General features: G+C 38.9%; 1 protein-coding gene across 1 annotated transcript; it reads right to left on the reverse strand.

Annotated features, from left to right (window-relative positions):
* Window positions 1-3,076: 3,076 nt before the first annotated feature.
* Window positions 3,077-54,079, reverse strand: BBOX1 (gamma-butyrobetaine hydroxylase 1). The gene is made up of 8 exons (XM_058662470.1): window positions 53,891-54,079; window positions 45,371-45,629; window positions 44,698-44,812; window positions 27,948-28,146; window positions 12,872-12,977; window positions 7,475-7,671; window positions 5,151-5,317; window positions 3,077-3,478 (listed from the first exon to the last, which is right to left on the reverse strand). The coding sequence occupies exons 2-8, from the start codon at window positions 45,587-45,589 to the stop codon at window positions 3,318-3,320; spliced, it is 1,164 nt and encodes a 387-aa protein (XP_058518453.1). The 5' UTR covers window positions 45,590-45,629; window positions 53,891-54,079; the 3' UTR covers window positions 3,077-3,317.
* Window positions 54,080-72,089: the final 18,010 nt, after the last annotated feature.

Raw genomic sequence — 72,089 nt, forward strand, 5'->3', positions numbered from 1 at the left:
GTAAAGATGTTTATGGTTCTGTATCCATGAATAAGGCTGATGAGCCTACCATGGAGGTATAGACCTGCCTTCTCAAAACAGCCCTCCTAAGTCTTCGGCTCCATTTGGATTTCTCTAACATCCTACTAGGCTGCCAAAGCACTTGCAAAGACACTTTTGTCTATGTGCATTTGCTAGATGATTGGTGCTAAGGAAAGATATAAGTGTAGGACCTCCTATTCTACTATTTTGACATTCTTGAGTTTCCTAAGCATACAAGGAAGTAGAGAAGATATTCCAGACAATTGTGAAAAATTAGAGACCAAGGGGTGTGCTCTAAACCAAAGTTCAACCAAATCATATTTTTCATTTTAAGAACTTTCACTTTATATCTATTCTGAAGATGATATTTAATGTAATGGAATATTTTAGTTGACAAAATTTCCCGATCTATGTTTTAAACTTAAAGAGTGAAATTAGCCTCAACATCAGCACTTCACATGCAGAATCCTGTTTGCTTCAAGTTTTCCATGTTGATTTGCTTGTGTTTTAGTGCTTGACTGGCAGGAGAAATGGAGTTGTTCCAAATAACTAGTCAAGCAGCTAACATTGTCCAAGTCAAATCAGAGAAATGGACTGAAAGTAAGAGTCTAAATGCCAAATAGGGATAAACACTAATCCAAGTTACATCAAGTTTTTCATGAACTGGGGATGGAGTAAAAACCCCAGATAATTCCATCCAAAAGCCCAATTGTTTGTCTTCACTAAGCAGCAGCTGCGAATGCCTGTAATACATCCCATCCCATATAACACTTCAGAAATTGTAGCAATTCATCCAATCCTCCTGTCCCTCATTTCTATATATTGAAATAATAGTTGCAGCACAGACAGAAACCAGTCAGATCACTGAGTGATGACTTGGAATGCTGGCTTCTGGAGGGAAAAGTATGGATTTTATCTAGTCTTTGAGTAGCAGTTTTCATTGATTCTTTACCTTATAAGTGGAATTGATTCCATAAAGTAGACCACTTTCATCAGACACTTAGGGTTCTGCCTTTAGTCATGACTGATGATTTAACTCTTGTCATATGAAGATCTCTTATCCAGAAAGCCTGAGCTCCACTTTATTCTCATTAGCTGTTAAACAGTTGAGCTCAAGGGCAACTCAAAATCAGTTTATCTGAAACTGAGTTCATTTTCTTGGCAAAGTAGCCTGCTTCTGTCTTTGTTGCTTCTTTCCCTATACATAAACCATTTTTTTCTACTCATAATTCTGACAGATATTTAAACTTCATCCTTGTTTTTAAAATGTCAGAGGACAAGTCCTGTAGATTTAGTGAAGTATCTATTATCTTTTCCAGGGTTCTAAGTCAATTCTTTGTCATTTTTGACCTGGCTCCATATAGTAACCACTGAAATAGATTTATAAGTCTTTATTCTTCACCATTTACAATTCCTTACTTAGTGAAGCCAGATGTATTTTTAAAATGTATTTTTAAATGCAAATGTCTAGCCAAGTAACTTCATTGTTTAAAAACCTTTACATGGCTTCTCATTGCTTTCAAGATAAAATACATGCTCTTCAGTGCAGCATATTTAGACATTACATAACTTGGCCCCCAAATATATCTCATTTCACTCTCTTATCCTCTCATTCTACAATGCTCATGATTATAAATAACACTAACATCTATTTATTCTGCCATTTGTATATAAATAGGAAAAATGACAAAAAAGGGAAAGTTGCATATCCAAAGAAACATGGTTAACTGTTATTATTGTGACTTGAGCAAAGACATTTAACAGTAAAATGTATACTGCCAGTATGTTTTACTTTTCTCACTTGTAATTCAACACATATTCTGGGTTCACTCTGAATTCTTTATATGTCTTTTGTTTTTTTAACTTGGAAAGCCATTTCCTTCTTTGTTTCTACAAACAAAAAAGTCTCATAATTCAACTTGACTGAAGCTCTCCTTAACCTTTCCAATTTTTCTTGGTTGCCTTCTTGTGAATCATTGTGTTTAGCATGACACATCTTTGTTAATATACTCTTCTGTATTAGACTATAATGAGTAGTCAAAGTTGAACCTTTTCTATTTTTAGCCTGTCAGTGAGCCTGGAGAACATCTGACAAATAAAGAAAAAATGTAATACATCATTTTATCTTGACAAGTGCCTGGCATTTGGATATTATTAATGGGTAAATCTAGGGTCACTACATCAAATTGACTCTTTTAGGTGTTGGACATGCCTCTGTTATGAAAACAGAAGTCAGTGTTAAGCAAAAGTTAGAAGTTGAATGGAGGTAGTGTTTTTATATAGTTATAAGGCAACGGGAAGAGCCTTCCGTGATGGCAGTGATTAATACCTTTAGAACAAAAGACTTGGTACATCCATGTACTAAGAAGACTTTATGTAAATGTTAATACTGATTACCTGTCTTTTGCAGGGGTTGGTGATGGACTAGGTTCAACAGGAATGGGACTCGTATGGTGGCAGTGATACCACCTGTATTCTAACACAAAGCAGTTATCATCTTATTACAAGTAGTTGAGGCTGTCCAGAAATTTGCAATGTCTATTCATGGGTGTTACTTACTTGATCCTTTCTCAGTTTTTGTTGTTGTTGTTGTTGAAGACAAGGACTGGGAAGAACTGCATCCCAGTTGTATACAATGTTGGAAGCCCGCGAAAGTATTTATTCCGGGCAAGAGAAATGTAGGGAGACTAGATGGCTAGATTTTATCTTAAGTTTGATGTTATGCTTTAGGTATTAAAAATTAAATTCTAAGATGAACAAGTTGGTAAGATGTGGAAATTGGGTACTACACTTCACTAATAAAAGTAAATAAGCAAGACCTTTGAAAACAGAAAGTATTTTATCCAGCAAGCTAAAGGCATAATTTGCAGTCAAGAAAAAAGAGACCATAGAAAATAGAGTAGAAGCATGATTTGAGACAAGTTTTATTTGAAACACAAGCTTTATTTGTAACAAAGGGTTCATTTACAAACATTTTTTATTTGAAGAAAGGTTTTATGTGATTAAAAACTATTTGTAGACATTGTGGAGTTACAGTATGTGGGCAAAGTAAATCAAGCATGTAAATGACAGAATAGAAGGGGTGCCTTATTTGGTGAAGAGAGCACACTACTCCAATAGCTATAAATTTGACATTGCATATAATTGCCAAGCAAACAGTTTTTTATGGGAGAGTCATGCATTCAGTGTTGAAGAAATTAATATGAAGCTTTACTGGACCAAAATCTGTGACTAATCATATCATATCTTGTTAAATCTACTCATCGAAATCTTCTAAAGTTACAGACAAAAAAAAATCAGTTTCCGTTCTCAACAATCTGCCTTAAGATACGAAGCCTTGACATTACTACGTCCCAGTCGGCATAAGCTCCTTCCAGATGACGGGATATCTCAGTACCTGCTTCATAGCTGCGTCGCCCATGCAGTAAGCGCCAGTTGTCAAAAGTAATCACATCACCTAGGTGAGATTTTCACCATGAACAACATACATTTACATGATTAACACAGTGAGAAAATGTAACTTGCAAAATCCCATTCCTACTTGGGTCTCATCAAGAAGCAGCATCCCTATTGCTTTATATAAAATTGAACATTCACTTTTTCCCACCAGTCAGGCTTCTGGAGCCAAACTCTTTTATGCCTTATGATCTTTAAAGCCTGAGTCTTTTGGTCAGCCTCTGTGAACATTTCTATAATCCTTATCTTTAAAATGCTGAGTAAAATATTGCTATTGTTCTTACTGATAGTTACTTAGCTGTTACTGAGAAATGTCTCTTTCAAGTTAGTATTAGGGCAGTGACATTCTTGATTTATCTTCGATTCCTAGTAATTTGTGTGCATTCTTTTTTAGCCTCATAAGAATCCTGAAAATAATATGGTTTTCCCTGTTTTATACAAGGGAAAACTGAGGCTTCAAGCTTAAGGATTTTTCTAAAGCTATAACACCATGAAATGAAACTGCTTTGCTTCCAACATCCTATCTTCTTGTTGCTTTTGTTTCCTTTGGTATTTCCATTGCATATATTGCTGCACTTTGAAAAAATTTAAATAAATTTTAGTTTTCATCTACTTGAAAGATGGTATTGGTGTGGAAGTGGAGAGATAGCAATCTTCCAGTCTTCCATCCCCTGATTGATTCTGCAAATGTCCACATGAAGCAGGATTGGCCCGGCCTACTCTAAGAATGCAAAACTCCATTTGGGTTTCCCAAGTGCATAGTAGGAGCCCAAGAACTTGAGCTGTCTTTGCTTCTCCCCTGGATGCACTAACAGCTTGGTTGGAACCAAAACAGCTGGAATGTGAACAGGCATTCTGATATGAATGCGAAATCCCATGGCAACTTAACTTGCTGTATCACAATGACTGCCCCAATGTTTCCACTCAGAATATCAAAAATCTATGACTTTATAGATAATAGAAAGTATTACCTTATTCTGTCAAAAATCAATTAAAAGTAGTCCAAGTGAAAAGAATCTTCCATTTGGCCAAATCAGTGGCAGACAGAAATGATTTATTATAGATAACTAAAATCTTTACATGTAAGAAATCTGTCATTCAACATGGTGACTAAGATTAATAATGATGTATTATATCTTAAAAATTTAATAAAAGGTAGCTTTTTTCCTGTTATTAATACAAAAAGTCAGTATATACAGTAATACATGAATTACTACAATGTATCCTACAATGTATTCATATTTGAAAACAATTTGATGAGGCACATGCAATGGCTTAGCATGCTAATTTTCATTTGCAGCTTCGGCATCCTGTAAGGGCACTGGGTTGAGTCCTGGCTGCTCCATTTCCTATCCTGCTCCCTTTTAATGGCCTGGGGAAGCAGCAGAGAATGCTTTCAGTCCTTGGGTCCCTGCACCCACCTGGGAGACCAGGAGTAATCTCCAGAGTACGTGAGGACCCCCCAGAATCTTGAGAAAATGAGTTTTTGTTTGTTTGTTTGGAGATTCAGGGGCAGGCCAGCAGTCTGCCATTTAAGCAAGTCCTATATTTACTAATATTGTATTGTAAGTTTTCAAAGTATCATATTTCAGAAAAATAGCTCTGTATGTCATTCTAGTTAAGTTTGAAGAAAATTTAGTCTTTCAGTTGTTTGAGAAAATATGTTCACTCACCTGGATTCATCTTGAAGATAACCTTGAATTCTTCACTGTTCATAAGATCAACAAACTCCTTCAGGGCAGCATAGAAAGGCTGAACTCTTTCAACAGGTATATCAAATATTGTGTCTCTGGTTGCATTATTGAAGTTGATGCGAACCACTTGACCTTTTTCATCTAACCTTTTTTTTTTAAGAAAGAAAATTTAAAATATGATATGCCCATTTATATTTGTAAGGATCCATTCTTCTGGAAAATATTTCTGAAGTATAGTATTAAAGAACCCAAATATATATATAGAAAAGATCTTAAAGAAACATGTGTTTAGTACAGCATATTTCTTCATTTTTACATTCATTCATTTAGTAATTATTTGTGTTTTCATATATTACTACATAAGTACCAGGAGGATTCAACTTACATGTTGCAGGGAGTCAAGTTATGCCTAATGAAATACACTGATTTTCATTTTATTAAACCAAATCTACCATATTAAAATCATGTTGCATCACAGTGGTTTTATGTGGGAATCTACCTGGGTTCTAAGCACAGTTCAATTAAAGGTATAGCATGGGAAGTTTTATTCTTCAAACATTTGAAGAACATAGTTTGAATTCAATGCTTATTTTACAGAAAGAGAACTTGAAGCACAAAGAAAAGAACAGGGGTTGGTATGATGGCTCAGCTGGCTGATCCTCCACCTTCAAACATCAGCATCCCATGTGGCTGATGGCTTGTGTCCCAGATGCTCCTCTTCCCATCAAGTTCTCTGCTTCTGGCTTGTGAAAGCAGTTAAGGATGGCCCAAGTCCTTGGGACCCTGCACCTGTGGGAAACCTGGAAGCAGCTGCTGTATCCTGGCTTCCGACAGACTGAGCTCTGGCTGTTGCATCTATTTGGTCAGTGAACCAGCGGATGAAAGATCTTTTTTTCTCTACCTCTCTCTTTGTAAATTTGACTTTCAAATAAAGGTGAACATATCTTTTTAAAAAATATATATTTGTTTTTTCAATTGGAAAATCAGATTTTCAGAGAGAAGGAGAGACAGAGAGAAAGCTCTTTCTTTCTTTCTTTCTTTTTTTTATTCATTGATTACATTGTATTATGTGATACAGTTTCATTGGAACTGGGAATCACCCCACCCCTCCCCCCACCCTCCCCCCATGTGGAATATTCCACCTTGTTGCATATCCACTGATCAAGTACAGTTGAGATTCCTTCTTTGCAAGCATAAACTAAACATAGAGTCCAACATCTTATAGTCCAGTCTAGTTCCTCAGCTTCCTGGGGAGACCCTGTCCGGTTCGAGGGCAGAACCATCAGATTATCAACCCAATCAATTAAAGGCTCCAACATACCCTCAGCAACAATTAACTTCATTGTGTAACTAATAGTTATAGTATTGAGTAACCAATATGTTAAAAACAATTGCAATTTCTGGCCCACATGAATAAAATCAGCAACTACACTTGTTGGCGAGGTTGTGGGGAAAAGGGAACCCTACTCCACTGCTGGTGGGGCTGCAGGTTGGTACATCCTCTATGGAAATCAGTATGGAGAACATCCAGACAACTCAAAATCGACATACCGTATGATCCAGCAATAGCACTCCTAGGAATATACCCAAAACACCTGTTTTATGAGAAGCCAACATGCACCCCTATGCTCATAGCAGCACAATCAGTAATTGCAAAAACATGGAAACAACCAAAATGCCCATCAGCAGAAGATTGGATAAGAAAGCTATGGTTCATCTACTCCATGGAATACTACTCAGCTATTAAAAAAAACAAAATGCAGTTCTTTGTGGCCAAATGGGCCAAACTGGAAACCAAAATGCTAAGGGAAATGAGCCAATCCCAAAAGGTCAGATACCACATGTTTGCATTAATTTAAGATGATATGATGTTATGGAAAACGTTATTTTATGTATATTATGTTATATGATGTGTATAAACTAAAACTGAATTGACAATGAGGTGATCACAGAAGATGGTTGAGAAAGCTCTTTCATCTGCTGGTTCACTCTCCAAGTGATCGCCACAATGGAAGGAGCCGAACCAATCTGAATCCAGGAACCAGGAGCTTCTTCTAGATCTCTCACGCAGGTGCAAGGTCCCAAGGCCAAGGCTTTGGGCTGTCCTCGACTGGTTTCCCAGGTTACAAGCAGGGAGCTGGAAGGGAAGTGAAACAGCAGGGACAGAAACTGGCATCCATTTGGAATCCTGGTGGCACATGCAAGCAAGGGACTTTAGCTAGTAGGCTATCATGCTGGGTCGTTACTGCATTTTTTGATGTCAGTTGTTTTATTGCTACAGGAAATTTAAAAATATTACTTACTCTATAATTTTGTGCTTAGATTGCACAGAGAAATCACAGTAATCCACCCCAATGTCTGTGAAGTCCACAAACGTAGAGGCCAGAATGTGGAATGCCCGTGGATTTTTTTCCTTGAGCTTTCGGCATACATTATATCCATCCACAATTTCAGTCTCACCTCCTGTGACAGTTTGCTTTATGCAGTGCAAAAGCTGAACCTGTAATAAATAAGTAAATAAATAAATATACTTTTAAAAGTTGATTTTTTTTTATTGAATAGGCAGATAAATAGAGAGAAGGAGAGATAGAAAAAAATCTTCCATCTAGTGATTCACTCCACAAGTGGCTGCAGTGACCAGAACTAAGCTGATCTGAAGCCAGGAGCCAGGAGCTAGGAGTTTCCTCTCTGTCTCCTATATCGGTGCAGATTTCCAAGGCCTTGGACCATCCTCTACTGTTTTCTGAGACAACAAGCATGAAGCTGGAAGGGAAGTCGGGGGAAGCAGGGACATGGATTGATGCCCATATGGGATTCACATGGTTGCAAGGTGAGGCTTCAGCTACTATGCTACTGCACCAGGCCCAATATATATATAATTTTAATAATATTTTATTTAATAATATTTATACATACATATAGCATATATTTTAAAGGTTTATTTATTTTTTTTTTTGGAAGTCAGATTTGCTAAGGGAAAGAAAGACAGGGAGAATTATCTTCAATCTGCTGGTTCACCCTCCAAATAGTTGCAATGGCCTGAGCTGAGCTGAGTCAAAGCCAGGATCCAGGCGTTTCTTCCAGGTTTCTCAAGTGGTACAGGATCCCAAAGCTTTGGACCATACTCCACTGCTTTCCCAGACCACAAGCAGGAAGCTGGAAGGGAAGTGCAACATCTGGGATATGAAGCAGTGCTCATATGGAATTTTGAAACATGCAATGGGGGGATTTTAGCCACTGGTATGCTGTGCTGGGATCTCAATAAATATTTAAAAAATAACATGTATTTACCTTTTCTGATCTTGCGTGAAGATTCAGAAACATATAAATGGATCAAAAACCTATTTGATAAATTTTTATAATCTATTTCTCTTATGTAAGTAGAAAAGAATATTGGGGAAGAAAAAGCTACTTGTAATTACTGTTATGAAAGTTAGACATGTTATAGTTGAAGACAGACATTGGCATGAGCGTTTTCTTTAGCAAATAAACACTGAGGTTATGGGATCTCCAAGGAGTGAGTGCTTCATACAGGATCACTTTTCTACAAGAGGTGGAGTAATCTGCGCATAGGAAGTGGGAATACACACAAAACACACAATAGGACGAAAGAGAAAATCAGGTGACAGTGACAATGGATACTCATAATTGTACTGTTATTTGGGTAACTGAGAATCATGAGTGGGACGAGATCAGGCTGGAATGTAAACTGGGATCTTGTCATGGCAAGTTCTGACTGTCAGAATAAAGACTTTCATAGTTTATTTGCTCATAGAGGGCAAGTTGAAAGGTTTTGAATGTGCAAGTTATGCAATCAGGACTGAATTCAGGATGTTTATTCTAGTAGGTGTAGGCATTTGGCACAGTAGCTAACGTATTGGTTGGGATACTTGCATGTCATATCGGAGTGCCCATGTTGGAATTTTAGCCCTGCTTCCAATTCCGGCTTCCTGCTAATGGGCACCCGGTTTGGCAGCTGGCAATAGTTCATGCAGGTATTTGGGTTTCTGTCTCTCATATGGGAGACATAGGTTGAATTCTAGGCTTCTTATCTGAACCTGTCCTAGCTATCAGTTTTTTTGGAAAATGGGAGAATGACCAACGGGTAGAAATTCTCTCTTGGATCAAACACCTTGTGTGGAAGTCTCATCCTAGGAGTACACCAATGACACTATGCCTTTCCAATAAATACAACTGTATTTTTAAAGGACTATTACCTCCTCCTTTTCCTTTTCCTTATTATTATTATTATTATTATTTTTAGTTTGAAGGGGAACTGTCACAGAGGATTACTAAGGTGTAGGGCTGAAAAGGAAAAAGGTAGGTACTGGAAGAATGGGCCTGGAAGAATGAATAAGTCCAAGAAATATTGGAAACGGGACATGACACTGTAGCAAATGTGGTTGTTTTTATAAGATTTTGGGCGAACTTTTTAAACATTATTACATTTTGAAAAGTATATTATAATCAAATTAAAAATATTATTTGGGTGGAGTTTTTCATTGGTTTTGTCATTCCTATTGGAAAGTCAGCATTAGTGGATACTTTTTCAGTGTCTAAATTTAGACTTTTTTTTTACTTGAAACTAATATTCCTTAGAAGTTCATTATAGCTGATTAAAAAAAAAGAAAAACCAGTGTATGGATGAATTTTCATAGTCTTGAAGAGGTAAATGTGATAAAAGTTCCAATCTAGAAGGATAAAATTGATGGAAAAAATCTGTTTTTCTGGTTTATCTCCAGAGAAGTCTAGAATACTGTTGTCTGTTAGGATTTGATATAATAACGGGAATGTTCTCTGTTGCCCAGTACAATGGTCACTAGCCATGTGGTTACGGTGCACTAGAAATGTAGCTGCTGTGACTATGAAGAAGTAGACTTTAAATTTTATTTGATTGCAATTTTTAAAAAAGATTTACTTGTCTTCATTAGAAAGGCAGGTTAGATTTACAGAGAGAATTACAAGTAGTTAATTTTGTGCTTCATTCTCTCATCTAATACAAATTGACACAGTTCGTCCTCTCTATCTTGAGGACTATTAAGAGGGATTATTTAATGTAACATATGCAAAACTTCTTCGAGAAGCATAAAACACAATGGAACTGTCAGGCACTGCATTGTACTTAATTTGTTTTTCATTGGTTTTCCATTTTTAACCCAAAGAGCAAGATCTGTACCCACAAATGAGGAGATAATTTTAAAATTAAAATAGAATATTCAGTTTCCTACTCTCATCTTTCCAGTTGTATTCCACCCAACTTCTCCAACTGATTTTTGGCAGATGAGCCACTGTGATTAGTTTGGCTTTTAACCTTGGGATTTCAGAAAAATCTTTGAAATGTAATTAGGATAAATAACACTCCATCTTTTTTCCCCAGTTTCTACCCAAAGAAGTGACTATAGGGGTCATTTCTTTTGTCATCATTTAGTTCAAAGAAATCATGTGATGGATGACAATCAACAAAATAATTTAAAACATATGAAGTCAAATAATAGATCAGCTTAGCTAATATTGGCCAGAAAAATGGGCAAAAATGACAACACAGAGAAAACATGTTCAGTTAAGATGATGAAAAGAAAATGAATGGGCTTTGAGTTTGGTCCGTTTCTGTTTCATTACTTCAGCATTGGCCAAATTTTGTTTAACGAATTTCTATGTGATTATTATCATAATGTACCCTTAAATATATACATGTACAGCATGATAATAGATTGTATGTACCTCTATCTATGCCTACCATGTCGTGATACATTTAAATAGCAGAAAGTTAATCTTTTCTTTTTTTAATTGGAAAGTCAGATTTACAGAGTGAAGGACAGAAAGATCTGTCTGCTGATTCATTCAACAAGTGGCTGCAATGGCTGGAGCCAAGCCGATGTGAAGCCATTAGTCAGGAACTTTCTCTGAGTCTCCCAATGTGGATAGAGGGTCCCAAAGCTTTGGGCCATCTACTGCCTCCCCAGGCTACAAGCCGGGAGCTGCATGGGAAATGGAGCAAGTGGAACATGAACAGGTACCTATAAAGAATCCTAGAACGTGCATGATGGAGTTAGCCACTAGACTATTGCACTAGGCCCAGAAAGTCAATCTTGCAACTATTGCTAAGAGACTATACTACTGTGGAAATTCAGGCAATTATGTGTGGCAAAGGTGGTGGTGGGGGGAGAACTTTGATGCCTACAACACTAAAAAAAATAAAAATAGAAAGGATAATATCTTTTAAAAGTTTGTTTCATGACTAGATTTTGGGGGCTATTAAAATGATGATTTTGTGAAAGTGTATCTTGTTTAGTAAAATAAGGGTGACCTCAGAAATCCTCCTAAGAATTCAGAGTATCTATGGCCTTGACAAGAGATCTAACAGATAATATGGTAGATAGTTTACGAAAAATAGCCAGAGTTATTCTGTTTCTTCTGTTTGTCACTCTTTGCAATTAATTTTGCAACTCCTTCCTTGAGATGTTTACTTTTTCACCTATTCAGTCTCAGTTAGACTTAAAATTGGCTTAGATAAAACAAAAATAGCCAGAGACAAAACACTGATGGAGTGTTCTCTTGTAGATTACTACCCTGTCCTGGATCTGGCATGTGTTGGGTTACTCTCTGGATATTCTGCTAGTTGTGCTGTGCTCAGACTTGGGCTGACCAACCGGAGGATGATATACCAAGAGGAACAGACAGAAGCTTCTCCAACTGAGGTCAAGCTGCCCTCAGCAACTCAGCAGCTGTGTACAGTTGTATGACCACAGATCAGAACAAATGCCCAGCTGAATGCAGTCCACATTGTAAAATCTGGCCCTTCTTTGAGGCCATTAGGTTACGGAGTGTGTTTTTCTGCAGTGCTCGCTAACTGATCTGAATGATGGCCATGTGACTGTGGGAAACCCTATCTTGCATACCCTAATTTTATTTTCTACTCAGTTATCTTGGGAGTGATATAGGGGTAGAAACCTTAAAATGTACTGTTCTCTTAAAGTCTGTCTTGGCAATAGAGAGTGCCAACAGTTATTTCCGGGAACAACAACAAAAAAGACATAGGTGACAGAGGGCTAATTTCCAGAATACAAAGAACTACAAAACAACCAAAATGTCAAAACAAACAAGCCACTCAAGAAATGGGCATGGGAAATGGGCAAACATTTCACAAAAGAACAAACCCAAATGGCAAATAAACATATGAAAAAATGCTCAAGTTCCCTGGCAATAAGGGAAATCCAAATTAAAACATCAATGAGGTACCACCTAACGCCAGTAAGACTGGCCCACATGAATAAAAGCACCAACAACACTTGTTGGCGAGGTTGTGGGGGAAAGGGAACCCTACTCTACTGCTGGTGGGGCTGCAGGTTGGTACATCCTCTATGGAAATCAGTATGGAGAACATTCAAACAACTCAAAATCGACATACCGTATGATCCAGCAATAGCACTCCTAGGAATATACCCAAAACACCTGTTTTATGAGAAGCCAACGTGCAAAAAAGGCTTTTTGAAAATATACACAAAAAGGTCCTTTCCCTTAGGCATGTGAGAATATTCAGGATTTAATAATAGATTGTATGAGCTCGGATTGTGCTTGGAGAAAGGAGATTTACATAAGATATATTATACTGGATTAACATACACTCTTCTGAACTCAGAATACAGGAGGATGATTGTGTTTGGTCTGCCTTGTGGAAAATATGTTGAAGCTCACCTTACCCCAGGTGGATGATGGAGAGCTGGATAATCAGTGTGAAAGCTTAGCTTCCCAGTTGTGTAAGCCACATTATTTGCATCGATTTTATCTTGCACTTGCCAAGTATGTCTGTAAAATACAAGAAAGATGTGTTTAAAGAGATTGTCATTAAGCCAGAGGAAATGTGTTAGAATGAGTGAAGTGGAAACTTTTCACTTTTAAAGTAATAAGCATAGTGACTATGAGCCCGAAAGAGAGTCTAACTTTTCTTGGTTTTAAGTGAGTATTTTAGAATTAACATCTTCTCATTTCTCATTTCTTTTCAAGTGTACTCATGCATTTGTTGATTGGTTTGTCATACAGAGTTCACAGAGAAGGGTCCATGGGATTCTAAGTTTTTTTTTTTTAAAGTTTAACATATTTAAAAATGGTGCAGTAAGGAAAATTCACGTATCATAAAATTAATTTTTGAAGTGATTAATTCAGTGGCATTTGGCACATACACAATGGTGTCAATCATTTCAATCATTGCCTTTGGGTGTCTTGTTTGAAAACAGTTGTATCACTCCAAATTAAAACCTTTGATCTAGGAAGCTGTTTCTTCCCATTCCTCCCTTCCCCAAGACTTTGGCAAGCACTAAGTTACTTTGCCACTATAAATTTACCTATTTTGGATATTTAATATAAGTTAAACTATCTAGCGTGTAATAAAATAAAAATATGTGCAATGGAACAAGGAAACAAATCCTGAAAATAGGACTCAGCCTCTCATCTGTGTCCCACAGCCCAAGGTGTTCTTGCCTCTCTGTTATCAAAAGAAATTCGCTGGACCAAGGGAAGAGCACAGCTGGTCCCAACAATAGTAATGACTGGGTTGCAGGCTGCATTTGCCTCTCCAATGCATATTACCAAGAGGGGTTTGTTTCTACACATTCTTTAATTAATAACCGTGACCTACTGTCAATGCTTGTTGAGTCAATGTGGATTCTATGAAGTTAAATTGGGTCATTTCCTGACTGGTTCACTCTTTCTCACTGTTTTCTGTCTATTCTATATATTGTAAGTGTATTGAAGTCATGACTGTATTAGCTATTAATCATTATTTTTATTTTAGAGTAAGTACATATAGTTATTTGTAAGTAATACTTGGGAAAATTTCAAGAGCTGTGTTTTGCAAAGCTATAATCTTTTCAGTATGTGGGTACATCAAAAAGTTGGTGGAAGGGGCCAGTATTGTGGCTCAGTATAAAACTGCCTGTAACACCAGCATTTTCTGTGTGCCAGTTTGTGTCTCAAATGTTTTATTTCTAATCCAGTTCTCTTTTGGTGCACCTGTTAAATTAGCAGAAAGTAGTTTAAGTCTGTGGGACATTGTCATACACATGGGGTTCCAAAGCAGACCAGCCCGGTTCTGCTGCAGTGAACCCATAGATGAAACAGCTGTCTTGGTAAAGGCTGCCTTTTAAATAAATAAATAATCTTTCTAAATCTATACTGCAAAATATGTGATATTTACTTCCCTTTATAAAAATAAAGAAAAAAAGGAAAAAGAAATAGTTTAGTGTTTTGGATTGTTGTGGGTATGTAATTCGGGTTAATTTATGTTGAGGGACTACAGGGCCTAACACACAGTTTGGCATCTGAGAGTATTAGACTTTTACATTAACAGACTATTGCTGTTGTATTATTGTTGAGGAATGCGTGTGTTAAGAAACTAAAGAACTGAAAAAGCTTGTTTTGGTGCAAAATAAATTTTAAATCAATGGAGTTTTCTCATAATAGAATATGAACTTTTTGAAGATACTTCTTTTTTCTCTAAGATTTATTATTTTGGAAGTCACAATTACAGAGGGAAGAGAGAGATTCCATTTTTTTAAAGACAAAAAATAGCAAAGTGACATTAAAGTAACACATGCCAGAAGGAACTACTCTCCAACTACTTTTATTTTCTATTTATAACTCCTTCTAACAAATCCCCAAATCTTTATTGAAATGGTGTGTGATGTGTTCAGAAGCAAAAAACTTGAAAATCAAATAATGTATAAACTTGAAGAAATGCAAGATCAAAGAAACACAACAAGTAGTACCTTTGTGTAACCAAGAGAGAACAGGCAGAAAAGCTTAAAAATAAAAATCTGAAGAAGGATTTATAAGAGAATGTAGCAAAAGGACAAGATAGGAAGATTAGGTATAAATTCCACCAAAGTCCTTCAAAGAAGAAACCCAAAGCAAAGGAAGCAAACAAATACTAGGAATTATAATTCAAGAAAAAAATTCTTGAAACTAAATAAAAACTTAAACTACGTATTGAAAGATCAAACAACATTCTCCCTGAAAATTTTCCCTGGAACAGCCAGCAACAACATTAGTCTTGAAAATCACTAGACTTAAGAAAAAATAATTTCAGCATTCAGGCAAAAATATAGACTTATGAGAAAACTAAAGTCAGATTACCAATAAAATCATAATGACATGTTCAAGGCATAATAATGACATGTTCAAGCCAGGAATTTTATATTCAGGAAAACTGATTTTCAAGTATAAATGTTTTAAACTGCTGTCAACATGCAAGAATTCAGAGAATATTGTTCCCATGAGTCCTTCCTGAGAAATTTATAAGGGAATGGGCTTCAGACATGCAAAATGAATAGAAACACATTGATATGGGATTGGTGTTGAACAGAGAATTTATGTTTACTTAAATGAATGTCAGAAGAGAAAAAAAACCCTAAAAACCCTAAAAAGTATGAAAGCCAAACTGTAGAGCTAAGGGATGCACATATGGGTAACAGTAAACTAAACCAAGGAAACCAGGAAAAAGATCATCCAGCATGCAAAGCGAGAGTGAGAGCGAGCGAGCGAGAGAGAGAGAGACAGAGAGACAAAGAGAGAGAGAGCGGGAGAAGGAGACAAAAAAAGGGTAGAGGCCAGAGAGATGTTCAATCTACTGTTGACTTTCCAAACATGTGCAACCGCTTGGGCCAGAGCTGGTCGCCCAGAACTCAACCTCAGTCTTCCATGTGGGTGTCAAGGACCCCAAGGACTTGAGCCATCATCTTACTGCCTCTCAGGCTGCTGGTTGGCAGGGAGCTGGGTTGAAAGCAGATGAGCCAGGCCTCAAACCAGGCGCTCTGAAACAGGACGTAGATATGGCAAGCAGCATCTTAAATGTTGACTCAAACAGCCACACCAACATTCTCTATCTTGACTTACGTGGTATTTAAGGGTTTTTGTGTTATAATAATTGATTAAAAATATGCTTCCTTTATGAGGTTTTCAGTTTATGTATGATATTTTACCATGAGAACTATGTGGAATGGTGATTACTGGGGATTAGGAGTGGGAGAAAAAAAGATATATTGGAGAAAAGGCACATATTTCTTTGTAATATGAATAATTACCAGAAACCTACTATACAGCATAATGACTACTGCTACTCACAATAACAGTATTGTACACTTGAAATTTTCTGAGAATAGATGCAAATTTTCTTCATATATAACTAAGAGGTAACAAAGATTTGATAATGTTAACATGATTATGGCAGTTATTTCAAGGAGTATATATTTATGAACCCATGTTGCACACACTATGTATATTTATTTTCTGTGAATCCTACATCAGTACAGCTGTAAAACATGTTAATAACTTTGAAAAACATTCTTTTAAATTCATTTTTAACAATAATAATTCTTTCAATAATAAAGATTAAAACAGGGATAGAAAAAGAAAATCACCTGTAAGAACAGAGATGAGGTAGAGCAATTTGGTGCGAAGAGAGTTCCAAAGGCCTCCACTGTGAAAAACTGAATGCAAAGCATTGCAAATAAGAAAATAATTTTTGCGAACTTAGCAGTAATCATCCTCAGTAGTTTTTTTGGTTGGAGAGATGGATCTGATTGTACTTAATTTATTTCTTTAGAACAAGAGTTAGGTACTTCTTTAGATTTTAGTGTGAAATATTAGACATATATGGTCTATTGTAATAAGTTATTTATTTATTAAAGATTTATTTATATATTTATTATTTTTTAAAGGTTTATTTATTTTTTTATTACAAAGTCAGATATATAGAGAGGAGGAGAGACAGACAGGAAGATCTTCCATCCGATGATTCACTCCCCAAGCAGCTACAATGGCTGGTGCTTAGCCAATCTGAAGTCAGGAGCCAGGAGTTTCTTCCGGGTCTCCCACGTGGGTGCAGGGTCCCAAGGCATTGGGCCATCCTCAACTGCTTTCCCAGGCCACAAGCAGGGAGCTGGATGGGAACTGGAGCTGCCGGGATTAGAACCGGCGCCCATATGGGATCCGGGGTGCATTCAAGGCAAGGACTTTAGCTGCTAGGCCACGCCGCCGGGCCCAGATTTATTTATTTTTTTTGGAAAGGTAGATGTACAGAGAGGAGGAGAGACAGAGAAGAAGATCTTCCATCAGCTGATTCACTCCCCAAGTGACCACAATAGCCGGTGCTACGCTTATCCGGAGCCAGAAGCCAGGAACTTCTTTCCGGGTCTCCCATGCGGGTGCAGGGTCCCAAAGCTCTGGGCCATCTTCAACTGCTTTCCCAGGCCACAAGCAGGGAGCTGGATGGGAAGTGGAGCTGCTGGCATTACAACTGTAGCCCATACGGAATCTCAATGCATTCAAGGCGAGGACTTTAACCGCTAAGCTATTGCACTGGGCCCAAGTTATTTATTTTTGTGTCACTTGTCACTTTCTCTGTATTTGAGTAGTTTCCCACAATTTAAATTTAAAAGCAGAAAAGGGAAAAAGAATATTGGTGCCATCGTTGTGACTTAGTTTGAGAAATTTGCATGTGAACCTATTATTTCCTTTTATCTGAACTTGCACATGAGTACAAGTTATAGTTGATTATTAGTAATTATTGTGGCATTAAAATTGATGGGTAGAATACAACACACTGTCCCAGAAGAATGGTGTAAAGGACAGAGTGGAAGCTATTGAGGTAAGCAATCATTGGCTTTAAGCCTGATTTTCCTGCCTCCATTTCCTCACCTGTGAAATGGGGCTAATAATTTTTGTTATAAGTATGAAGATTCCAGATCATGCCTGTGAAGTGAAGAGCTCTACACTTAGTGAATGAAAGGTGCTTAGTGAATATTATTCCTTCCATCTCATTAACGATGGCTTAGTCTGCCTTCACCGAGGACGAGTAAGGGGACAATAAGAATCAGAGCACTGCTTGAGAACAGCTGCTGTAATAGGTTGTCTCAGACATTGTCTTGAGTGGTTTCTAGAGAAGCATGAGACATAGAAATTATTTTTCCTTTCATTCACAATATAACCTCATATGTAAGTGATTTTGTTGGCAGCAACATTAATTACTGTGAAACTTAATGCTGCAAGGGGAACCCTAGGGTTGGCTGTTAATATAAATTGGGGTTCACAATGACTGAAGGGGTGTAACTTGTTACTTTGCTTAAGAAACACTAATTGTACTAGAATACACATTCGTAAAGTCCCCTTTCCACCCCCTACCCAACTCAAACACTATAGCCAGTATAATGAAACTCATTAAAATATTTTACTGTGATTCTTTTTACAGTCAGATGAAATTATAACTAAATTCAGAGCTCAGACAAGTTTTCTTTCCCTGTCTGAATTGCCTCTCCTCTGGTTTTTCATAACTCACAAACCATTTTGACTCAAGGGCTATGTGGTTTCCTCAAGCGATTTCTTGGCTTGAAACTTCAACAAAATGGGTCAACCTAATTTCCCTTTTCCTGTTCAACCCCCACACTTCACAAATGTTTTATGGTAACATGTATCTCAAACAAGTAGCCGTTTCAAAGTCAGATTTGGAGGTAGTATCAATGAGAGGAACACTCTGTAAGGGGCCAGATGCTAAGGACTCATCTTTTTCACTTGTACTTCCCTGATCTCTAATGCAGCTCAGCATGTGGAAAGCTACTGGGTTGGCAAACAGATTTTTTTTTTTCAAACGGAAATACCAGCAGAAATTTAGTGGATGCTGAAAAGTCTCAATAATTGTACACCCCAGAGGCAACTTCAATACTGTTAATTCTTAATCAGCCTGGCTAACGTACTTTACAAATAGCCCACTAGAACCTGTTTGACTATCTGATGAGGCCCCATCATGCAATGCAATTTGCACAAGGCACTCAGCAAATGTGAAACTGGGCAGTGGCAGTAGAATTTTATGTTTCCAGACAACTTTCCTGCAGAAGTTTCAAAGGTCATTACAGTTATTAAAACAAGCCTGCTGGGAGAGCATAATGAGAGCTCTGGGAAATCAGGGAAATGACACGAAAAGCTTTGATCAGTTTCTCACCTGCAAATAGCTTAGGATAGAGTAATAACTGACCACTGTTCACCCACGGACCCTTCGGGAAGCTCGGTGGGCAGTCAAGCAATTCATATTTTCTGGGACATTGGGTCCTCAATTCTGAAACTTTTTTTGGATAGTGTTTTAATGCATTTGTTTGTCACCTGTGGAGCCACAATACCGAGGAAGAGTTTCTATTTATTTATTCAAGAGGCGGAAAGACTGAGACAGGAGGAGGGAGGGAGGGAGAGAAAGGGGGAGGACAAGAGTGAAAGAAAGTGAGAGTGAAAGAGCAAATTCTCCCATTACACATTCACTTTCCAAATGCCTGTAATGGCTGTGACCTGGTCATACTGGAGCTGAGAACTCAGCACACATCTCCCACGTGGTGGCAGGGACACAACAACTTGGGTCTTCACCTACAGTCTCCCAGAGTGTGCATTGCCAAGAAAAGTGGAATTGGTGCCAAAACTGAGTATCAAACTCAGGCATTCCAGTATATGGAATTTACAGAGTGTGATTTTTGTCTATTTAGAGAAGACTTTCTAAACTGCTCACTGTGGAAAGAATTATAGTCTCAGGGCTGGCACAGTAGTATAGTAGGCTAAACTTCTATCTGTGGTGCCAGCGGTCCATACAAGTGCCGATTCAAGTCCCAGGTACTAACCATCCAATCCAGCCCACTGCTTGTGGCTTGGGAAAGCAGTGGAGGCTAGTCTAAAGCTTTGAGCGCCTACATCCACATCTGATATCAGGAAGAAGTCCCTGTCCCTGGCTTCTGGCTTGGGATCAGCTCAGCTCCGACCATTGTGGGCATTTGGGGAATTAACCAGTGGATGGAAGATCTCTCTTTCTACAAATCTGTCTTTCAAATAAAAAATAAAAATGAATCCATTTATCTTATTTATTTATTAAACATAAATCTTTGTAAAAATAAATATTTAATAAATACATAACAATAAATATTTTCCTTTTATTTTATTTTAAAATTTGTGATAGAATTCCATAGGCTCTGGGTTTCCTTCCCTTAACTGATTTCTTCTATATTATAATAGTGTAGTTCTTCATAAACGGTCATAAGTCCGTCATTCTGTAATTTAAGTGTATCCTGACATTCTGGCTGCAGACACTGGCAGAGTCCAGCATCCTATTTTCCAGATATATCCGTTTCACTGGGAGTCTGTCTTTGAATTGGAAGTAGATACATACTGCATATCTTTACATCTGGATATTATACTTTCTATTACACAGTTACAATATATTCTCTTAAATGAGAAGCCATAAAACAAAATCAACAACAAGAATAAAGTTAAAAAAATTATAGTCCCATGGAGTGAAGTAACATGCTATGGAATAACCAATGTGTCGGTGAAGAAATGGAAAGAAAAAATAAACCTTCTTGGAGAAAATGATGCTACTGTGTGAGTCAGAGAAGAATTTAATAAGAGAAAAGAAACTATTTCGAGGAAATGAAAATAAAGACAAATATATAAGAAACCATGTGTTTTAGCAAAAATAATATTGAATGGGTTACTGATTTTATAATTTGTATGAAGGTTGCCTTCATGAACACATGGTATTTTTCCTTTTGTTATTGACTTATTTTACTGAGCAAAAAGGTCTAGTTGGGGTGATTTGGTTGCGAATGGTAGAATTTCATTCTTTTTGATAGTTAAATAGTATTACATGGAGTAGTTGTACCATAGGCTTTTTTTTCAATCCACTCCTGTATGGATAGACATCTGGGTTGTTTTCATGTATTTGCCATTGTAGATTATGCTGCTGTAAATATAGGAATACAGATCCCCTTCTCATATACAGTTTTCATTTCCTTTGGATATATTCCTAGGAGGAGGATAGCTGGATCATATGGCAGGTTTATTTGGAGTTCCCTAAGCACTCTCCATACTGACTACCATAGTGGTTGTACTAGCCTAAACTCCTAACAATACTGAAGGAGCGTACTTTTCTCCCCACAGCCATGCCAGCAGGTGTTAGTACAGCTGAATGTAGGCCAACATCACTGGAGTCAGGTGGACTCTCAGTGTGGTTTTCATTTGTATCTGCCTGATGGCTAGAGAGTCTGAGCATCTTCTCATATGTCTATTAGCCATTTGAATTTGTTCTTTTGAAAAATATCTGTTCATTTCCTTTTCTCATTTCTTCACAGAGACGTTTGTTTAGCTGTCACCAGGTTTCTGAAGCTTTTTGTAAATCCTGCATAATTAATAAATATTATTCAATATATATGTTTCCCAAATGGCAGCACCTGCCATTGAGAGTTGGGACTGGGGATAGACTGGGACAGGCTAGGATAGGATGTAGCATCTGATGGCAAAAGCCAACACAGGATATGGGCTATGCCAAGCTGGGTCACAGCAGCCACTGCTACATGCAAGATCGTGGCTGGGAACAAGCCTGGGGAGCTAGGAGGATATCCCAGCTGGGTTGTGGTTCTCTGCTGTGAAAGCTGGAATGGGGGCAGTCATCTGGGTTGGATATGACTGAAGTGTCCATTGGCATGGGTGTGGACTGGGTCTGGGGTGTGCCAGACTTGGCTACACTCCAGCACCCGCTGGTGTTCATGAGAGCCAGGGTGGGTGTAGGATGGGCTGGGCTAGGTTTCAGTACCTGTTGGATCATGTGAGAGCTGTATCTTGGCTTGGACTAGGTATGACTGGGCTGTAGTACTCAACAGTAAGAACCAGAATGGGTGTGGGTCAGTTTGGCAAGGCCACTGTTCCTGCCAGGACAAGAGGTAGACTAATTCAATCTGGACCAAGGACCCAATGAAGTGCATAACATCTGCCGCTGGGAGGTGACCTGATAGAGGAGTTTGGAGAACTCCTTTGTCAGGATGCAGTCCCTATAGGTGAGTACAAGAACCAAGGCAGGAAACAACCCACACCAAGTCAGGTTATGATACCTATTGACATTAAGTGGGGGTCAGGTCTGCAGGCAGACCAGGCTGGGATAATTCATAACACCCACTGCCAGATCTGAGAACTAGGATGGGGTGTAGGACAGGCTGGATTATGTCGCAACATCAATCAGTTCATGTTACTGCTAGAACTGGGAACTGGCTGGTCTAGGCTAGGCTTCAGAACCCACCAGCATGAGCCCAACTAGGGGTAAACAAGGCCAGGCCAGACTGCAGCACCCACTGGCAAATGCTGAGGTGAGGCAGGCCATGCCAGACTGGCCTGTAGCATCCATCTGCTCACATGAAATCTGGGGGATGGGGGATGTAGAAGCCTTGTAGCAGGGCTGTGGCGGAGGGCACCCTGCTGGGCTACTGCTCCCACTGGTGAGTGTGAGAAGGAGACTGGGGGCAGTCCAGGCCACTCAGGGCTGCAACTACAGTTGGACTTCTTGTTAGCTGGGGTTGGGAGAGAGTTGGGCTGGGTTAACTGACTGTATCCACTGGTGCATGCATTAGCCAGTGTAAGTGCAGGCTGGTTGGGTTTGTCGCAGCATCAACTGGCAGATGCTGGTGCAGGAGGGTCAATTCTATCAAGTTAAACTGCAGAACAACCTGGAGAGTGCAAGATCTGGGAGTGCGAGTGGGTCCATTAGGGAAACTGTGGAGACCTCTCTCATGGGGAGCAACTCTCACTGGTGACCATGAAAATCAGGGCTGAGGAAGGGCTGGGTTAGACAGGTGGTAGTACCTGCCAACCTGAGCATAGGCTGGATAGTGGAGTCTGTTGGGCTGAGCTAGGCTTCAATGCCCATTGACATGTATGAAAGCTGAATGGGATGTGGGAGACACTGTAACAGTCTGCTGCGTATACAGGTAAGCACAGGAACTGGGACTGGGGAGCAAGCCTAATGGGGATTATTGGGGGATCATTCGGTAGTTTCCGTTGAGTGTATGTGAGGGCTGAGTGTCTGGTGGGCAGGTCTGGGCTGGGCCGCAGTATCCATTGCTTTGTATAAGAGAAGGGGCTGGAGACAGAACTGAGCCAGCAATTGCAACTACTACCAGTGTAAGCTGATGCGGGTGGTGGACTGACCTGACCTGCCACTGACAAGCATACATAAGTCACATCTGAGATTACTTCAGACAAGGTTTCTTTCAGGAAACATGCCCCCTCCCCTGCCCAATTGAATCACTGGACTGAGAACTTCAACCATGGGAAGAATTGCAGGATCTGTGGTCTGACCATGGAGTGCATGTGTCAGAAGTGGGCTTTCTCGCTAGCTTAGATGGAATACAGTGGACAGCAGACTCAGATGCACATGGAGAATATGGCAGTCCATTGGAGCCTGCAGAGGACAGCTGACACCATAGCAGAAAGGGAAGGCAGACCAAATTGGTCAACCACCCCAGGCCCATGTTGACAGCAAATATCTGGGTGAATGGAGAATCTAAGCTAGACCATGTAAGCCAATGGACCTTAGAACGATTTCCTCATCCTTGTGTCGGTGAGATCACCAGCATTTCAGAAATATTGAAACTACTTGTGCAGAACCCTCAGACCATGCTCCACACTGGGGACTTTGGGATGACATCAGTGGCCATTTCCCCACTGAGGAGGTTGGGCAATTATCCCTTTATCTCTGTCTTTCCCTAAATACAGGAAGAAGAAAAAGAAAATTTGAGATCAATGGCCTAACACATTTTCTTCTAATCCTCAACCCTTCCTACCCTAATTAACTATTTAAACATCAACAAAAATAAAAATGTTACCTATTACCTATATTTGATGGAATTGTCAATAGAATTCCTTTACTCTTACATGTTCTCCCAGGAAAACTTAAATATTTCCAAATATTACCTTTTTTTGATGAAATGTTATCCATTACCTATATTTGATGAAATTGTCAATAGAAATTCCTTTACTCTTACATGTTCTCCCAGGAAACCTTCATGATCCAGGCACTGAGATTATGAAGCACTGCATATGTTGCCTAAAAATATTGTCTTGATAATGTGCTGGCAAATAATAGTAAGCATCTTAGAAAATACAGATGTGGAAAATGACATGTACTTCTATCCTCAAAGCTATTGCCATTTTGATTTAGTTGAACATAAATTTATAATTGGAAAATTCTTTAATAACTGCTGCATTCATCTGTTGTTTTATAGTCTTAAGTGTCTAGGTGTGTCTGAGGAGATTTCAAAAAGTTTATGGAAAATGTATGGTATGAATAAATTACAAAAGGGTTTTGACATATTTTTTGACATCAAAACAAATGTGCCTTTAATCTCTTTTACATGAACATTTTGAGGTATTCTTACAACTCACAGTTGAACATAGTTGGATTTTACATGTCAAAACTTCATGACATGCGGGAATCTATTGGTTTTGGTCCATTCAATGAACCACTTAGAAAACAGCCAGTTGTTAAAATGATAATTAGTTATTTTAGACCCATGTATTTAAAATTCTCCAAACTGGTAACCATATTTGAATTGGAAAGTGTTGAACGAGTATGAATTTCCTAAGGGAGTCATGTCAAGTGTGGTACCAATAGCAAACTACTGTATTTTTTGGAATGTAAGAACAGTCATGAGGTTCTTGAAAACTTTATATGGAAAGTGATGTTTATCTTTAGCTTGTCACCACTTTTTTTTTTCTCCTTCAGTCCTAGTTTTGACACTCTATGCTCTATTATTTGTTATTGCCTTCATTTATTCATTCACATCCAACCCAATTATTTTTCAAACAAGAGTAAGCTATTTTGTTAGTGGAGACACAAAGATCTGAATTCAGAGCAACTACTTACTTTGCAAAGGTAAGTGTGATTAAGTCCAAGTATAACCAACAGAACATGACAAACATCACTGAGTGAAGAGAACAGAGAGTTCAGAGGATGTGAAAAAAACCCAAGATCCATCCCAGCTGAGATTTAGGTTTAACTTTTTTTGAAACACTGCTTCTTCTCAACCAGAATTTCTCAACTGTGGCTGTGCATAAGGATCACCAGCAGAATTTTTCAGAAGTCCTGATTCTTACACCAGATATCGTCCCTACTTAAAAACAAAATGGAACAAAACAAAACAAGCAAAAAAAAAACCTTTTGTTGATATGACTCCATCATCAGTATTTTTCCAATTGGCTAATCCAATGTACAGCCTCAATTGAGATCCATGAATCTAGACATCCCTTGTAATGCTTTGGGACACTCTTATCACTTAATAATCTGTTAAGGCTCATGTTATACTAACATCAAAATCACTGCAGAGAGAAATGGCAAAGAAGTATAACTTCAGAGAAAATAATCACTTTTCTTATTATCTTAAAAAAATAAAATAACCCTCACAATGAAATTGTTCTTTTTAAAGGAGAGAATTTAAAAATTGTTCCCTTCCCTCCAAACAGCTGCATAGATACTGCAAATCAGTGGCAGAAGTAGGGGTAAGGTAGCAAGAAATTTATTTCGTTTGGCTTGCATATAGTTTGAGAGATTTTTGGGAAACATCTGAGGAAGGTGAAATGGGGGAGGTTCTGTCAGTGTGGTTAGATAGGAAGGGGAAAACACAATTGTAGTAGTATGGTTGATTTGTTTTGATAACAGACATTTACTATTTATTTCAATACATTTCACAATATTAGATCAGTGGGCATATAATTAAGCCCTATTATATGATACAACAACAGAAAAGATAAATTGTAAATCATGACTAAGACTCTGACCCTTAGAGTCAGAGTGGTGGGTAGGAAGATTTAAGGAGTTCCAATAAAAAGCCCTCAAATTTAAGTAGTGATAAGCTTGTGAAATGAATTGGAATAGATACAAAGAGTTTGTTATTGGCAAATAAAACTAAGTAAAACCACTCGTATGTATTCCAAAATGTTCTGTTTTAGATGCAGTGCCTGAAAGCATGTGTTTTGTTTTCTTGATAATCAGAGTAGAAAGCCAATGGAGAGCCAACTGAAGTTATAAATTAATTCAATAACTTTCAGATTCTTTATCAACCATTTACAGAATATCTTATAAAGACAAATAAAGCACAAACAATATACTCAAGATTCATAATCATTTCAAAGGTTTTTTTTCCCTCCTCTTTGATATTACTGTGATCTCTAAGGCAGGTCAAATCCTTAGGGCGGGCCCGACGGCGTGGCCTAGCAGCTAAAGTCCTCACCTTGAATGCGCCGGGATCCCATATGGGTGCAGGTTCTAATCCCGGCAGCTCCACTTCCCATCCAGCTCCCTGCTTGTGGCCTGGGAAAAGCAGTCGAGGACAGCCCAAGGATTTGGGACACTGCACCCACGTGGGAGACCTGGAAGACCTGGAAGATGTTCCTGGCTTCTGGCTTCCGATCGGCCTAGCACCGGCCCGTTGCGGCTCACTTGGGGAGTGAATCATCAGATGGAAGATCTTCCTCTCCGTCTCTCCTCCTCTCTGTATATCTGACTTTGTAATAAAAAAAAAATCTAAAAAAAAAAAATCCTTAGGGCACACGGAGGCACATGCAAATCTTATGCAATGTAAATCTGCTAATGGTAAAATGAAGTTCTTGGCATGAGGATTGGAGGGGACTCCTCTAAGCACGGCTGTGTTTCATGAAGAAATTTGCTCAAATTACTTGAGTCTAAGTGGTTAAAATATTTTTAATCCTCTGTTAATTTACATCAGAGTCTTACTCTGCATTAGGGGGTGGAAAGTTGAAAGGCTAGCAGGACCCTTGCAGGACTGTGGTGGAGGGAGGGGTTTTGAAAGCTAGAAGAGTGAGCCTATGCTTTCTTTAATTAAAGGGCAACATCTGCTATGCCCAGCAGATCATTGATATGCAAAAAATTAGGCCCAGTTGTTACTGGACTTGATCATGTGGACCAAAGCTAACTCCTCTGAATCCAGGCGTGTGCAACCTTTGGAATCTGAAGGTCCCTTTCACTGCCAATGTTCTTTGCTCTAGGAGCCCAAAAATAATTGTATCCATCTCGCATGAAAGACGTATGCTAAAAATTATAAATACAGTTAAAACTCCATCTTCAGGTAAATATTCTTTTTTGCTAGTGTTTCAATATCCATAATTAATGCTACTGCTTAAGAAATCCTTATTAAAAATTTCTTTCAGGATGTTATTTACTAAAACACTGTTTAATTTTACATGTTTGGTGACTAACTCCAGTTCTCCAGGATCAAATTTTGTTTTGTGCCAACTCTTGGGAGGTAAAACCTTAACAAACATTAAAACTTGTAGAGTTGAATATTTTTTTAAAGTGTTGGAGACACAGACGCCTTGTATCCCACCTGTTAAAGACTGAATGACGTTTGTTCAAATTAATATGTTAAAACCCTAAGTGGGAATTTTTAAGGAAGTAATAAGGCTAAAGGAAGATATAAGGGTGAGATCCTAACCCAGAGGGTCTAGAGCACCTGCAAGACAAGGGAGAGGCAGCAGCAGTGTGCAATGCATCTATGAAAGGAAGGCTGTGTGGAGACAAAACATGAAGGATGTCATCTTCAAGCAAAAAAAATGTCTTTCTTCATAAACAGCCCTAATGGCACCTTGATTTTAGATGTTCAGAACTGTGAAAAAAAAGTGTTGCTGTTAAGTAACTCAGTATATGGTATCTTGTTATGGCAGCCTGAGAAGACTTGTGCCAACTGCCGTTGGCCTCATGTCAGGTGCCTGATGTCTCTGGGCTGTCAGTTCTGCACAAGTTTTGACCACTCTTAGAGAACTACTGCTCTTAAACTCCTCTTTTCATTTGACTTCCTCTTTAAAACATTATGGAAATTTCCGCATCTTACATTGGAGGAGCGTCACCCCTCTGATAAATATGTGACACATTACTTGTGATGGAGGAACACAAATTATTTTGTGACTCACCCATAAAATGTGAGATAGAGGAAACCAATCCTTTTCCCAAGTTTTATGATTTCTCCTCGCTTGTCAGATGCCCCTGTCAGTCGCACTATGCCTATTTTCTTGAGGGTAGAGAGCCACTTGTATGCATAGTCATCATGTTTTAAAACATCATCAAAATCCAGGGTAGGTAGCTTGAGCTCTGAACCCCAGTACTGGCATTCTGTGAATTAAGAAAATGAAGAAGTCAATTGAAATAACATTGTTTTTATATACATCACTGAAAGAACTAGTTTCTTAGAGCTATTGTTGATTTATCACAGAGCTTATTAAATACAAGACATATTAGGAATACCAAAATCATCAGACCTTTGCTGGATCTGTGCTAGTCATTATAGAAGGGTACTTCCGAAAGTTCAACAAGGTTGGGCTCATAGCAGATATTCCATATACCTTATTTGTGGAGGATTGTTGCTTAGTTTATGCACAGCCCTTGGTCTGTATGCTATCATAACTTCTCTCTAAATACTTCTTAGAAATAACCTTGATATATTGTGTGTACCAATAGCCAAGTTACATTGCTTAATTCCAAACAGATGATAAAATCAGAATGGTAGAGCGAAAATATTACAGGCCAGATTGAAGTGGTATTTGCCAGAGTAGGCATTGCTCCTTCTTCCTCGTAGTTCACTTGATAAGAAGCTATCTTGGAATGAGGTCACCCTTTGGAGTCAGAAACAGTTGCTCATGGGGAAGAAAATGCAGACATGCCTTTTGGGAAACATAAAGCCTTTAGAACCAGTGCAACTGAAGGGATGGTGAAATGCCTTGCCTTAGCTCTCTTGTCTCTGATTATTTAAATATTGATAACAAAACATTTACTTGAAAAAGCAGAAAGAAAAACAATTGCATCAAATAACTGACTTAAAAACCAGGCTCTTCCAAATTAAGTGCAAAACAGAGGGAATGTGATTTTTAAAAAAGTTAGATTTATTTTTATTGCAAAGTCAGATATACAGAGGAGGAGAGACAGAGAGCAAGATCTTCCATCAAATGACTCACTCCCCAAGTGAGCGCAATGGCCAGAGCTGAGCCAATTCGAAGCCAAGAGTCAGGAACTTCTTCCGGATCTCCCATGCAGATGCAGAGTCCCAAGGCATTGGACAGTTTTTGACTGCTTTCTCAGGCCACAAGCAGGGAGCTGGATGGGAAGTGGAGCTGCCGGGATTAGAATCAGTGCCCATTTGGGATACTGGTGTATTCAAGGCAAGGACTTTAGCTGCTAGGCTATCACTCCGGGCCCTGGAAATGTGATTTTGTACAGGGAAGCAATTCAGGTAGCAACGACTGGATTTAAGAAAGACATGACTTTAGCTCATACATTGGAGTTATTCCTTTCTTGAAAATGAAATTGTCTTCAGAAAGCGAAACCATCCTAACAAAGACCAAGAACTTATGATTTTAATATCATCCTGAGCAATGCTTTGCTTTTGAGACTGGGGAACATATCATGTAATAGCGGGAAAAGTTCAAATCCCTAAGTTCTCAGATAAGAATTGGTCCATGACACTTGTAGGAGTTGTTGACTGGAAATCTTTTCCTCCTTGGTGTCAAACTAAGTTGTCTTCTGTATGCAAAAGATTCTTTTAAGTGGTGAGACAGTGACTTTGGTATTGAATAGTCAAATAGGTGCAGGCAGCCACTTCTTGTTTATTGATTAGTTGTTGCAAAAACTAGTGGTTGTGTGCATGTAGGGAGATTAAATCAAGTGAAAGTTACAAGAACTGCCAACATTTTGGGGTATTAAGCATAACAGTTTACATAATGGATCAGAATTCCCAAGATCTAAATGACTAACTGTAAACTGAGCCTCCATAGCAGCTGCATTTATTTTTTAGCCTATATTGATATTCGTTATTATCAAACACATTGTATAGGCTCATGTTACTCTTTGTATTTTCTCAGGAAGTTGAACTGATATCCAGTCACGGGTTCCTAAGTCCTATAACTCCTCTTTCCATGGGACTAATCAGAATTGAAAGAACTATAATCTACTATAATCTATATAGCATTGCTTTTAAAATGTTTGTTACATTTGAGGAAACCTTATCATTTAATGTTAAGCAAGTCACTTAAGTAAGAGAAGCTGATCATTCCATGGGTCATGCTGTTCAGACCAGAGCAAATGGGTTAAAGCAATAACAGAAACGATATATGAGAAGTTAAGAGTAATTATTATGGATATGTTAAGATATACACACAGTTTCTTGAAACTCTTTGAACATACTAATTATTCAACAGTTAACTGTTGGCTGATATTCTCAATAAGCTTAACATTTAAGTATGACACAAGATGTATGGCAAAGTTTTAAGAAATTTACAGCATACAGGAGAACTGGACATGGAAACTGACAATCAAAACATAATAGATGCTATTGAGTTATGCTCAGAACACCGTAGAAGTACCAGATATTCTTTGCCCCAAATAATGGTACTGCTCCACAGCTTTGATGCTCCTTCATATGCACGAAACTTCCTCATGCCTTCACTAACTTTCCTTCTAAAATTAAATGGTATTAATTTCGTATGAAAGAGCTTTTCAAAGAGGCAATCAGCTTGGTTTTGCTCTGAATATTGACTAATGGCTGCTTGCTTTCCTACTCCTATTTGATTATTGCATTTTATGCCCCCAGATTATAATATCTGATACCAGTCAAAAAGGCCTGTAAAGAGAAAGTGATGAATATTACAAATACTGCTTATTGGCTACTTTGCTAGAAAAATCATTTGGCTTCTAGTTAGTAGAAAAATTTGCTGGATAAAATATCAGCATCTAACACATAAATTACAAATCAGCATCTGTTATTCAGGATGTTTACACCTAGGTGTAAATCTAAATATTGAAAACTATTATAAATTATATTGCCTCAAATAGAGTTATGGGCCCACAGAGTGTTAGAGCCAGATGTGATGTTAGAAATTAATCTGCCATTCTTGAAATGGGGTGGGAGAGCAGAGAAATCTTCCATCTCCTTAGAATGTGTGAGGAAGACGTGACGTATAACCTATCAGGAACATAACAGGTAACTTATAGACAACAGACTCAAATCAGCATTAGGCAATAGTAAAACTACAAAGACATACAGGGGAATCAAGAGCGAATCTAACAACCTCTTAACAGGAGGTCATATGCACAGAGCAGGGGGGACCCCAGAGTGGAGCAGGGGGACAGGAGGAGGCTTGTATCCAAACCCTGAAGACTCCCAGATCCTCACCAAGGACTATCAGTACGGTCACCAAAGACTACATCCCAACTGCCCAAGAGACCACGGGGAATTGGAGTGCCTTCGGAGGCCAGGCACTCTGAGGTCATCCACTTCCGTTTGGATCTACCACATGGGATGGAAGAAGTCCAAATCCTTCCTCGCAGGATCCAAGGTCATCGTAACAACAGCCAGGAACCCTGAGTGGTCTGCAGAAACAGAACAGTAAACTTCGTTTGGGACTAGGGAGGGGAGCTCTCTCTGGTCCTTGCTTAGTTCCAACTTTGGATCCCCACCCTCTCTTGCAATGACCATCAGGATCGCTCCAGAGCCCTGCCCCCCAACACACACACGCACGCACGCACACACATGCACACACACACACACAATTAGAATAGATAGACAGAGAACAACAAGGAAAACTTAGAACCAGACAGGAAATGGTCAGCGTGGACTCACACATACCTTATTAGGTAGGACACAAAGATTGATTACTCCTCACTAAGGTATTGAAGATTTCTCTGCACATCCCTCCTAAAACTGTCTGCACCTCAATTGTTGACATATGCCTTGTTAGAGTTATAAGCCAGTTTAGACTATCATAAAATCTGCCAAGTTCAGCAAAATTATGCTCCAACACCATAAACTGCTAAATACTATAATAAAAATAGACATGAGACAGCTGAATAGTACCCTATAGCCATTTTAAGGTGTATAGCAGCCAGTTCTGTGTATAAACTGAAATTGAAATGTCAATGAAGTAGTCACAGGATGTGGTTAAGAACTTGCATTTTTTTTAAACATATTGGTTACTCAATACTATGTAAATTAATTCCATAATGTTGTAAATTGTCATTGATGTTATGCTGTGGCTTTAAATTGATCGGGATAATATTCTACCAGCTCTGCCTTCAGACCAGAGATGGTCTCCCCAAGATACGATTGAATTTACCTGGACAATAAGATGCTGGACTCCATGCTTGGCATACTCTTGCAATGAAAGAATCTTGACTGAATTTGAAATGTAATACAGCAACAAGGTGGAGGAATTCACCATGGGGGGAGGGTACGGGGAGGGGTTGGGGAATTCCCAGAGCCTATGAAACTGTGCCACATAATGCAATTTAATTAATAAAAATACATATATTAAAAAAGAAATTAATCTGCCATTCTTGTGTAAGCTGTAGCATTTCTCACCATTATCAGTTTTCATTGAACGAAAGTTGCTTAAACTGTTGCTTACAACTCTATAACAAATATGCTTTCTTTACTGTTGAAATGTAATTTATTAGAAAATACTTATAATTAAAAACTCTTTTTTATTGGCAGTTATCCAGCCTAGAGAAATGGCATGATATTCATTGCTGTTCTGTCCAAGAGAATTTTCTGCAATGATTGAAATATTTCATATTTTCAGTATCCAATAGTGTAACTATTAGCAACATATGGCCGTGGAGATTTGATTTCTGTCTGGTAGAACTGAAGAACTGAATTTTAAAAATTTAGTTAATTTCAATTAATTTAATGCCACATGTGAACAATACTGCATTAAACAGAATATGGATATGCATGCAGAGAAGTTTGGGTTTGAATCATTGTCCTGATTTTTACCAGCTAGTTTCCTGGCTTCTTTTGGGAGAGTCAGTCTCCTACTTTATAAGATAAGCTTATGCTGCAGAATCTTTATGATCATGCAAAAGATTGTGCATGAAGTCTGACACAGTGCTTGGCACATGGTAGAACTGTCACAACAACAATGAAAACGACTGTTGCATGCTGAGTGTTTTCTAGGCACCAGACACAGTACTAGATGCTTAATACGAATTAATTTGGCCGCTGTCCACAGCAAATGTATTGGATATATTCTTTTACTATTGTAGAGAAATGGGCAGAGGTCCAAATCATTCAGCTAATAATTTACAGAGCAAGTCAGTGAAATTCAGATGACTGATTCCAAAGTCTGTAATATTAACTATATACAAAATAAACATTTGATATCTTGAAATACCATCATCAGAGGTATTTTTAATGTTTGATGTGTCTGGATATTCACAGCTTATATTGTTCCTTGTAAAGGAGGTCAACTAGACAAAAAAAAAATCAGGAACACTTTGTCTGAACTTGAGCTTTCTCAAGTATGATTGTTTAAGGACACAACGCAGATCCTCGTCAGGGTTTTAAATCCAGAGAAAACAGGAACAGAGCTGGATGCATAACACTGCAACAAAAACGTTACTAGTCACCTTTTGCAAATTGAGCCAAACCTTTGCATGTTTATCCACCTTTCTCCCCTTTATTTGACAGCAGTGTATTTCTGTGACTCATGTTATTTTGCACTTGCTTACACTCATGATCACCTAAATATTCAGTAACCTGCCAGAAGAATGTAAGGGAGATTTTTCAGAATTCCTTAAAATGTCATTGTTTTAAAAACTTTGAGTTTATATTTTGATTCAAGATTCAAGAAGGATTTTACAGTGCACATTGCATGCATTTATAGCATGTCTTAATATTAAATTTTTATTTCTGAGGTTTTTTCACACTGTGGAAAAATACATTTACATTGCTAGTATGCACACATAGAAATGCACACACATCCTTGTTTTTAAGACTTGGAAGGAGGAAGGTATTTTAGTCTAGTGGCTAAGATGCCTGCATTCCACATCAGAGTTCCTGGTTTCAATTAATGCCCCATGCTGCTGAATCCAATTTCCTACTAAAACAGTGAGAGGCAACAATGATGGCTCAAGTGATTGTATTCCTGTCACCTATGGTGGAGAACTAAATTGAGTTCTAGGCGTCCAGCTTAGGCCCAGAACAGATCTGCCATTGGAAGCATTTGGTGAGTGATTGGGTATATGGTTGGCATTCATTTTCTCTCCCTCTTTTCTTCTTTTTAAGAAATGTTTTAATTTTCAGAAGTGCAAAATTAACCATAATTACCTAAAGAAATCCAGTGTGAGAAGGACTATCACTATGACAGATACCATATTTTTCATTTTCAGTTTGTAGTTCAATGACTTTTTAGTTCTGTGGAAACTTAGTTTTTAGTCATAGGTTTCATTGTGCAGTACCATGACCAACACGTTGCAGAATTCAGATGCCAAAAGCATAGTAGAACCAGTGATGGAATGTGAGTTACTCACATACTTGGTTGTGCTATGTGCGACTTTCATAGCTCACTACATTGTTGCTAACAACAAATTCATCACAGTGTCCTGATTTTTATGAGAAATATTACTACATTCCACTGAAGTTAACATATAAAAGCATTGTGTGATACGGGTACACAATATCAAAATTTGATTTCAAAAGTGTAATTTAAGAGCATTTCCCTCTAACTGCAAAACATAAGAAGTGGGGAACCAAGAGAAAATAAAATTGACTTGAGTACATCATTTGTCAGGAGATACATTAAAAACAACCTTAAGTTGCACACTTGGGTCCGGAAAGATAAACAGCATGAAAAATGACAGAATGTGTAAGGCATGAACCACCCTTTCTAATTTAACTTAGGGTCTTACTAATAAATACTTCCTTGAACATGTACTTCACACATCGTAAAATCTATGAACAGACTGCATGCTGGCATTCAGAGCATCATTTATACAAGGTTCCCTTCTCACGGTTAAGCATTACATTCCTGGATTCTGAGCTGTATTTCAGAAAAGGGAAAGTCATAAAGAAGTTCTACAGTTAAATTCATGACTGCGGCATGTTGGGTTGCAATGTGTTATTCCAAGTCAAGGATCTTCTGTCTACCTGCACTGAACGAAGCCCTTGGTCCTGAAATAGCTTGTCTAAAGTGCAGGAGGATCAGCCATTCTCTCTCCATCTTTCCCTATAAATACCTCCTTTAGCAAACTTTTCAGATGTGCTGAGGGTGTGTAGATGTATTTCATTCCTGGGTCCCCTCACCAGTGGCACATACCTCAGTCACACTGTTCCTTATGTTACATTATGTTGAAAATTTCCCTTATTCTGCATGTATTTGTTAAAAACCTAAACCTTTCAAGACACTGCATTCATGAACAAAGATAACTGTGATAACTGTTCTTGCCAGAAGAAAAAGCATGCAAAACAGTGAAGCCAGCACATAAACACAGTAGAAATATAAAAATTATGGCAAGTACTGTGAGTAGATCTTGTTAAAATGTGTAGGCAAAGCAGGTGAGCTTGGACAAAGTAGGATATTAGACAGTGGGTGATTGGAAAGCCCCAGCAAAGATTTTGGATAGTCCTGAAAGCAGTAAGGCATGAGAACCGAACAGAAGAGATGACCGTGGCCACCAGGAAGTTTAAGGAATTTACCCTGCAAAATTGTGCAAGAGCCCATGCTATTTCAAAAATTCTGACATGAAATGATAAAAAGACTCCAAATAATCAATTAACCAAAATGACAACTATGCAATCCTTTTCCATTGTAATTTATTGATTATCAGTTTTCCTGTGCCACCAAACAGTAAACTTAAAAAGCATGAAAACCAATAGAAGAAAAGGAGAAAGAAGTTTTAATTCAGAATTCCACATTTTAAAAATGTGATACAGTGTTCAATGCCAAAGAACACCTTGTGGATACTGTCAATAATTTCTTATTACAACTTTCAAGGGAATGTTGTCAAGATGAAATAGGTCAGTATGTAAAGTGTGACATTGCCTTTCACCCAACATCACATCACTCAAGAAAATAGATATGCATGCAGGTAGACTCTATTATCTCTTTTGCACAGATAAAGACTGAGGCCATAGAAACTTTGTGTTTCTCATCGATCTAGTAATTTCAGTGCTATATTATCCTTTTGATCAAAAGTAAAGTTATGGAGAGAAATGCAAATGTTTTATAACAAAACAATAAAGTTAGAGAATGCATGGAATGACATAGTGCTCAAACATTATTTACCTAATTTGCACAGCTTAAAACCAGACAGATTGACAGAATTTACAAATAGCAACATAAAAAATTAAAAAATATATTTTGTTTACTTTTTTGGATAGCCCACAGCTATTCCATGGACATTCTTAAAAATTTACCTAAATTGTGATTTAGGTATCTGCTACTTGAAAATGAAGACTGTGTAGTTTACATTCTGTCATCTTGAAGAAGTAGAGTAGGACTAGAAGAGAGGGAGTAATTTTTGATCAGTGATCCTTTTCCCCCTTGGGGAGTAAATCTTCTGTTGTGTTGGCAATCGCGATAATGACTGTTTATCTTTTATGTGTCCATTTGGAAAATGTGAAGGAAACCTATAAAGTAATTAAACTTCACTTTTTGAAACATCATACTTTGAAATTCCCTAAATTTACAAATTACAAACTTGCAGTCCAACCACGAATGTTAACAAAACAACCTGGGGCTACAAGAAAAGAGAAGACTTGTTCACAAGAAACTAATCGTGTAGAACACTGCAGTGCACTTCCCAGGGTCTGAGTCGCCCATCTGAGCTGAGAGAACAAAGGCAGGCTTATCCTTCAGAGGAGTATTTGAATCTTCTGCTACCATGTCCAGATTTACTCAGCACAATGCAAAAATGCAGTAGAAATAATAAATAATACCCAATTCAGTAAAGATCAGGCCACACTGAAAGCCATTAAGAAGCCACAGAAGAGACATAAAGAAAATGATACATTCATAAACTCGTAGCCAAAAATCCAAGAATCTTTTTTGCAGCATTTGCAATAGGTTCGCTTCACCTATGTCAGGCGAAACAGAAAACAAATTTGTTTTCTAATCATTGGAAACTCTGGGGTTATTCTCACACATGGGCATGTAAATATGAGTCCAAGCAAATCTAGGGAGGAACTTTTATTAGGTCTGCCTTGGAAAGAGCATGTATTTGGGAGTGACCTAGTTTGACTGCTCTGAGGCCTTGTTTTGACAAAGGTGTTTAGAGCCATTTTGACCTTACAGCCCTTAGTAATGGGATATTCTAAAGCAATCTCTGGGGAAAAAATAACTCTCCTAGTAATAAGTGAAATGAATGCCTTCTTTCTACCACTGACTTGCACCTTAGACTCCCACATTTGGAGTCTTGGGGCTCAAGAATGGGAGTGACAAGGCTTAGATTAGGTGGGGAGCAAAATATCATATGGGAGCCCACAAATTAATTGCTTATCATTTGTTAATTAAAAGAACATGTGATATTTGTTTTTGACAAGACTGTGCAAGAATAACCTCTGCAGCAAGTCAATTCTGTTCTTTGCACTAGAATAAGAATCTTCACTTTCAAGTACACATAATTAACTGCAAGAAAGGAAGAACTCTATTTATTTCCTTCAATATGAATAAGAGAAGTGGATCTCAGAGGGCCTTGACAGTTACTTGAGAGTTTTCACTACTTGTGGCTTGTTCTTACGAAACAAGGGAGGATTATGGCTGAAGAGAGGATTCATGATCTGATTAGGTAGATGGTAAGGATCGGCTCTCCTTGCCAAGAGACATGTAGATTGGAGAGAAGCTGCTCTGTCCTTATTGCAAAATGTCCTCAGTCCTGAATTATTGAGAAAATTGAGATCACCATATAATTTATTCAAATTATAACGTTTAAAGCTCAATTTTCAACAACAAGTGTTATTGATGTCAGATGTTACCATAAGATCATTCAGTATCAGGTCAAAAAATAAGAAAAACAAGATTTTCTTATGCTGGCACTGAATATTACAAAATGGAAAAATATATTAAAAAATCCAAGTATTTAATTTCTTGTGTATGTTATAAAATTATTTATTCCATTTATTCCAGTTTTGCATAACCCAGTCAAAAAATGTTTAATGTCGAAATACCACATGCAAACAAAAATTGTTAAAAAAACCTTAGTATTTCTTTTTAAAAAAAGATTTATTAATTTTTATTAGAAATGTAGATCAGATTTGCAGAGATAAGGAGAGACAGAAAGATCTTTATCCACTTGTTTGCTCTCCAAATGGCCTCAACGGCTGGGCACAATGGCCAGAGCTGAGCTGATCTAAAGCCAGGAGCCAGGAGCCCGGAGTTTCTTCCTGGTCTTCCACACAGGTGCAGGGTCTCAAGGCTATGTTTTCTCTTAGTGCTTTCCCAGGACATAAGCAGGGAGCTGGACAGGAAGGGCGCAGCTGGGACATGAATTGACACCCATATGGGACCGCAACGCTTGTGAGGTGAGGATTTAGCTTTTAAGCTGTTGAGTTGAGTCCCAAATCTTAGTATTACTAATTTTACAAGTGGCACCAATTTTCCTACAAATGTTTAGAAGAATTCTTTTACTATGCTCCCACAGTCAATTACATTGGAAGAGAGAAGAAAATAGAGTAAGTTACCTACTATCCTATAAGACGAAGTATGATTCTGTTGACTATAAATTTGATCCCCATCCTTGCTTCTTCATCAGCTTCCACTGTCTCCAATAGGATACTTTGTGGGCCACATTCTGGTAACTCTGCACCCAAACTTTCTCTGTGCTGACATATCCCACGCAGAAAGTTATAACATTACTTCTAACACAAATCAAATCATTTTCTTGTTTTGGCAAAATAAATAGAAACCAAGAGTTAAAGGGGTATGTAGGAAGAAGACAGAAAGCAACAAGAGAGAAAGAAAGCAGACAGGATACTGCACTCTTGTAGTACTTGAGAAATTACATCCATTTGAATTTTAAAGATCTTGAGCTCATTTCTCTGGCTCTGTTGGAAGAAAATCATCTTCAACTAATGAATCTCTATTTAAAAAGTATTTATCTGTATTTGAAAGGCACTTTTTTTTTTTGTTAGATTCTTTTTTTTATTTATTTATTTATTTATTTATTTATTTTTTTTATTGTTAATTATTTTGCATTATGTGACAGTTTCATAGGCTCTGGGAATCCCCTCCCTCCCCCTCCCCTCCCCCCGGTGGATTCCTCCACCTTGATGCAGTATTACAGTTCAAATTCAATCAAGATTCTTTCATTGCAAACATATACCAAGCATAGAGTCCAGCTACTTATTGTCCAGATTGGTTGAACAGTTTCTTGGGGAGACCTTTTCTGGTCTGAAGTTTGAGCTGGCAGAATATCATCACAGTCAATTAAGAGTCCCAATATAACATCAACAGCAATTTGCAATGTTATGGAATTGACATGGTTTTGAGTAACCAGTGTATTAAAAAGAAAAAAAAAAAAAAAAAAAAAAAAAGGAAAACAAGTTATGTCAGAATACTTAAGATCTACATCGAAAATCTGTAAAACCTACTATACCCTCAATACGCTATGTTAACCTGTAATGGGGGGGAGTGCAGGGAAATCTTTCAGGACCATAAAAAGAGTGAGAAAAAAGTACAATATAGCCTATCAAGATCAAATCTGGTAATTCATAGATAACAGACTCAAAGTGGCACTAAACAACAATAAAACTACTATACCAATGCATGAGGGGGGAATCGGGTGCGATCCTGACAACCTCTTAACAGGAGGTCATGTGCGTGGAGCAGGGGAGCACTCCAGGGTGGAGCAGGTGGTAAGGAGAAAGCCTGGATCCCAACCATGAAGACTCCCAGACCTTCACCACAAACTATTAATACGAGCAACAAGGACTATATCCCAACTGCCAAGGAGGCCACAGGGAATTGGATGCCCTCGGAGGCCGAGTACTCTGAGGTCACCCACCCCCAACCGGAGCTTCCACAGGGGATGGAAGAAGTCCAAACACTACAGTGCAGAAACCAACGTCATCGGAAAGACAACCAGAAGCCCTGAGTGGTCTGCAGAAACAGAAGAACAATAAACGTCCTTCCGGACCAGGGAGGAGAGCTTTCTCTGGTCCGAGACTGGCTCCACCTCTGGACCCCCCCTCCCTCGCAATGACCATCGGGATCGCTTCGAAAACCCCTCACAGCAAACAAACAATCATACAAACTAAAAAAAAAAAAAAAAAAACCTAAAATAAATAAACAACAGAAAGTAGAACTTGAAATCTGACAGGAAAGAGCTGGCATGGATTGGCTCATGCCTCGCTGGGTGGGTCACAAAGATTAGTTTTACTCCTCACCATGGTGCTGAGGATTTTCCTGCACACTCCCCCCCCCCAAAAAAAAAAAAAAATGTTCTGCACCTAAAATGTTGACATATATCTTGTTAGAGTTACAAGCCAGTCTGGATTATCCTAAAATCTGCCAAGATCAGCAAAATTTTACTTCAACACAACAACTGGCTAAATACTAAGATGAAATGGACACGAAACAGCTGAATGGTGCCTTATGGCCATTTTAAGGTATAGAGCAGCCGGTCCTGTATATGAACTAAATTGAAAGGCACTTTTAAAAAGAGAAGGAGAGACAGAGAGAAATCTCTTTTATCTGCTCGTTTACTCCTCCAATGGCCACAATGGCTGGAGCTGAGCTAGTACAACGCCAGACGCCAAGAACTTCTTCTGGGTCTCTCATATGGGTGCATGGTCCCAAGACTTTGAACAATCCTCTGCTGCTTTCCTAGGCCTTAAGGAGGGAGCTAATTTGGAAGTGGAGCAATTGGGAAACAAACTGGTGTCCATATGGGATCCTAACACTTGTAAAGTGGAGGATTAGCCAACCTAGATAAATCTTTAAAATAAGTTATTCCTTTATCCATTGTGTTAACTTCTTCAGCTTCCTGCAGATACAGAAAAAATTGGTAGGGTAACAATTTATCTGCTAAATGGATACAAAGAAACACTTAATATTCTCAATAGTAAGTTTTGTTTGTATGTTGCATGTATGCTGTTATGATACTAGCAAACATTGGTTAAGTATGAGCTCTCAGGAATCCCACCTGCCATAAATTTGGTGAAGATATGCTAGAATGGCACTCTGGAATTAAAGTTATGTGTGATGTTATAGATATATATGTTTTGGTCAGGATTTCTCTGACCTGGCACAATTAAAATTTTGGCTTAGATAATTCTTTATTGTAGAAAGCTGTCCTGTATACTTCAGAGTAGTTAGATATATTCCATGATTCTATTTATCTGAAAACAATACCACTTTCCAATTTCCTTTTTCTGAATTGCAAAAAACCAAAATTCTTCAGATTGTCAATGTCACTTGTCATGGAGAGTCACAAAACTACCCTGGCTTGGGAAACAGTGGCTTAGATTGATAGATTTGTACTTCAATACTAACGGATATTATTTCAGGGTTGAGAGAATGAAAAAAGACATAATCCTCCCTTTCTTTCACTTATATAGCTTTTGCTTTAATTTATATGTATTGACATTTATTTCTTTAATATATTCAAGAAAAAAATGGTCAGGCGACCAAAAATTCCAACATCACTTACTAAAAGCTTTGGAAAGCAGACCTTCACAGTGCTAAGTTGTCCACTGTCCTGTGGGGAGGTTTGAAATTTACAGTTACCTCCACATACACTTATTTTTGTGAGGCTTCTGGATCAGGCCTCTGGATTTAGAGATTGAAACCCAGCTTACCGGTTTGTACTTTGATGATTTTCTACATGTCCATTTCTCTTCCAACAATTTCCTTTGTCTTTGCCTGACAGTCTGATTGAGTGTCCAAAACCCAGCCCAAACATTGCCCCCTCTCCGAAGGTGACTCTCTCATCTCTTCAGATTCCTCTCTTAAGGCATCATATTATTCTTAATTTGCTTTACACCTAATAAACCTTTGAGGATAGGATCTGTATCATTTTTATCTTAGTATTTCCTTACATAGTTCCTGGCTCAAAAATTGTTATCCAAAATATATGCAACTGAAACTTATGAGGGAATGATTGTTCTCCACATCTTCCCTTCAGCTGTGACTGTCCCATGACAAGAGATTTTTGGCTGATTATTATTTGTCTTTCCATTTGTTTAGTTCAATGGACACTGCCAGGAAAAGGAAAAAAAGGCTTTGCGTTTTGGCTCCAGATTTTAAAATGCCTGTAGGAAAGAGAGCAAAAGGAGAAACACTGCCTCTGGAACTTAGACACACAAAAGCCTTTCACAGATGCAACTAAATTTGTTTACATGCTCAGGAGTATTTGCCTTTGAAAATGTGCAGTGACAGTGAAACACAGTATCAAATTCCACAGGCAAAAAAAGAAAAACCATAAAATGAATCCTCCAAAAATGGCCCATTAATTTCTTCTTTTACCCAACAATTGTACAGCTTGAAAATATATTTTAATAATCTGAGCTAGTTTTAAACCATTAAAATATTTTCCAGTGTCTAAATAGCAGCCAGGTCTCCTTATATTATTCATGACTATAGCCTGTCATTGTGACCAGTTTTTTCCACTACTTAACTGAGTGCAGTATCATTTCCACTTTGCTACTGCCTGATAATGCTGAGAAATGGAAGCCATAAAACTGTACTCATCAAGAAATATTAACGGAGTGGTGGCTCTACCCTTTTCCAATGCTTAAGAGCTTAAGTTGTAATAATAAAAAGATGGATTTTATTTCCTGAAGTAATCTGAAAAGAACTTGAAGGAAATGAATGTAAAATCCACTAGGATTACAAAATTAGCTCAGAGTTATATAAAAATATTTTGAGTATCAGAAAAGTCTAAAATAAATAAAAAACAATACATTCATGACACTGTTGGTTGACCCAATCACCACTTTGCTATGTAATTAGAGACCTTTTGAAGAATCTAGCAATGCACTCATAGGAGGAAGGTAGGGCAAACATTATTTTTTTCTGCATATCCATTTGTGCTCAACTAACCAATGGAACTAGATAAAAAAGAAAATGCATGCATTCCTCATGATTTAGACACACTAGAACAAAACCTTGCCAGCTGTCAGACTAAGGGAATAAAGGAACCTAATTCCTAACAAGTCTGGTTTGTGCGGGTAGAGGAAGGTAATTGTCATCTTCTATTACTGCTCGCAGGGAAAGGCCGTGCAATGCGGTTGAATTTGGTAAGCTAGTAACGTCTGAAGTGAGTGAGTGGAGCACTGAAGATGCTGCTTGGGAAGGCTGTATCTGAATGTTTGGATGGGAGTACTAGCTCTGCTTTGATTCCAGCTTCTGTATACTGTGGGAGGTAACAGGTGGGTGGCTCAGGTATTAGGGTCTCAGTCACCCTGTGGTAGGTGGGGATTGAGTTCCTAGCTCCTGGATTCAGCCTTGTCCTGCCTGTTGCGCTGCAGGCATCTGGGCTGAAGCAGTAGATGCAAAATCTCTCTCTATGTGTATACATCTCTGGTTCTCTCTCTCTCTCCCCCCTCTTTCTCTCCCTTCTCTGTTTCTTCCTCTCAAATAGAAATGGAAATCAGAAAAGCTTCATGTCCAATATATGTCCAATAAACTGTTGTGAGTTTAGCTCTTAAAATGATGGCAGATCATTACACATACTGCAGAATTTGAATGGAATGAAGTAAAATATCTGTTCTGGTGTATGACCTAGAATTCCCATTAGAGCTGTTGTAAGGCTCAGCAGGCAGCCACCTGCTGAAAGGGATAAAGGTCCAATGTACCGGAGGAACAGTGGAAAAGGTAGTTCAGAGGAAGTTGCCTAGCTACTATGTTTGTAAAAGTCAAGGTTCTAACAAATGCATTATCATGTTGGCAAAATTGGCCTTTGACCTACATAATTTCAGGTAACAAACTTTCAAAACAGGTAGACAGTGAATCATAAACTCTTTTCCTTCTGCTCACACTCTATGATGGCATATTTGCTAAAAGTTATATTTCTGGGACCCAGCATGATAGCATCTCGCCCAAAGTTCTCACCTGGCCTGTGCTGGGATCGCATATAGGTGTGCCACTTCTAATCCCAGAAGTCCTGATTCAATCCAGCTCCGTGCTTGTGACCTGGGAAAGCAGTTGAGGGTGGCCCAAAGCTTTGACACCCTGCACCCATGTGGGAGACCTGGAAGAGGCTCTGAGCTCCTGGCTTCAGATCAGCACAGCTCTGGCCATCAAGGCCACTTGGAGAGTGAATCATCACGTGGGAGATCTTCCTCTCTGTATATCTGACTTTCCAATAGAAAAGCTATATTTCTAAAAATTATTTCTATGTTTTAAGTATTTATTTTGTATCTAAACACAGAAACAATCTTATCTGTTTTTTTCCCCACTGAATTCATGCTTCATGTTTATTGAAATAATTTACTGATCGCTGATGTGATGTGTTTGAGAGCTATGGACTGTCTCTAGGCCAATGTGCCTGTGCCTGAACAGCCATGCACACAAGCACATACTCACATGCTCACTCAACGACATGATTACTATTTCATTACATCTGGTAAGAGCAGGTTACGAATTTCTTCTGTTTTGTGGGTATTTTTTTCTGCTGTAAGACAAAATTCTAAGAAAGGCGTATCCATTTCTGGTTCATCTTTCCCATTTGTAGGAACCCTCACGTGGGGTGTGTGTGTGTGGTGTGCCCAGTTTTACTTTAGGTGTCAAGAAGACGAGTGTACCATGCTTCTTTCATTTAAAATTCTTCAGTTACAGTGTCCTTGCCTACACCAATATTTGATTAAAGCACACAAGTTCGAACTCACTGCTGAGAAAATGTCTTCTTTAAGATTCTTCCTATGAAGCTTTTGGAAAGCATTGAAACCATTAGTGTTACCTGGCAGAAACAGCTCTCTTTGGAGTTTTGCTCTGGCCTGTTGGGTAAAACATCTTTTCTTCAACCAATCAGCACCAAATTCACTGTAATGTTCATCAGGCCACGTGATGTACACCTTATCATGCAGAAAGCAAAGATTACCATATGAATATTATGGTTTTATTCTGACACTTGCTATCTTTCTGTTTCTATATGTTATTTAACATAATCAGGAAATATGGTCTCTCTCTTTTTTTTTAAAATTATAAACCACAGAGAATCAACTGAAGTTTGAGGCTCCCAATTAACACACAAGAGGCCAAATCTGGTTAGACCGTGCTCTGTTTTCTAAACCTATGGTACCCAAATTTTCTGGGATGGCTGAAGTTAGACACCAATTAAAACTCCTGCCAAGAGTAGTAATATATGTATATGTATAGACATGTGTTTATATAGAAGCATATACATTTTAAAAAAAGTTATTTATTATTTTTAATTCATTAATTACATTGTATTATGTGACACAGTTTCATAGGTACTTGGATTTTCCCCACCCCTCCCCAAACCCTCCCACCATGGTGGATTCCTCCACCTTGTTGAAGCATATACATTTAACCAAATAAAAATTGTATTTATTGTATGTGACCCCTTAGTTAACCTGAGAGAGAAAGATATGTTATTTAGAGATAAGTACCTTTTTTCTGTCAAAAGTTAAGCTGTTGATACCAATGTTGACATCAAGAGCTTCGACGAGGAGTTTTCGGGCTTTGGCGGAATCCAGGTAGCAGTCGGAGCACTGGCAGTTGTCTCTCAGCCATATGGCTGGGTAGAGAGACTCCTCCCCACTGTGCCAGAGCACCTGCAGCAAGTGAGTCCCATCCACCACCTCTGCCTTTTCAATGGCACAGCACATGTTTCCCTGGCCTTGGGTGACAAATCCTGTCAGATACCTGCTGTGAGAAATCGGTGTTAATAGGAATTTCAGGCAGATCAATCTGAACTTGACCTCTACGTGTGTGAACAGTTCAAGTGGACTCTGCCTTCTGGTGCTTGTTTAACTGCCAGAGTGTGAGGTTAGCCTGATCAATGCTGAGACCTTTGTTCAAATGCGAGTAATTCCTGTGCTAGAAACAGAAACACAGTGACTGAAGGTAAATATGACAAAAATGCTGAATCAGGAGCCAGGTGAAAGCAATTCCTTGTTTTTTTCATACAGATTTTAGATAGTGTCATATAATTTTAGTTATGCACTCATAAAAGTCCTAAGATTTTTTTTAAAGGGAAAAAATGCTCACATATTAAAATAGCAGCAATCACGTTTGTGCTATTTCAACTACTGTTCAATTGTACATTATGCTTCTATGATAGTAAATTAATAAACCTGTTTGAATGAAGACAATTAGTGTAATTTATTTATTTTGAGCGATTTTGTAAAATTCAGAACATTGTGTTTTTCTAGCCTATCAGCTGCTTTTTTACTTATGAGAAATTCACTTCCTCAATAAATATAACATTCTTAGGTTCTCCAAGATACTTCTTTCATATGTTATCTGAGATTTTCTGATTTGACACAAACTAGTACGAAGTGCCATGGTTTTTTTGGGTTTGTTTTCTACACTTTTATGAAGTACTGTTCCTTATTTTCATTTAACTTGGGGATAAATAACTTACTAAGAAATGCAGAAAATTTAAGAACATGCAATATTTGTAAGAAAGAAAAGCTAGTGTAATAGGGGCACCATGGTATTGTGGTCAGAGGTACTTGAGATTAATCCTAATTCTACTCAAGCCTATACATTTGACCTTTGAAAATCCTGCTGATACTCTCTATTTCACTTACATTATGTATTATTTCTCAGGTCTCAAACATTTAACAAGGAAATTTATGTGGAAACTTATTTGACGCTTATGGGGGAAGTACTATTTATAGGGAAAATTTGAACTTTTAAACTTCTATAAAATAACCGGCTCAGAAACAATAAAAGGTGAAATTAACAGTGGAAGCAAGATTTCATTGCTTGAGTTGAAGACGATGGAGGTAGACACACCATCCTAGACATGCAGACAAGTGTAAGGGCTGTTTTAAAAACCTTTTTAGGATATCAGGCATTTCAGTGGGCAACTGGGGCTTCAATGAAAAAAAAAGTCATTGTGCATTTCTTAAGCTTACAGGAAGACTTTATATATCACTGAAATAACAATAACATTTACGCAATATTAAAATAAAACAGATTTAAGAGATTAGCTTTTGTGACTTGGTAGTTATAGAGCCGAGCCATTTAGTCTCCTGTACAGCAGTTATCCAATGACTGAATGGGAGAAACAGCATGCATTGGCTTAAGTTTTCTTTCTTTTTTCAGAGAATTCCCACTCACATTTTCTTCAAAATTGGTATAATTATTCTAGAGAACTATTATTTAAAAAAATTCAGAGTTTTCAATTTAGCTGAAGACAATATTTACACTGGGGTAAGGAGCTCTAGGGGAATCCAAGCATCCATTTCTCTTTGGAAAATGTAACACATTGGATTTTCTGGATAGGAGGACGGACAGGCTGGCAAATTTCTTCACATATATGTTTTCAAAGGACAAGACCATTTCTATAGCTATGGCATAATATAAGTAATTGATCACACACACAACAACAACAACAACAACAAAGAAAAGTATAGAGCATTTTGATCAATGTCAAAGGTTGGAGAATAGTTTTTCTAAAAGGGCAGATAATACATCTTTCAGGGTTTGTAAGCCATATGTATTTCCATGGGTATTCACTCTGTTTTTCTAACCTCTGTAAGAATGTAACAACTATTAGTCCATGGCTACACAAAAGCACTTTGTAGGCATGTTTGGCCCATTGCTTATCTTTGATCAATTAAATTATGCTTTCATTGCCATTAAACAATCTTGCCCAAGTAGAGGAAATAACTCTCTTTTCTTTCCTTATAAAGCAAATCAAATTTACAATCCAGGTATGCATCAAATATCTTCTTTGTACCATTGGTACTAGAGAGCACACAAATGACCATTAAGTTCCAGACCATAAGGAAAAATAAAATTGTTATGAAAGTAAACAAAGGACGGCTGAACACAAGTAGCATGTGTAGTTGTCTGACAGGCTCAGCATGCTTATTTATGAATTGTATAAGACATTAATGAAAGAAATTAAAGAAGGCACAACCAAATGGAATGTCACCATACACTTAGAGATTGGAAGAATTAGTAGTATTAAAATAGCCATACTTCCTAAAATGGCCTACAGATTCAGTATAATCCCCATCAATATTTCAGTAAGTTTTTTTTCTGAAAAATAGGAACATACCTCTGTAAAATTCATATAGCACCAACAAATCATCAAATAACTAAAGTGATCTTGATAAATGTATGAGAACCCACTCTCCTTGTCTCTCATTTTCTCTGTCTCTGTATGCATATGTGTGCATCTCTCTGCTACGCATTCTCTCTCTCTCTCTCTCTCTCTCTCTCTCTCTCTCTCTCTCTCTCTCTCTGTCTAACACATGCACACACACTAGGAGCTATAGTATTTAAAACAGCTACTACTGGCTGAAAAACTGACATATAAGCCAATGCAACAGAATAGTGGACTCCAAAATAAACCAACATATTTTAGGTTATTTTTTTGACAAAGATTTTAAGGAGATTTAATGTGGAAAGAATGGTTTCTTCAACAAATGGTGTTTGGTAAACTGGGACTCGCATGTAGGAGAGTAAAACTGGATTCTTAACTTATACCATATATATGTAAAGATCCACTAAGATTGGATTGAAGACTTAACGATAAGACCCAAGACTATAAAATTACAAGACAAAAAAAAAAAAAAATAGAGGAAAAGCTCTGTGACATTGTCTTGGGCAATGGTGCTTGAATCAAAAGGAAAGCCATAAAAGCACAAATAGAGAGGTGGGATGACATCCAATTAAAAAACTTCTGAAAAACAAAGAAAATAATAGTAATAATATGGGAAAAATCAGTTGGGGAGAGGGAAGTTGGGAGGGTGTAAAGGAAATCCCAGAGCCTATGGAATTGCATCATAAAATTTAAAGTAAAATAGAAGGCAAATATTTATTTAAAAATAATAAATAATGAGCAGAGAGTCTATGGAATGAGAGAAAACACTTCCAAATTATACATGTGACAAAGAGTTAATATTACTAATATATCACTCATTCAAACAGTTCAACAACAAGGAGAACAATAACCCAATAAATAAATGAGCACAGGGCCTATAAAGACATTAAGATATACAATCAGCGAATGAATAGATTCGAAAAATTCTCAATAAATTTTCAACAGGGGAATGTAAATCAAATCTTCCATGAAGTATCACCTCAAACCTGTTAGAATATTTATTATCACACAGAAAAAGTGTAAGTTTTGTTAATGATGTGAAAGAAAGGGGACACTTGAACCTTGTAAATGCAAATGTCTTTATGTCACTCACTGTTTAAAGCACCACCTACACAAGAACTCATTGAATCTTCATTTCAACCCAAGGAAAACACGCTGTTATTGCCCAAATCAGCAGTAGAGGACATGAGAAAATATCAGAGTACAGAAGATAGTGGAACTCACATTAAATTCTCTCAGGAATCTAACAAGAAAAACAATCCTTGCTTATTTTTATTATTAAAATTGTGTGGTTGTGTATTCTAAAACCAATTCAAAGTGTGTTCATTAATGTGTTTGAAATTTGTGCCGGTTGAAGAAATTCTTTTATAATTTGAAATTCAAAACATTGGTAATTTGTAGTTGTATTGCTTCAGGGGTGCTTGTCTCATCAGAATGAGCATGGATCCTGTACTTAAAGACAGACGGCACTGTGTTCGTGTCACATCTACTCTTGGAAGGGTCACATCTGTAGGTATCCACTTCAGCAAATGCTAATTACATTCCAGATAGCTATACTAAGTTTTCCACAGAATTGTCTTTTCTCTCTTTCTCTCTCTCTCTTTCTTTCTTTCTCTTTCTCTCTTTCTTTCTTTCTTTCTTTCTTTCTTTCTTTCTTTCTTTCTTTCTTTCTTTCTTTCTTTCTTTCTTTCTTTCTTTCCTCTCTCTCTCTCTTTCCTTCCTTCCTTCCTTCCTTCCTTCCTTCCTTCCTTCCTTCCTTCCTTCCTTCCTTCCTTCCTTCCTTCCTTCCTTCCTTCTCTCGCTCTCTCTTTCTCTCCCTTGTTTATTTTGGAGGTTTGACATGAAAAGGCAAAAATACATCCCTGGGCTTTAGGGAACCTTACGTTTCTTCTCCTAACTTGGATACACCTAAGAAGTTATTTACTTCAAGATGTGGAGATGTCAGGGCCATGGCTGATGGGAGGCTGCCTAAGGCCATAGGAGCATGGAGAAGAACTAGAAAGACCTGTTTACTGAAACGAAGTGATTAGATTATCTATGCAGGGACCTGGCAGATCATATCTGCTTTTCATAGTACATGCCGTAACTTTATGACAAATGTGGATGGTGATCCTAACAAATGCATACTGAAATGGAAAAATATTTTCCCACTTGAACTTTTTTTGGCTGGTTTAATGCTCTACTGATGCAAGTACAATGCAAATTAAGAAGGACAAATGTTAAGTATCATCACTAGTTAAAATTAATTTCTCATTTAGAACTTATAAGCCTGTCCATGACACTGATTTGTTGGAATGTGTTTAATTCATCCCACTTGTTAGAATTGGGTCCAGTTGGAGTACAAAGACAATAAGGTTATTGGATAAGTTTTCGAAGTTCTCTGAGGAAAAAGGTAGACAAATGAGTTCCATTTTTATCAGTAACATTTATTTGCCAAGTTAAAGAGCACATATAAAAAAATGAGGTTGTTATATACTTTATTATGTTATCTTTTATTTCGTTGCAATTGCAATTTAGTTTATGACATGTCAGATTGATTTTGGTGGAAAGGAGGAGTTTTTCCTGTACTGAAAAGTAGCCCTATTCCTATTTCATTCTCTTCCCTACTACCGTGTGTGTGTGTGTGTGTGTGTGTGTGTGTGTGCTTGTGTGTTATTCTTCGTATTCACCAACCAGATTTTTCAAATTTAAGGCTTCTGTCAGACTCATCCATCATGATGGTTGTTTTTTTGTTCTTAATTAATTTCATAAACTCAAATTTCTGCCCAGTTTTTTCTAGCACTTTTGGGAAAAAGCAAGAGGCATTTTGGGGTTGGCACTGTGGCACAATACGTTAAGCCCCTGCTTGTGGTGCTGGCATTCCATAAGGGACCAGTGTGGGTCCTGGCTCTCCACTTCCAATTCAGCTCCTTGATGATGGCCTGAGAAGGCAGAAGAGAATAGATCAAGACGTTTGGACCCTTTACCCACATGGGAAACCTGGGAAAAGTTCCTGGTTCCCAGCTTTGGGTTACACTAGATCTGGCCATAGCAGCTATTAGCTTTCTCCCTAAATCAGCACAATAAACAGAGCTGAGCCACACTGAAGCCAGGAGCCAGAATTCTTACTCCAGTTTTCACACATGGGTGCAAGGACGCAAGGACTTGAACCATCTTCTGCTTCCATCTCTGTATGTAGCGAGCTGGATCAGAGGTAGAGCAGTTGGGACTGAAACCTGTGCCCACGTGAGATGCAGCTATTTGCAGGTAGAGGATTAGACTATGAAATCACCATGCCTGCTGTGGTATAAATAAACTTCTAATTTTTAAAATTAAAAAGTAGAGTTATTTATTTTATTTTTTAAAAGACTTACTTATTATTATTGGAAAAAATAGATTTATAGAAGAAAAGGAGATAAAGAGAGAAAAATCTTCCATCCATTAGTTTACTCCCCACTGCTGGGGCAGAGGTAGTTTAAAGCCAGGAGCCAGGAGCTTTTTCTGGGTCTCCCGTGTGGGTGCAGGGTCCCAAGGCTTTGGGCCATCTTCTACTGCTTTTCCAGGCCACAAACAGGGAGCTGGATGGAAAGTGGGGCTACCGGACACAAATCAGCACCCAACACGTGCAGGGTGAGTATTCAGCACTGAACAGTTGCATAGAGCCCATAAATAGAATTACTTTAGGCATTGGCCTTGGAAATCAAAATAACATAAAACTAGAGGTGTTAGAATCAGAGATAAACAAGGTGCAATGTTATGGGGTTTAGCACAAACTTCGGACATGAATGAAAATGGAAGCACTAAGCTGTTGGGAGTGATATGTCTAAGTTGAAACAGTTGGTTAGTGGAGAAGGTTGCTGCCGGTCTAGGGTGGCCTGCCCAGTGTACAGATACAAAACAGAATATTTATAATTCCAATAAAGGCATCCTAATAATACAACATGACATTTCCTCAGATGCTTATACAATAGGTTGAGATCATTGGCTTTGGAGGGGATTCAAAGAAAGTACAGAAAATTCAGTTTCTACAGATTTTCAGACTAAGTGTAAGAAGTCAATAGTATGTGTTTAAGATAGTCAGTCAATTCATCTACTATGTTGCTAACTCTCAGGATGAGAGTCATTTCATGAGTGTTTTTTTTTTTTTTTAAAGACTGGAAGACAGCAACAGCGCAGACACCTGTTATCAAATGCCAATTTCTGTAAATTTTCATCTATTTTTCTTAGGGCCAGTTTTAGACTTATGATTATACTTCAGGGTCCACCCCTGTGTGAGAAGATTAGGAAAACATACAAATGAATGAGCAAATTATATGGGAGTATGTGTGTAAAATATGCATCTAACATTGTTTATTTTGTTCCAGCCACTCAGGTGCTTCCTTTAATGTGTTGCCCTATTTAATTCTCCACAAAATCCTATGAGATGATTGTTATCACCTTTATTTCATGGATAATCATGAGTTTGGAGAGGGGAAGGAACTAACTCATTGGAAATGAAATAGGGATTTTAATATGTGGCGACATCATGGAAAATTTATGGCAGAATAATTTTCCAGGAAACAACTTCAATTTACCAAAACTACTTTGTTAGAGTAGTGGTGAATGTCAACATTGTTGGTTATTATTTAACCTCACCATTTGACATTCTTGGTTATTAGTTAACCTCATCATTTGGAGGGAGAAGGCAGGAAAAAAGTTCTCGAGTTTTTCAGATGTTACACCACAGAGGCTTAAAAATACTGCTATTCACTTGTATTTCAAACTTTAAATTGTAAAATTCAATTAATTCACACTTGATATGGTAGAAATTATCCATGTCATACTTGTGGAACTTGAATTTTAATATCTTCTAAAATATATAATAGACTAGTCATGACTGCTGATAGTAAGGCCATTCAGCTTGAAGTTTTTCTTTTTTTTTTAGATTTAAGTTGTATTTTTAAGTTGACTTATAAGTGGCTAATACATCTAATAGTTTGCAAATGTGTTTTCATGTGAATGATGAATTATATAAATTCATGAGGAAAATCAGCACATTCTTTTAAATGCATTCACCACTCTATCTTACTTGAAGTATCAAATTTCATATATTTACCCACTTTGGAAATTACATAAAGCAAAATATTAGTTTTACTCCAATGCAATCATAACATTTAGATTAGAACTCTGATGTCCAATGTATTTGTTTACAGAGAACAGGATCTGGAATGTATCAAGATTTCTTCATTCTTTGAATCAGAAAGAAAATTCACAATGAGAAATTTTATCTTTTTAATCAAATCGGTTAAAAATATTTGTAATAGCTCTTCCTGAGCTTCATTAAGAGTACAAAATAACAGTGCACACAACGAACTACACTGACTAACATTTCACAGAATCCCATTGCACTTAGTTCTTGGGGTTTAGCAAAGGGCCGAGGTACAAAAGGAAATCAGTTTTCCCTGGTTCGGGTTGAGGATTAATCAGGGAACATTTTAAAAATCCAGTCAGAACAGTCCTGCTCCTCCATTTCCCAGTCTGCTTCTCAGACAGTATCCTCTCTGTCTTCCTCTATATGTTCTGCATCAGCTCAGAGACTGCAAAATAACTTGACTACCAGACTAAGCCAAATGTAATTGGGAAAGGGAAGCTGCCAAGAAGCAATCAGATCCACTGCATTCCAAAATCAAGCCTATTCCAAATGCCTGATGCACCATCCCCAGAGCAACCCACAGGTCTGCAAGCTATGTGTGACTGCAGTTCCAGTTGGACGCTAACCCAGTCCCCAATCCAGTCTTGACTTCACAAGCTTTTCAAATAAAGGCAAGCCAGGAAGGATCATACCTGTTCTCAGATATGCTTTGCACACGAAGCACACAAAACTTACCAGGTAAAGAAAAGGTCAGTGTGAATCCCAGACGTCCTTTTGGGAGGGAGCTCTCAGTGCCTGTCATATAGCAGGAGTGATCTGCTCCCACCTTCCAATGTGGTGATGCTTTTCCTTGGAAGCCTGTATGCTCTGGCAACTCTCCTGTGGCCCTGCCCCCACAGCTGAGGTTTGCAAATGAGGAAGGATGTCTCAATCTGAAGGTGTAGCAGCTACTGAAGGAAGCTTGGAGGTTTAAACAAAATGAAAAGTGAAGATCTATTCTGACCCGAAAGAGAAGCAGTTATAAAGAGAAAATATTTTCAATACCATCAGTTCCTAAACCATAACCACCGGGACTCAATGCAAAAAACATTATCTTAGTTTAGAATCTTTCCTTACAGATCTCACCTGTTTTGCATCCTGCCTTTGGCCCAATAGCAGGAAGAGGACAGGAAACAAGTTTTTCTACTTCTTTCTCACTTGATCACAGTTTTAACTCAAAACTCATTTGTGGAAGAGGAATTGAGGTCTACATTTCCAGGCAGGAGACACCAACTTTCACCTGAACAGAGGTTGGATGGAACTTGCTTGGCCATGGAATTTTTCAGTATCAGCCTTGTTGGAGGAGCTTGTTTGGTTCGAGAAGGCGTACGGAAATGCTGCTAGTGATCTCTCTGAGTGCAGTGCTCTTCTTTCTTTGTATTTTTGGCTGAGTAGAACAGCAATTGCCAGAGAGAATGGGGCTGTTCTGAAGGTACTGGGTTGCTCAGTGACTTGAATCACAACACACAGCCCTTGAGGCAACAAAAGGGAAAGGCCACGATGGGAAACATGCCAGGGACTCAGAGCCCAGCTGCCAGACATTCATTTGGGGAGTGTCCAGTGCCAGGGGAGGGCTCGTTGGACAGGTTCCCCAATTCTAGTTCCTAACAGGGTCCAGATTACATTTTGAAGTTTTCAGGTCTCAGCTGAAGTGTAGGAGATAGAAGCAAGCGCTTTCTTCCCGCCGCCACCAATCTTCCCAGGAAAACACAAAAGCAGCCCGGACGGCAACTTGTTGCTTCTTGCCCAAAGGACTCACGTGGCTGTGAGACTCAGACAAAAAGGAACAGAAGTGTGAGAGTGAGAAACACACACACACACACACACACACACACACACACACACACACACACAGCGAGCCAGTGAGAGAAAGAGATTTTAACCCTGTTCTCCCATCATCTTCAATAGGTAACTGCCGTGTTCAGAATGCCACCTCACTGAGTCCTGCTCTCTGTTTGTTTCACAGCAAAATTTAGCCTGTGCCCTGCCACTTTTTCCAAGTTTCCAAGTCATATTATTGATAACTGGTGTCCAGTCAAAATGACAGCAAGTTTCATTCCTAAGTGTTGGAGGTGAGTGTGTGTGGTGGTGCAGTGCTGATGTAAATGTTGCAAACATTCTAAACCCACAGTAAGGGAAGGCATATGGGCACTATTGATTCACCTGCTTTCTGTGCAGCTGGCATTTATATCAATCTGGGCTGCGGCACTTCTGATACAGATTCCTGCTAATGCTGCTGCCAAAGCAGTGAAAAGCAGCTAGGGCACTTGGTTCCCTGGAACCTACCTAACGGACTCGGCTGGAATTCTGGGCTCCTGGTTTCAGTCTTGCCCAACTCCAGGCATTCAGGATACTTGGGAGAGTTTTCTGTCTCTCTATCCCGCTCTGTCATTCTGTCTTTCAAGTAAATTGATCTTTTTTCTTTAATAAAATAAATCTTAAATTATAAACCCTCAGTGACTGAAATTGTAGGTATATTAGAAGCAGTTAATTATATCAATATGATTAAATTCAAAAAACATGCATGTGAATTGTCAATATCTGAAAAAAATATGCAGAATGAAATAAATATACCCATAGACCAAATCTTTTTCTCCCCTTTACAGTAGGCATAGGATATTCTTGATACATTGATTTAATAATTTTTGGCTATGTATCTTCAAATAAAATTTCTGAATAATATGCTTCAATTATTAATTCTTGAGGGATTCAATACTGTTTTCTGTAACATCTCTGTCAATTTACAGATCTACCAACAATGCATAATAGCTCTCTTATCTCTACATTCTTCTTGATGATAGCTATTCTAAGAGTGCAAGGGGGAATATTGTGGTTTAATTTGCCATATCTTTGAGGATTAGTGATGTTGAGATTTGTTTCACATGCCTGGTTTGCATTTCTATTACTTCTTTTGTAAAAAAGTCAATTAAATGTTCTTTGTTTATTTTTAAATCCTGCTGTTTGGTCTTCTTTCTATTGAATTGTTTGAATTATTTTTTTAAAAGATTTATTTTATTTTTATTGGAAAGTCAGATATACAGAGAGGAAGAGAGACAGAGAGGAAGTTCTTCCCTCTATTGATTCACCCTCAAGCGGCTGCAACGGTAAAGCTGAGCCAATCCAAAGACAGGAGCCTCTTCTAGGTCTCCCACATGGGTACCGGGTCCCAAGGCTTTGGGCTGTCTTTGACTGCTTTCCTAGGCCACAAGCAGGGAGCTGGATGGGAAATGGGGCCGCTGGGAATAAAACTGGCACCTATTAGGATCCTGGCACAAGGGTGGGACTTTGGCCACTAGACTACTGCGCTGGGCCCAAGTTGTTTGAATTCTTTATGTAAATTCAGTATTAACTCCTTATGAGGTGCACAGTTCACAGACATTTTCTCTTATTTAATAGGTTGTCTTTCTACTCTGTTGATTATTTTATTTGCAATGCGGAAGATTTTTAGCTTGATATAATCCCACATAGGGAACCCTGATATTTTGGGAGTAATTCAAAAAACATTTCTCGGATCAATGTCCTTGTGACATGGTTCACAGCGACAAAATTAGGCAATCAGTGTATGTGTTCGTCAGATGGATGAGTCGAAAACTGAGCTACACGCATGTATTATTTTTTCTTAAAAAAAAGAAGTGCTAATTATTTGTAACAACATGGATAAGCATAAGGGATGTTTTGCTAAGTGAAATAAGCCAGACATAAAAAAGACAAGTCACGAATTAATTCACTTACATGTGGAAACCCAAACTTGTAAGAGTGGAGTAGCATGGGAGCTGTCAGGCATTGGGGTTGGGGAGATGTTGTTCAAATGGTATAAAATTTCAGATGGAATGAATGAATTTGAAAGATTTGTTGTATACCATAGTAACTATAGTTAATAAAATTCCTGAGAAAGCAGATTTGAAATGTTTTCACAACAACAACAAAAAAATAAGTGGTTGAAATGAGAGATGTGTTAATTACCTTTACTAACCATGTAATAACACTCATATATTCCAAAACATCACCTCATATATAACTTTTTTTTGGAGATATATTTTAACAAAAAATTTAAATATTTCTTTAAGATTGAAGAAATGATTTACTTAGTGCATTCCCTTATCTGTATTAACCCTTTGCATGCTTCAGTTAATTTTTATGCTTGATCTCTCACAGTGCTCTCAGAGTACTAGCCTGGAAGTAGCAAATTTTAATATTACAGATTTCAGATGAAGGATACGAGACCACCATGGTTCAGGAACTGCTGAAGTAACCTAAGAGTCATCAGTGGCTTTGGAGGCAGCACTGCTCAGAACTTGTCCATCTACTTTTAAGTTCTCAGGTAAATAAGGAAAATGCTCTTATTACTGATGGTGACTGAACCTATGAACAAAGTCAGCCAGAAACTGGCAAACATATTCAGTTGAGTGAGTATAAAATATACTGTCATTGAGGGGAGCTGCCCTGCCCTAGTGTTTTCAAGTGATAAATATTTTGTGATAAATATCAGTGATCACTTTGTAACTAGTCATTCAGTCTATAAGAACTTAGCAAGCTCCAAGTTAACAAACTTCCAATATCTGATCATTACATAAATATTTCGCTTAAACTGAAAAGACTTTTTGATCTCCAAAACAATTTGTTTATGTGTCCTCTCAATGTAACAGGAGCTTGGTGAGGTTATCTCAATTCCATTCTTAGATCAGGCAGTAGGGACCCTATTCTGGGTACTCGGTTTTAGGAGGTTGTGTTATAGCCACTTTCCATCTGTACTACGTTTCAAAATGTAATTTGTCAATGGGACAAATTGATTCCTTTAGAGTCTCATGATTTTTCTATCTTAGTTAATACACTGAGAACATAGGACATGAATTTCAGATCCTTAAGTCTTGGACCAGCTTCCAGGGCTTATAAGTGATCTTAATTTATAGCACTGAGGCTGTCCTGCAACACTTGCACATATGAGCCAAAGTTAAGAGGTAGGTCAGGAGCAACTCCATATATCTGCATAGTGTACACACGTAGAAGGAACTTAGATGCCTATTGACTTGCCTGTGGGGTCAACCCCACAGATTCCTTTAGTACCTCATTGCTGGAGCAGATGTGCCTGCTGTGCGCCACCCAGCCTCCCAGCCCACAAGAGACAAATAGACAGGGGTTCTGTCTAAGCAGTTCGGAATTATTGGGGAAATTCAATTCCTTATATAGGGTAAGGAATAGCCTCAGGCTCAGAATTTCAGGAATTCCAGGGGGGAGAAAGTAGGAGCCAATTACTAGGAGCATGACTGTGGAAGCCACCTCCCATAGGCCAGGGGTAGGTGAGCGAAATGGCCCTGGCCAATCAGTCTTTCTTTGAAACAACATGACCTCTGTCCTGGTTCACGCCCAGGGCTCTGTCCTTGGCTGCCATCTTGCTCGCCACATGTAACCCAGTGACCTTGACTGTCAGTAGCCATCTTATTGACTTAGTGACCTCTTTGCCACTAAGCCCCACACTTGTCCATATGTGTCCACATGAGCTTCCTTCTGGTGCATACTCAAAATGAGAATTGTGTGAGAAGCAAAGAGAGTTAAGGCCTTAGGCTAATGCCAGCAAGGACTAGAGTTTAGGAAATCTGACCAACCATGAACTTATCCTCCATATTATTATAAAGTAGCACTTATTTTCAAGCAATAGATCAGAACTTATTTGGTGGTTTTGTTTTCTAAGCAGTGTTATTTTTGTAAACGTTTAGTGAGCACTCATAGTAATGTAATTAATTAATATAACATTATTGAATATGCATTTGGGAAGAGAAATACACAGTCAATTTCTCAGGCCTGTGCTTTGAAACATTTAGACTTGCAATCTGGGAACTTCCACTTGTATTCTTATCCCACGCAAAGTGCTAACATGTTTCAGCAGACCCTTAATAAATACCTCCTGCATGACATGTCCTATTAGTTGTGAGACTTTAGGTAAGCTGCTTATCTGTTAATTAATCTGTACTAAATATGGTTCTTAACCAAATGAGACAGTTCATATGAGAGCATTTAGCTCAGTTCTTGGCACTTATGTATAACCAATAAATGTTGGTGAAAGAATAAATAGTAGATATCCAATAAATTCTAACTTAATTTTTATTATACTTTGGGAAAACCTATTCTTAGGTATCTGTAATTTTGTACAATTGTCTCTAGGTCAAGACAAATGCCCATTTCTTCCAGTTTTTTTTTTTTTTTTTTTTTTTTTTTGCTGGGAGAACCATTTGTGATTGATATAACTCATTTTCATAAAGTACCCAAGGGAACACTGTTCATACCATGTTACTCATTTTAGAAAGTTTGGTAAAATTCCATTTGGCTGCACATCTGTTATCTGAGCTTTGGGAAGGAAAGTCTGTGTTTTATCATCTGCCTTTGTTCTCAGCTGAATTTGAATTCTGGGGCATTGGAAGAAACATGCCTTTGAATTAATACTTGAGATTTAGTCATCAATATACTGTACTTGATGAGGAATCTCTTGAGCTTTTTAAGATGAACACTGCCTCCCAACTGTAACAACTGTCTAGGTTGGCTTGTACCTAGGCAAGTGGTACATTGCAGGGAAAAAGCAACTGATAGCTGGTGGGTACTCTGGACGTGGTTAATGTTATATTTTTGTTAACTATACCAGTGTGCTTGTGTAGCTGCCTTTTTTTTTTTTTATTGAGATGTGTGGGGAGAGCAGGGAACACCTGCCTCAACGTGCTGCCCTGGCCCCCAGGCAGGAGTCTGCAGAATGACTGATGAAGGGCTCTGGGGATGTGTGAGAGTGGGAGTAACTGAGGGCATGTTTGCAGGGAGGAGCGACTCCTGGGGTCTTTTCCACAATTGGGCCATTACACATGCAGGTAGTTGAGGGAGCCACGATGGAATGATTTAGAAGCAAAAAAACTGGAGCGCATGTCTGGGACAAACCAAGGCACCTGCCCCTGTGGGAGATCTGGGCTGGCTAAATAGTACAGCCTGCCATCTATTGGCACATACAGAAATTGGGGCTGAAGGGCTTCCCTGGTTGGGCTAGGCCACAGTATGTGCCTGAGACTGTCAGAGTAGAGTGTGGTCTGTGTGAGGCTGTGACTGCAATACCTGCTGGCACATGCAAAGGCCAGGACTGAAGGTACACCATGTCAAGCAGTGCTATGGTGCCTAATGCATGCATGGGACCCAGGGCTTGGAGCAGGGAACTTGGGGAACTCATTTACTAGGCCACAGCTCCCTCTGGGCTATATAAGAGCTTGAGCTAGGGCAGGCCAGACCAGATTGGGCTATAGTATTTGCCAATTTATGTGTGGAACAAGTTTTGGGGGTAGGGCAGACTGGGCCAATCTACAGCATACACTGGCATCGGTAAGAGTCAAGATTGGGTGCAAGCCAGGAAGGGTTGGATCACAACACCCATCCGTTAACATGAGGAATGGTTGTGGACCAGACTGTACTAGGTTGCGGTACCCACCTTCCTCCATGTCTCGACCCTCCCCACCCTAATAAAATCAACATGAGTGTGCATCCTCCCCGAGTCTCTGCCTGCTACCTGGTGGGCATGGCTTAGAGCTTATCTGCCTATGACTTGAGGCACAGCTTCCAGGTTTACACGTGGAGCAAGACCTCCCCCAAAAGAGAGTCTCATAATTAGGTTATAAGGGTTTGGAAATTCATCTGGATGGGATATGGAGGGAAAAGAGACTGCTCAATAGGGACATCAATGTAAAAAAGAGTCCATGATAATCATGTATGAATTTAGAAGTATAATACTAGACTTAGAAGATCCTTCACCATTTATAAGAGTCTTATTTTAAAGATGATTAATATGAGTTACTTAGAAATCAGTCAAGGGGGCCCGGCAGCGTGGCCTAGCGGCTAAAGTCCTCGCCTTGAAAGCCCCGGGATCCCATGTGGGCGCCGGTTCTGATCCCGGCAGCTCCGCTTCCCATCCAGCTCCCTGCTTGCAGCCTGGGAAAGCAGTTGAGGACGGCCCAATGCTTTGGGGCCCTGCACCCGTGTGGGGGACCCGGAAGAGGTTCCTGGTTCCTGGCTTCAGATCGGCACGCACCGGCCGTTGTGGCTCACTTGGGGAGTGAATCATCGGACGGAGGATCTTCCTCTCTGTCTCTCCTCCTCTCTGTATATCTGACTATAATAAAATAAATAAATCTTTAAAAAAAAAAAGAAATCAGTCAAGGCATATTCTAGATATTTTCATTGTTGGAAAGGGTTAGGATATGTTGCATTCATAAATAGTTGCAAAAGCTCAGTAGCTTCAGACAATAAAGGGATTTTTCTCAGATGTAGGCTATTCATTGTAGGTGAGCAGGTAGGATCTGTTCCATCAGTTTAGCAGTCAAGATTGATGAAGACCCCACTACTGGGAACATCACTTGATGCTGTAGTACAGAGAAAACAGCAGTAGTTAATCATGACTGAAATTTAATGACTCCAAGTTGAAAATGTCATACATCATTTCACTGGTTTAATTAGTTAAATAAATCAATAGTCCCGGAGTTATGAATGTCAGTTTTTTATTGTGTCCCAGAAATGGGAATGTGAATATCTATTTTTAATTTTTATTATTTATATTTAATTAAAAAGGCAGAGTAAGAGAGAAGGAGAGACACAGAGAAAGATCTTCCATCTACTGGGTCACTCAACAAATGGCTGCAACAGCTAGAGGTGAGCTGATCTGAAGCTAGGAGCCAGAAGCCTCTTCCAGGTCTCCCATTAGATTGCAGGGTCCCAAGGTTTTGGGCTGTCCTTGGCTGCTTTTCCAAGCCACAAGCAGGGAGCTGGATGGGAAGTGGAAGAGCCAGGACATGAATCTGGTATCCATTTGGGATCCCAGGCATGTAAGGCAAGGATTTAGTCTCTAGGCTATCGTGCTGGGGCCAAAAAGTGAATATTTTTGAACACTTGCAAATATTTATAACTTCTAAAGTCACTGACAATTTAAAAGTACATTAATTCTTTGACATGGATAAAGTAATTGAATAATATAAGGCATATTAAGACTTTAAAAATAATTGGATGTCTTGAGACTGTAACTATACAAAAATTTCTAGAGAGTTATCATGCAATCGAGTATCTGGAAAGTCTCTCCAGTCCTAGAGATCATGCTGTTATCTGGCTGAATCAAAACCCAAGATGTTACAGGACAGTTGCTCAAACAAGCAGTTCATTGGACTGTGACTAAATGTTGACAAATTGGAGTTACAGGAGAAAAGCGGATAGTATTCATATTTTTGCAGCCAGGGAATTTGGTAGTATAGATGGAAGCATTAAATTCTTTTTTTTTTTTCTGCACAGGTTTATACTTTATTTTTTTTAATTTTTTCATTAATTACATTGTATCATGTGACACAGTTTCATAGGTACTGGGATGGAAGCATTAAATTCTACAACTCACATTCTATAATGTTTGAGACATAATGAAAGTTTTCCTGCCTCAGGCCATTTGCATATTTCGCTCCCCGAGACTATTTTCTTGGAGTAAATCTAGTCCTCAGGTTTGTCTAATATTTGACACCTGAAAATTACAGTCATGTCATGTATTAACAAATTGGACCGTGCTACCGGCATTCAGAGCAGTCTCAGTACCCTTCATCAGTTCTGTGAGGCTGCCATTTTCTGCACATTCAATACTTGATTGTGGGAAGTTCACCCTGGGAATGTTATCAGGTGATGTCTTCTCACTAGCAAGGTGACATCCTGGCCAAATTGGACTTCCTCTTTCACAACCTCCCATCTCCCAAAAGACATTTCTGGTTTTCTCCATTGATATCAAATGTGGTACAGAGCAAACTACTTCGTTTTTCTTCTAAATGAGATCTCTTTTTGGTCCAAATAACGCACCTTCATGAGTGAACTCCAATCCACCAAAAGATCTTGCTGGGATCCTTTCACACGGGTCTTTAACGTTTGCTGAACATCTACCAGAGGATAGACACTTTAGTAATTTACAAGTTGTTTTTTTATTCACACAACCCATCTTGGTAGATGTTCTTAATCCTACTTTATAGGTGAATGAATGAATGAGGAAAAGGAAGGTTTGGAGAGTTAGATAACTTCACAGGGGTGTTCTAAGCTAGTATTCAGATTGATTGACACACAAATGGGATTTTGACGTCAAAATCTGATATTTCCTGTGGTGCATAGTATAGGAAGGTAGATCAGAAGTAGCAAGCTGGGGCTGGGAAAAAACCCTCTGGTATGTGATACAGCAGTCTCAAGTGGCATCTTCACTACTGTGAGCAGAGGACTACCTCCAGCTATCCTCTAGTAATTCTTAATTTTATCCCCTCTGTCCCCACACACAGTGAAGTCGTTTTGTTTTAGTTATGCAAAAGAAAAGTGGTTTTGTTTTAGTTATGCAAACCTTTTTGGGGGCATCTCTTGAATACAAAGCACACATTTTTCTATAGTATCAATTATTTTAAGTATTCACTACAGTCAGTCTTTTGCTATTTTTGCACTTCTAGAAGTTAGTGCTAGAAAATGAACATTCTGATAGGATGTGTTAACTGTGCATAAGGTACCTCAAACTCCTCTAAGTGGTACAAAACAAACACTTTGTGTGGTCTGAGGACATAAAATGACTCCTTTGCATGAATCTCAAATGATGCCCAAATCAATGCCATAATATTAGTTTGAATTCTAGAGATCTACCTTGAAATTAATTAGCTTCTTCTGATTCGTAAGGCAAAGTTTTAAATTATAGGAAGATAGAATGTATCTTTTATTCTTTCAGGGAAATTCCAGAAGACTGAATGGGACCCAAGGGTGTGTTTTCTTGCTCTGTGTGTCTGTATGTGTGTGTGTATGACTGTGCGTGTGCCTTTTGCGTACCTCTTCTACGAACAAGCAATTCAAGTTACTTCAACAAAATAACATATAATTCTGCTTGCTAATAGGTTGTTTAGCAGATGCAGTGTTCTCCAGGCTGTTCTGCATTTGTGAGGCATTTGTAGAAAACCACAACAGAAGATTTAATCATATGCCTTGGTAAAAGGACTTAGGATTCAATAATATGTGGTGGAAGTGTAACTGAGAGAAAATAAGGGCTGCAATGAAGCCTCTTCAAGAACATATATCAGTGTATATAGTTCTGAGGGAAAACTTGTATTTGGCAAAACACCCCACTAATTTTGCCCATTTAAAACTAAAATCACATTCCATCTGCATCCATATGTATTAATTAATACTTTATTTGTCCCTTGCTTTAAAAAAATCCTATAACATGTTTCTTTGTTCACGATTATTGTCTCAATTAGCTCCCAAGCCTCTGATAGTTGTTGGCATAAATGAGGTTAATGCCTTCCACATGACATGATTTGAACAGTGTGAGGAGAGCTAATACACTCTTTATATCAAAATGTGGGCTAATTTGTGGTTCATTGTATGCCCAGTCAGTTCTTATTTTCTCAGAACACTTTATTTTTTCATACTTCAGATAATCATATCATATTTGTGTTTTAAGACTAACAAAATGCTTCATCCACATGTGCTCTAGATTTGCAAATACAGGAATGCGCTTTGATTCTGAGGTATTTTTAGGTAAATTGGAAAAGTCAAAACATCTCAATGGACACCTTATTTTGTTCTACTATATTACTAAAAATGGTGAGGCTGACCCTCTAACGGCATTACAAATTGATAAACATGGAGCCTGAAAATCTTTTGCAGTACAGTGGAAATTTGTATTATGTTTCTTAAAGATTTATTTTTACTGTAAAGGCAGATGAGAGGGGAGGAGAGAAAAATCTTTCCAAGTAGCTGCAACAGCTGGAGATGAGCTGATCCAAAGACAGGCTATAGGCTCTGGGGACTTGGGTGGGGGTGTGCAATTACTCCCTAGGGACATCCATAGATAAGGCCACCGTATGGATAGTTAAGTAATAAATCCTGAGGGACTCCCAATGACAGGGCCACTGTACTTTCAGGTAACCAAGGGGACTGACAACTGATGGTTTGGAGGGGATATTATGGAAGATCTGTATGGGTTAGACCGATGCAACAGACCAAATGGGAGTCCTGAGATAGGCTTGGTAGCATGGAACATTGCTGACCTCCACACGCCAGCCCACATAAAAGCTAGAGCTGTAGGGCCTGTGTAGCAGGGCTAGATCTCAGTACCTGACAGTGAGTGTTGGAACAGGGTTCAGGTCACATCAGGCTGTGACATGACACTAACCAGCATGCAAAAGAACCATGTCCAGCAGGAGATTCTGTGGGGGTATATGTCGGCCCAACCCTGTGGGAAATACAAGTCCTGCTGGTTAGCTTAAGAGTTGGGGTGGTGATGGGCTGAGCTAGGTGTGACCATGGCCCCTGCCGACAGTTATAGATACTGGGGCCGAGAATAGGCTGGGCGGATTCACTTGCATGTGCATCCTAAAACAGGGTCTGGGGCATGCCAGATCTCAACATTCACCAGCTCATCCAAAGGCCAAGATAGAGTGGCAGGCTATGCAGGATAGTGGTCTAGCACCCACTGGCATATGTGATATCTGGGTCTAGGAGTGAGCTGAGTGGGGGAACTTGAGAAACTCACCTGGTGGGTCATAGCTCATGCTGGTGAACACATGATTAATGTCTGAGTGTTGGACAGACTAGATAAGATAGCTCCATCTGTTGGCAAATGCATGGTTTGGTTTTGGAAGGGGGTACGCCAGGCATGGCTGAGAAAATCTTAGCTCACTGGCAAGTACAGAAATCAGGCTGGAGCACAGGTCATGCCAGGCTAGGCAATCACATCTATTGGTTTGCTTGAGCCAGGGATGGGAGCAGACTGAGCAGGGCCAGGTTCCAGCACTTGCCAGTGAGAGTTTGGACTGGGGGCCTGCTGGGTCTGGCCAGGCTAAAGCATCAAAAAACAAAGGCCAAGACAGGTGAGGGAGCATGCCAAGCTGGGTCAGAACCATACTGGCATGTGCAAGATCTGTGGTTGGGAGCAGGTCTGGTTGGGGAGCAAAGGGGATGTCTTGGCTGGGTTTTGCTTCCTACTGGCGAGGATGAGGGCTGGAGTGGGACATGCTAACTTGTCTGGACATGGCTTCTGTGTCCCTTGGCACAAGTGTGGACTGGGTCTGGGGTTTGCCAGACTGGGTTAGACTCTGGCACCAACTGGTACTCATGAAAACCAGGGTAGGTGTAGGACAGGCTGTGGTAGGTCTCTACCCCTGCTGAGCCACATGTGAGCTGTGTCTGGGTATGGAGCAGGCTTGGCTGGGCTTTAGCACTTCAAGGTAAAGACTGAAATAGGTGAAGGTCAGAAAGGAAAGGTCACTGCTCCTGCCAGGACAGGAGGTGAACTAAGTATGGCTGGTCCATGAACCCACTGGTGGGAGTTAGATTTGGCATTGGGAGAGGTTCTGATGGAGGAGCTTGGTGAACTCCTTTGTTAGGACACGGACCCCTCAGGTGAGTACAAGGACCATGATGGGCACAGCCCAGATCAGGTCAGGTTATGGTACCCACTGGTATACATTTAGCTCAGGTTGAGGGTGAATCAGGTTGGGCCAGATCATATCACCCACTGGCAAATCTGAGCACCAGAATGGAGTGTGGGTCTGGCTGAGTTGGGCTACAATACCAGCAAGTTCACATAGGGACTAGACTAGGGGCTGGCTGAGCTGGGCTAGGCTATAGCCTCCACCAGTGTAAGCTTGAATTAGAAGTGGGATAGGCTGGGCCAGACTACACTACTGTGGCAATTCTGAGGTGAGGCAGGCCATGCCAGATTGGCCTACAGTGCCCAACCAGCACACATGAGTCCTGGGGGAAGCAGGCCAACCCAACAGGGGGACTTCAAGGAGCCTCCCTGATGGACTACCACTCCCACTGGTGAGCATGAAAGCTGAGATGGGGGCAGACCAGGCTGGGCCAGGCTAAAACACCTGTTGTCCTCATTTGAACTGGATCAGGGGAAAACCAGGTTGGCATAAGCCATGGTAAGTGTGGGTTGGTTCGGCTGTCCCACGTTGTCAGCTGGCAGTGTGGGGGGCAAATTCTGCCAAGTTAAGCTGCAGAGCAACCTAGAGAGTACAAGATCCAGAAGTGGGAGTGAGTCTATGCTGAACATGAGAACCAGGACTGGGGCAGACATGGCTGGACAGAGATGGGCACCAACTGGCACCTGTGTTGGCTAGATAGTAGGGCTGGTTGGGTTGAACTAGACTTCAATGCCCATTGACTTGTATGAGAATTGAATGGGATGTTGGGCTGACTGAACTAGTCTGCTGACATACTGGCAAGCATGGGAACTAGGGCAGAGGATCTCCTTGCTAGGGGTTATTGCAGGTTGCTCCATCTGTGCTGAAGATCCCATTTGTTTACATGAAGACGAAGTGTGCTGTGGGCAGGATCAGACTGAGCTGCAACACCCATTGGTTTGCATAAAAAACAGGGCTGGAGACAGAACTGACCCAGCAATTGCAACCACCAGTGTGTGTGTGTAGAACTCTGCTGGACCCTGTATTGGCAAGCACACACAAGAATCAGGTCTGGGATCACCTCATATGGAGCTCTTTGGGAATTCTCCCAGTTGAATCGCTGCTCTCAGAATCTCAACCATGGAGAGAATTACAGTTTCCATGGTCTGACTGTGGAGTGCATGTGTCAGAACTAGGTCCCCTCAGTGGCTTAGATGGAGCAGTCAATGAACAGCATATCCAGGTGTACGTGGAGAATATGGCAGTGCATTGGGGCCTGCAGAGTGTTGGCAACGCCCGCGTCGCCACGTACCCCGAGCCGAGTGGAGGGACTAGGTTTACAAAAAAGACAACACAGTGAGACAACACAAGACAACACGCAGTACACAGAATGCCGATCGATGATAGATTGATCTTTATTGCAACTCCAGGCTTTCTTTTATACTCTGCCTAGCTCCTCCCAGTGTTTATCCAGTCCTCAAATGGCCACCCTAAATCCTTCGAGTTCCTCCCAGTAGTGGCCACCCTAAATCCCTTGAGTTCCTCCCAGTGTTCATCCAATCCTCTAGTAGCCACCCTAAATCCCTTGAGTTCCTCCCAGTGTTTATCCAATCCCTTAGCAGATAACTTGACAAATAGGAAGCAGGAACTTGTGGTTAAGCCAGTGGCTAGATGTATCAGGCCAAAATTGCCAATCCTGTTACTCTCTGAGAAACAAGCTAAGCTGTGGAGTTAATCCTTGGGAGACCGGTGCCTGCAGCAGAGGACATCTGGTACCATAACAGAGGTTAGAGGACAGAGGGCAGAACAAATTGATCAACTACCCCAGCCAAGTGTTGGCATTGGATTTCTGGGAAAATGGAGACTCTAATGCAGACCGTGTCAGCCAGTGGATTCTGGAGTGATTTCATTGTGCTTACAGTGGTGAGACTGATAGTAATTCTGAACTGTTCAACTATCAAAACCTCTTCAGCAGGACCCTCAGAGCTTGCTTCCGCATCAGTGACCCTAGGATGGTGTCAGGTGGCTGTCCTCCATCCCACAGTATTGAGGTGGTTGCAAGGCTGTTGCAAGGCTGTGTTTAGCTTCTCCCGTTATCACTCCCCTTCCCCAAGATACATGAAGGAAAAAAAGAGAATGTGAGAAGAATGATCTCACCTGCCTTCTTGTAGCCCTTGATCCTTTGCACCCTAATTTACTATGGAAAAATCATCAATAATAATAGTTATTATTATGTTAAAAATGAATAATGTTAAAAGAAGATCATGGGAAGTAGAATTCAAAAAATGTTTGCCATTTTGGGATTGACTTGTTTCACTGAACATATCGGTCTCTAGTTGGGACCATTTGGTCATAAATGGTAGAATTTCATTCTTTTTTTCTGATATAAGGCTACCTTCATACAAAATACAGGATCAATAGCCCTTTTAATACTGTTCTTTATCACCTCTCAGAATGTGTGATACTTTTGTTTTTATTTTCATTCATTCAAAAAGTTTGTGTTTTTCTATTAGATTCCTAATAAATCATAGAATAGCATCATTTGCTTCAGGAAGGTCTTTGACTTTTTTTTTCAATTTTTCAGTGACACATTGGTTATTCAATAGCATATTACTTAACTTCATATAAATTTTCTATGTTTCTTCCTGTTATTAATTTTGTTTTGTGGCTTTTCATTTAAGGGGATATATAGTAACTTTGTGGTAGAAACTATTACAGACAGATGTGAAGATACAATGAGGTGTATACCTCTACTTTCAAATCAGGAATGGACTCCCAATGAAATAGTTGAATGTTTCTTGATAATGAGATGCTGGACTCTGCCATTGTCAGGGTACACTTAAACAGCAGAATCATGGATGTATGACTCATTGTGAAGGACTTTACTATTATAATGACATGGGAGAAATTAGTGCGGAGGCAGGGATATGGTGAAGGGGACAGGGAAATTCCAGAGCCTATGAAACTGTATCATGGAATAATAAAATAAGTAAATGAATTTAAGAAAATGCCTGTAGTCTAAACACAGAAAAAATGTTCATTTTGGTGCAAAATAGTTGGGCTTTTAAATATGAGATTCATTTTAGGATAATTTTCTTTAATTTTTTTCAGCCTGACAGTCTATTGCAGAACAACTTGATGATCTGATGTTTCACTAGATGCTTAACCCTCTTGGTTGTGTACTAGCAGTATATTCTCTGTTTGGTCATCATTTTCAATGTCTGCTTAACCTTGACATTTTCATATATCTTTCCCAAGCCTCCCTATTGCTGTTCCTTCTTCCAAACTATGGTCTCTTTCCAAATCCTTTTCTGTTGCTTACATGTGTGCAGAAGGAAGATTAACACGTGTACTATCTGTATACAGGTTCAGTTATGGAACGAGATACCCACCATAGGCTAGTTCCAGCGCCTTCTGGTGTTTCAAATGGTTCTGTGTTTTATGCTCAATTGGTTTGAAATGGAGATGGGCATTCTCACCCAAGCCAAAGGAAGTAAGTATTAGACAAGACATGCAGTGCTCCCCATTTGCCATCTACATACTTCTGTCTCTATAATTTTCTCTTTATCCTGACTTGAGGTTATGAAGTGTGTGTGGGGGGAACAATTTATGTAGCTGAGATACAGTTGAAGTCAAAAGAACTATTTTCGTTTTTTTGTAAATTATCCTTTGAGAGACTCTGGTCCATCTTTGCTGTCTGTTGTTTTTAAAATGTAAGATGTTTAACATTCATTTTTTTTTAAAAGCACTGAATTACAACAGTCAATCCTAAGGAAATGAAAAAATTCAAGTTCAAACTACTTCGTATATAGAAAACTGTGGAGTTTCCTGTCAAAATCAGCCATGTTACTAGGGAAATTGTTATGCCTGCAGGATCTAATTTATGTTCCCTGCAAATCTCTTTTGCCCTGGTTAAAAATACACACTCCTAAAATTCCAAAACAGGTTGGAGTCTCTAAATAAAGTATTATGTCTACAAGCACTAATTTAAAAGAAAACAGAAATCTCTTCTATTTTCAGTGTAACTGTCAGGAATCTTAATTTCTGGTAGGTGAAAAATCAGAAGAGTAATTAAAGTCTTCCTGAGGTTAAAGGATATCACATATACCCACCTTATTTAGAGCAACCATAGCATTCCTCTTAGAAATGCTCAAATCAAAATAAAGAACTCATTTTTCTTCTGACAAAGTGCACATTACTAATTCAGACTGACACTTATGGGTGCTTGTCATAATCAGGGAAAACAAAGATGGTGGAGTCTGAGAGATCTGGGCTGTAATCTTTTCTCTAATCTTTAGCTGGGTGGCCTTACACAGATTAAACCAGTTTATAGAAACATTTACTTGTCTGCTTATTTAGAAAGGTTGAGAGTACAGAGAGAGGGGTATCTTCATCTGATTGTTTCCTCTCTAAATATCTGTTAACAGCTCAATATGAGGGAACCCCGAATGCTATCCAGATTTCTCATGTGGGTTGCTGACACCCATAAATATATATATTTTCCACTCTCATCTCAGGTGCATTAGCCAGAAGCTGAATCAGAAGTAGAGTAATGGGCTCAGAACAGCACTACAATATACGATATGGGATTTTCAAGTACAACTTCAGCCTTTGTGCCACAATGCCTGCTCCAGTTTAATACAATTGTGCTTGAGTGATATAATGTACATAAAGCTATTGGCATACAGTAGGCTTAATAATATTGCTATTATTATTTTATTGTCTATTATTGTTGTATGTATTATTGTTGTATTTATTATTACTAGAATTTTAAAAGAAGATAACTAAACCAAAATATCATATGAATCACCATACCTTGTCTTGAGTCCTAGTTTTGAAGACTTTAGTAAAAGATACCAATAATAATTTTTTTTTCTAAGATTTATTTTATTTTCATTACAAAGTCAGATATACTGAGAGGAGGAGAGATAGAGAGGAAGTGGAGCTGCCGGGATTAGAACCAGCGGCCATATGGGATCAAGGTGAGGACCTTAGCCACTAGGCCACGCTGCGGAGCCCAAGATACCAATAATTCTTGAATATTTTGTACTAAGATTACTAACTCACCAAAATAAAAGGAAAACTCAATCTTCACAAAGCAAAGTCCCAGAAAGGTGATCTTGTGTACTAACCACTTTCATTGTTATTTTGGCTCCATGTTTCATTTCTTTGTAGTCTTTCACTGAACATACACACTGCATTAAAACATTCTTCTCTCTTCTCCGTGATTGTCAATTGAATGCTGGCCAGTTACTTGTACAGTGCAGTTGTTCATGGGTATGTGTGGATTTTAGCATCGAGAAGTACCTCATCAGGTTTGGGATACTTAAAAATTTCATTTCTTATGTAAAAGTGTGAGAGAGAGAGATTTATCTCCCATGCGGTGATCCACTCTCCAGAGGCCTCTCATGGCTAGCCCAGAAATATGCTTGGTTGTTTCTCAAGTCTGAAGCTGTGGATGCAGTTCAGTT

This window comes from Ochotona princeps, chromosome 4, assembly GCF_030435755.1.
Source record: "Ochotona princeps isolate mOchPri1 chromosome 4, mOchPri1.hap1, whole genome shotgun sequence".
NCBI lineage: Eukaryota > Metazoa > Chordata > Mammalia > Lagomorpha > Ochotonidae > Ochotona > Ochotona princeps.

Bases quoted from the DNA above. Each gene is read 5' to 3' on its own strand.
- BBOX1 (XM_058662470.1), bottom strand. From the start codon at position 45,589: ATGTGCTGTGCCATTGAAAAGGCAGAGGTGGTGGATGGGACTCACTTG. The intron at 28,147-44,697 runs GTAACACTAATG...CTTAATTCACAG, and splicing joins AAGAGAGCTGTTTCTGCCAG to AATGCCAGTACTGGGGTTCA. The intron at 7,672-12,871 runs GTAAGGTGAGCT...TATTTATTACAG, and splicing joins CTCTCCATCATCCACCTGGG to GTTCAGCTTTTGCACTGCAT.